We start from the raw sequence: 72,089 nt of genomic DNA on the forward strand, positions 1-72,089 counted from the left end.
TTAGTCTACGAACCAAGTTAAAAAAAAAAAAAATCTATCCCAAGTAGGAATAGATCAACTCATTATTAAATAAGAAAAATACTGTGGGTTTTTATATAATTAATTTTCCTCAGGGCCAATTATGTCTGTATGTATTTATTTACTGAAAGAAAGAAATTTATACTGGCCTGGGGCAGAAATATTCCTTCTAAGGTCCATATGGCCGTTTGCAATTTTATTCATTGGCAAGTTTCCAAAGAAGATCCAACATCCTCCAAAACAAATCTTACCTTTTATTTCAGTTCAGTTCAGTCACTCAGTCATGTCCGACTCTTTGCGACACCATGAATCGCAGCATGTCAGGCCTCCCTGTCCATCACCAACTCCCAGAGTTCACTCAAACTCATGTCCATTGAGTCGGTGATGCCATCCAGCCATCTCATCCTCTGTCGTCCCCTTCTCCTCCTGCCCCCAATCCCTCCTAGTTTCAGAGTCTCTTCCAATGAGTCAACTCTTCGCGTGAGGTGGCCAAAGTACTGGAGTTTCAGCTTTAGCATCATTCCTTCCAATGAACATCAGGGCTGATCTCCTTCAGAATGGACTGGTTGGATCTCCTTGCAGTCCAAGGGACTCTTAAGAGTCTTCTCCAACACCACAGTTCAAAAGCATCAGTCTTCAGTGCTCAGCTTTCTTCACAGTCCAACTCTCACATCCATACATGACCACTGGAAAAACCATAGCCTTGACTAGATGGATCTTTGTTGGCAAAGTAATGTCTCTGCTTTTCAATATGCTATCTAGGTTGGTCATAACTTTCCTTCCAAGGAGTAAGCGTCTTTTAATTTCATGGTTGCAGTCACCATCTGCAGGGATTTTGGAGCCCCCAAAATAAAGTCTGACACTGTTTCCACTCTTTCTCCATCTATTTCCCATGAAGTGATGGGACCAAATGCCTTCATCTTAGTTTTCTGAATGCTGAGCTTTAAGCCAACTTTTTCACTCTCCTTTTTCACTTTTATCAAGAGGCTTTTTAGTTCCTCTTCACTTTCTGCCATAAGGGTGGTGTCATCTGCATATCTGAGGGTATTGATATTTCTCCCGGCAATCTTGACTTCAGCTTGTGCTTCTTGCAGCCCAGCGTTTCTCATGATGTACTCTCCATAAGCAGGGTGACAATATACAACCTTGACATACTCCTTTTCCTATTTGGAACCAGTCTGTTGTTCCATGTCCAGTTCTAACTGTTGCTTCCTGACCTGCATATAGGTTTCTCAAGAGGCAGGTCAGGTGGTCTGGTATTCCCATCTCTTTCAAAATTTTTCACAGTTTATTGTGATCCACACAGTCAAAGGCTTTGGTCTTTTATTTAGGATTGCATATAAATTTTGCAATGCATTGTCAATGCATGTTAAATTCTTGAATGGCTTAGAAATCTCCCTATGGCTCTTTAAGTAAAATCTAAACTTCAAAAAATGATTTATAAGGTCTTCGTGGGGTCTTGCCCCACTTGCCCCATCTGTTTTGATTCTCCAGCTCCTCAATATGTTTGGATTAAAGTGGGTTTATTTCCAGTCCCTTGGAAATGCTGTCCTTGGGCCTGCAACTGTCCCTTCTCCTAACCAACTCCTACTCACATTTGAAGTCCTGGCAGAGATGTCCCAATTCCTTAGGGACTCACAACAAAGCAATTTTCACAGTGATGACAGCACGGTCCCTTGTCCACCTGAAGAGCGGATACAAACTGAGTCATTCTCCATGGCATTGGCAGGTCCTAACATACAGAAGGTTGACACTGAAAATATAATGATGGAGATCATGCAGGTTTCGCTTTCTCATGTTCTGAATTTTATTCTTCCTCAATGTGGTATGTAGGAAAGACCAAGAGATTTGAAGCCAACAGGTTCTGGTTCTTGGGTCCCATGTTTGCAGTGAATGTGATCTGTAAGGAGTTACTCAAACTCCCTGACTCACAGTTTCTTCAACTGTAGGTAGGACCAATTAAAATACCCACCTCAGGCTTCCCTTTTGGCTTAGGGGTAAAGAACCTGCCTGCCGATGCAGGAGACACAGGTTCCACCCCTGATATGGAAAGATCCTATGTGCCACAGAGCTACTAAGCCTGTGTGCCAAAACTACTGAGCCTGTGCTGTCCATCTCATGAGCCACAACTATTGAGTCCATGCACCACAACTGCTTAAGCCTGCATGCCCTAGAGCCGTGCTCTACAGTAAGAGAAGCCACTACCATTGGAAGCTGGCACACAGCAACTAGGGAGTGGCCTTTGCTCGCTGCAACTCGAGAAAAGCCGTGCAGCAACAGACTCAGCACAGCCAATAAATAAGTAATATTATTTTAAAAAAAGAAATACCCACCTCATTAGTTTAACTTCAGCAACAAATTAGGCCATGTATATGGAAGCATTTTTTGAAATGATGAAGTGCCATGTACGCGTCACTTATTTTGTTGTCCACATTTCAGCTGAAGTCTCGAGGAATACATGGTGGTGGCCACGTTATCACTTTTCCTAAAGCTCTATCCGCATCTATTAACAGAAACAGCAAATGGACATACATACTAAGTAAAAGCTGTGCATTGCAAAATTCTTATAGCTACAAGCATATGGCAATCAAAACCCATCCCAAATGGATCTTCTTAAAATTAAATTGGTCAGATGTATTAGGGAGATTTTTTTTTTTTATCTCCTTATTCTATTATTGGATATCATTGACAGAAAGCTTTGAACGATGGAAAAAAAAAAAAAAAAAGCATAATATGGCATAGAATCAACACCAAAATCAGTGGAAAGAAAACCTCGCTTTTAAACAGATTTTAAAAAGGATTATCAATGGAAAATCTTCCATTTAGGAAATGGTGACATTTGACTAATTAAAACCTGAGATATTCCAAATGTGCGGCTTTAACGTGGTCTTTTCTTTTAACTGTCAAACACTCTCTTTAAATAAGGTGTGTTGGGCTTGTTGATTTGCATGAATTCTTATGGTTTCTGTCATCTGAAAGTCGTGTCTTACAATTTTAAATGTTATGGGTTCTGACAGTTCCCATCTGCTGTAGGGATGTCTAAGTGCCCCAAGCTTAGTTGGCAAAACTCAGTTAAACCTTTGTTTTTACTTAGTAGAATTTAAATTATTTATAGCGGTTATGTCTCATTGGTTATTACAGAGATTTTTTATGACAAAAGAATTTACTGTCACCATTTCTAGAGTATGAATAAATGCAAAGCAAAAGACACACACTCCTTATTAGCATGAACTTCCTGATACTGTGACCGTAATTAGCTGGACTGTAGTCTCTTCATTAGTTATTTATTTATTCACCTTCATTTTCTACTTCAATGTGGAGAGAATTTGTGGTGTTGTCATTTCATTAACAAAATTGCAAGGGCAATCGTATTAGAAATGTCAAGTACTCAGAAATCAGCAACCTTGAAACAATAACCCTTATAGATCCCTGGAGCAAAAATTTAATTATTTCAGGATGCTTTCTACAAGAAAGGAACTAGGGCAGAGGTCATCCTGGAGTGCCCCATGCCAACTCTTTACGCCCAATTCATGGACATTCATGTTCTCTATATAATTTTAATAAATATTTAACTGGAAACTTACTATGTGCTGGTCACTGGGAAAAATTAAAGAAAACACAGAAGGTAACTGACGGGGCTTACATACTAAAACGACAAGTCAGATAATAAATTAAAAAAAATAGTTCTGGTAAAGGAAATACAGAGAATCGTGGTTGAAAACTCCTATACAAATATCCAATTGCTCTGTCTCATGTATGTTGTAAAATACCATTTCAAATTTGAATATGAGGTTGTGATATTATATATACAATAGACATTGTTCCTCTAACGCTATGGGTTTAAGTCTAACTTTTGCCCTCCTGTAAAATCATCACTCGTCTCAAAAGCAGTATTGCCTACTTGGATGTAGACAACTTTCCAAGTGCAATTGCTGATTTTGTAAGAACAAAATCATACTGCATAGTATTTATTAAACTCTTATCCTAAACATGAGTTATGTCAGTCATAACTTTACAGAGTGTGAGGTATTTATTATTCTTCTTACTATTATCATTAAACTTTTCAGTTCACTGTCTCTTAGAAAAGTTCATTTATACAATAATATTATCAATTATACAGTGTACAACCATGTTGTCTATTAGATCCTAAGATCCGATCATTTTATACCTAAAGTTCTATATGCTTTTACTGCTGCTGCTGCTGCTAAGTCACTTCAGTCGTGTCCGACTCTGTGTGACCCCATAGACGGAAGCCCACCAGGCTCCCTCGTCCCTGGGATTCTCCAGGGAAGAACACTGGAGTGGGTTGCCATTTCCTTCTCCAATGCATGAAAGTGAAAAGTGAAAGGGAAGTCGCTCAGTCGTGTCCGACTCCTAGCAACCCCATGGACTACAGCCTACCAGGCTCCTCCATCCATGGGATTTTCCAGGCAAGAGTACTGGAGTGGGGTGCCATTGCCTTCTCCGATGCTTTTACTAACCTCTCTCTATTCTGCCGCCTCACTCCCAACTCTTGGCAGTCACTTTTCTATTCTTTATTTCTATGAGTTTGCCTCTTTTATTTTTTTATATTTCACTTATAAAATCTTGTCAAAGTCTTTGTAAAACATCTTTATCTGCTACAGACATGTCAATCTTCATTAGAACATGTGGGGTCATATGGTCCAAGTGGTAGGGTAGGTAGAAGAAGGGTTTTCCAGACCCTGCTCAAATCTGGCCGATTAACAGGCTACTCACAGGTCACAGTAGCATGCCCAAATGAGGTCTAGACTTCTGCAAAATCTAAGGAGGCACACTAGGCAATTTTTTCTTTCTTAATAGTAAAAGGAAGCAGATGCAGCAATTAGTCTTTAACTTTGGATAGAATATCTTAATATGCTTCAGACTACTATGCCCCTAGAAATTCCACTAGGCAACAGGTTCCTGAAAGTTTACAGGATTTCTTTCCCTTCCTCTCTCACTCATGTATCCTACCAAGAAGTCTAGTATACTTACTACTTCCTGCTGATCTGGTCCAATCCACTTAATAACGTAAATATAATGAATTATCAGGGCTTCCCTGATAGCTGAGTGGTAAAAATCTGCCTGCCAATACAGGAGATGTGGGTTTGATCACACAATGCAGGAGATGTGGGTCAGGAAGATTCCCAGAGGAAGGAAATGGCAACCCACTCCAGTATTCTTGCCTGGAAAATCCCATGGACAGAGGAACCTGAAGAGCTATTGTTCATGGGGTCACAAAAGAGTCTAACATGACTTAGCGACTGAAAAACAAAAGTAAATTATCAACATAGTGATGCCTTGTGGAATGAAGATGTCGTAGAGTTCCTTGTAGATCAGATTATGGCTTGGGTTAGGAGATTTAGTTAGGTCCTGCATTGCTGGCCCTGCCAGAAGAAAGGAAATGATTTCTGACAGTCTTTACTGTTAGACAGGGAGAGAATCCCATGGATGGAGGAGCCTGGTAGGCTGTAGCCCATGGGGTTGCTAAGAGTCAGACACGACTGAACGACTTCCTTTTCACTTTCCACTTTCACGCATTGGAGAAGGAAACGGCAACCCACTCCAGTGTTCTTGCCTGGAGAATCCTAGGGGCGGGGAACCTGGTGGGCTTCTGTCTATGGGGTCACACAGAGTCGGACATGACTGAAGCGACTTAGCAGCAGCAGCAGCAGCAGGGAGAGAGCGTATGATATGCAGCATATGATACTGCTTATTTGTAGAGTCTAAAAACAAGATACAAATGAACTTATTTACAAAACAGAAATCTAGACTCACATACATAGAACAAAATTATGGGGAAAGGGGTTGAGGAGGGATAGATTAGGAGTTTTGGACTAGCAGATACAAACTACTATATGTAAAATAATTAACCACCGAAGTTGTACTGTATAGCACAGGGAGTTATACTCAATATTTTGTAATAACCTATAAGGGAAAAGAATCTGAAAACCCAAATCACTTTAATATAACTGAATCACTTTGTTGTACACTGGAAATGAGCACAACATGGTAAATCAACTGTCTTCAACTAAGAAAAATAACCAAAGCCAGACAGAGAGTAAATAATTTAAAGGGAGGAAATTTGACTCAAGAATATGTTTCCTTAAAACTAAATTATTAAATAGTTGCTGATTATGTTTTCTGAAAATGGTATAAAAATGATTCTGCTGTTTTGCAAAGTCCTATATAAGAAAGGGTGTATGTTTGTATTTTTCTAGGCATTATCTCTCTTTGGCAAGTGTGATGGTTAATTCTATGTGCCAACTTCACTGGACTAAAGGATGCCCAGACTGCAGGACATTACTAAATGAATAAAATGTTATTTCTGGGTATGTCTCTGAGGGGTTTCCAGAAGAGATCTGCATTGAATCAGTAGACTAAAAAAGATGGTCCTCAATATGCTGCAGGCATCATCTAATGCCTTGAGAGCCTGAATGGATTAAAAGGACAGAGGAAGGGTGAATTTGTTGTCTTTGTTTGAGCTGGGACATTCATCTTCTCCTGCCCTCAGACATCCACACCCTTGTGTCTCTGCTCTGACTGACTCTCACCACTGGCTCTCTTTGCAGTGTCCAGCTTACAGAAAGCAAATCATGAGGCTTCCAGCCTCCATAAATATACGAGCTTCAGTTCAGTTCAGTCACTCAGTCGTGTCCGACTCTTTGCGATCCCATGGACTGCAGCACACCAGGCCTCCCTGTCCATCACCAACTGCCAGAGTTGACTCAAGCTCATGTCCACTGAATCGGTGATGCCATCCAACCATCTCATCCTCTCCTCCTGCCCTCAATCTTTCCTAGCATCAGGGTCTTTTCAAATGAGTCAGCTCTTCTCATGAGGTGGCCAAAGTACTGGAGTTTCAGCTTCAACATCAGTCCTTCCAATGAACACCCAGGACTGATCTCTAGGATGGACTGGTTGGATCTCCTTGCAGTCCAAGGGACTCTCAAGAGTCTTCTCCAACATCACAGTTCAAAAGCATCAGTTCTTCGGCGCTCAGCTTTCTTTACTTATTCCTATTATATATGTATATTCTATCAGTTTTAGTTCTTCAGAGAAAGCTAATATAGCAAGGTTTTTACTTCCATAAAATGGCAGTGCATGTGCCCACAATTTACAAACCCTAAATAATCTTTCTATATGCACACACAGAATTCATTATTCTTCAGCCACACTGACCTCTTACTGTTTTTTTGAATACGCCAAAGCCAACGTGTGTCAGGTCATCACTCATGCTATTCTCCTTACCTAGACATTCTTCTCTAGACGTCTTCTCTTTGTTCTCTGCAGAAATACCATCTTATAAAACAGGACTTCCCCGACTCATGTCACCTTCCTTTGTATATTATTGACATCCACCCTCAGAACCAAGCTCCTTTCTTCCCAGTTTGTCCATAAAAAAAGCTTTGTTTATTTGTTCTCTTTACCTGTTTTCAACCTCCATAGGTGGGATATTTTAAATTCATTCCTCTAACTTCTCCAAATTGATGTGCACTCCTTTAAAAGGCATGTGCGTGTTAGTTGCTCAGTCATGTTAGACTCTTTGCAACACGATGGGCTGTAGTTGGCTTGGCTCCTCTGTCCATGGAATTCTACAGGCAAGAATATTGGAATGGGTTGCCATTCCCTTCTCCAGGGCATCTTCCTGACCCAGAATCGAACCCAGGTCTCCCACACTGCAGGCAGATTCTTTACCGTCTGAGCCACCAGGAAAGCCCTTTTAAAAAGCATGATGTGGCTCCAAGTCTTATTTTTACTTATATATAGGTATATAGGTAAAAATATATAGGATATAATATATTATAGACTATTTTTTACAGATATTTATTGTATGAATGAACAAATAAGTAGATTAATGAGTTTTTAAGTTTCAAAAGTTACCTAATTTATCAGAAATTCTTGCTAATTATTTTTTCCTGTTAATCTAACCCTGAAGAAAGACAGGCTTGTTACCTTCTTTTAATAGCAATAGTGGCAGAAGGTGTTGATAGATACTACATTTAACACATCTTTGAGGTGCATCCTGTCTATACCCGAGGTAGCTTGGAGGTGGCAGCACTTATCATTTTCCGTATGATAAGCCTCTGCTGTTTGGACTTGATAAAAGTCCATAATGGCCACTTTATATGCAATATGCTTAAAAAATGAAAGATTATTGTTGATATTAAAGATACAGTATATCATATGCAATTTGTTTCCCTTAATGTGTGCCGGTAGCACTATTCAAGCATGTCCTTCACACTTGGCCCTGAGATAAATGTAAAAGTAGGGTTCTGTATATAAATGGCCCATCTATCTACCAAATTGATTCCCGGGGCCAAAGAAATAATTGTAATTTATGAGATACACCTGTGATAGTCATGAATGTTAAACAGAGTAGATAGACTGGGTGGCATGGCTTTGATTTTTAATTATAGGTCAACTCAGCTTAATTCCATGATGTTACTCTTCACCCTTTCTTCTTCCTCCAAACTGAAAGCTAAAAGTGCAAATGAACTAACTTTGGAATGTCAACCTGAGCTCCAACAACTAGATATGCAACTCTGAGCAAGTAATTTGACCCCATGGCTTCTCTGTTTTCCTAATGTGGCCCCATATGATGGCCAATGTCCATCCTTAAATCTGAAAAATACAATGAGTCTATACTAATCCTTCATTAAGGGAATGAATTAGGGGACTAGAACTTAGAGGAGAAGCACCTTAGTCCTAAATCTGATACATAACTTTCTGAAAAAGAGAGAGGAAAGGAGAAAGGGAAGAAAGAAAGAGTTCTAAGTCATAAATCTTAAAAAAAATACGACCCCAGGTTAGAAACAAAACCCCAGTTTGCCAGACCTTGCTTACTTGGAAGGGCAGATGGAGGTCTGAGTCACAGGGCAACACATTTTGTTGGAATTTTGCTTTAACCAGTGGCCCAGAATCTTGTCTTATCAAACATCATTCTTCCTCTGCATGAAGGTGTTTCTAAGAATTCCAAAGGAGTGTACTAAGAGTAAGGAAGGGAGTTGGGGACAGGCTCAAGGGAAGTGGTTTTGGTGACATCAATAGCAAAATTAAAGTTTCCAGTATCTGATGGAGTATGGTTCATTCAAGATATGATGTGGTTACAGCCAAAAGAATGAGAGTAGGGAAGAAGGATAATGTAAGATCAGAAATTTGGGAAGGGATGTATCAGGACAGCTATTTTATCTTTTAAGTGCAACGCTTATGCTCACCCCTTCATGGATCACAGCCCTGTTATGGTGAAGGGGTTTGCATAACTCAAGGAAGCTATGAGCCATGCCATGCAGGGCCACCTAAGACAAATGGATAATTGTGGAGAGTTCTGACAAAACATGGTCCACTGGAGGAGGGAATGGCAAACTACTCCAGTATTCTTGCCATGAAAACCTCATGAATAGTATACAAACGAAAAAGTTATGACACAGGAAGATAAGCTCTTCCAGGTCAGAAAGAGTTCAATATCCTACTGGGGAAGAGTGGAGAGCAATTAGTAATAGCTCCAGAAAGAATGAAGTGGTTGGGCCAAAGCAGAAGCTGCTCAGTTGCAGATGTGTCTGATGGTGAAAGTGAAGTCCAATGCTATAAAAACATTATTGCATAGGAACCTGGAATGTTAGGTCCATGAATCAAGATAAACTGAATGTGGTCAAGCAGGAGATGGTAAGAGTGAACATTGATATCTTAGGAATCAGTGAACTGAAATGGACAGGAATGGGTGAATTTAATTCAAATGACTATTGTATCTACTACGGTGGGCAAGAATCTCTTAGAAGAAATGAACTAGCCATCATAGTCAAGAAAAGAGTCCAAAATGCAGTACTTGGGTACAACTAGAAAAACAACAGAATGATCGTGGTTCATTTCCAAAGCAAACCACTCAAAATCACCATAAACCAAGTCTATATCCCAACCACTGATGCTGAAGAAGCTTAAGTTAATTGGTTCTATGAAGACCCGGCCAAACCTTCTAAAACTAATACCAAAAAGAGATGTCTTTTTCATCATAGGGGATTGGTATGCAAAAGTAGAAAGTCAGCAGATACCCAGAATAACAGGCAAGTTTGTCCCTGGAGTACTAATGAAGCAGGGCAACAGCTAACAGAGATTCGTGAAGAGAACATACTTGTCATAGCAAACACCCTTTTCCTACAACCCAAGAGATGACTCTACACATGGAAGTCATCAGATAGTCAATACAGAAATTGGACTGATTATGTTCTTTGCAGATGAAGATGGGGTAGATCTATACAGTCAGCAAAAACAAGACCTGTAGCTGACTGTGGCTCAGATCCTGAGCTCCTTATTGCAAAAATCAAGATTAAATTGAATAAAGTTGGGAAAACCATTAGGCCATTCAGGCATGACTTAAATTGAGTCATTTATGGTTATACAGTAGAAGTGACAAATAAATTCAAGGGGTTAGACCTGGTAACAGAATGCCTAAAGAACCATGAATAGAGGTTCATAACATTGTACAGGAAGCAGTGACCAAAACCAATTCAAAAAAAAAAAGAAATAGAAGAAGGCAAAATGATCATCTGGGGAGGGTTTACAATTGGCTGAGAAAAGAAGAGAAGTGAAAGGCAAGGGAGAAAGGGAAATATATACTCAACTGAATGCAGAGTTCCAGAGAATAGCAAAGAGAGGTAAGAAGGCCTTCCTCAGTGATCAATGCAAAGAAAGAGAGGAAAACAATAGAATGGGAAAGACTAGAAATCTCTTCAAGAAAATAGAAGATATCTAAGGAATATTTCATACAAGGATGGGCATGATAAAGGAAATGCCCTTTAAAGGAATGGCAAGGGCATAACAGAAGCAGAAGAAATTAGAAAGAGGTGGCAAAGATACATAGAAGAACTATACAAGAAAGGTCTTAATGACCCAGATAACCATAATGGTGTGGTCACTCACCTAGAGCTGGGCATCCTGGAGTATGAAGTCAAGTGGGCCTTAGGAAGCATCACTCTGAACAAAGCCAGTGGGAGTGATGGAATTCCAGCTGAGCTATCTAAAATCCTAAAGTATGATGCTGTTAAAGTGCTGCACTCAGTATGTCAGCAAATTTGGAAAACTCGGCAGTGGCCACAGGACTGGAAAATATCAGTTTTCATTCCAGTCCCCAGAAGGGAAATGCCAAAGAATGTTCAAATTATTGTACTATTGCATTCATTTCACATGCTTATGCTCAAAATCCTCCAAACTTGGCTTCAGCAGTATATGAACCAAGAACTTCCAGATATATAAACTGAGTTTCAAAGAGGCAGAGGAACCAGACATCAAACTGCCAACATTTGTTGGCTCTTGGAGAAAGCCAAGAAATTCCAGAAAAAAACATCTACTTCTGCTTCATTGACTGTGCTAAAGCCTTTGACTGTGTATATACCAATAAATTGTGGAAAATTCTTAAAGAGTCAGGAGTACCAGACCACCTTACCTGTCTCCTGAGAAAGCTGTACACAGGTCAAGAAGCAACAGAACTGGACATGGAACAACTGAGTAGTTCACAGTTGAAAAAGGAGTACATCAACGCTGTATATTGTCACCCTGCTTATTTAACTTCTATGAAGAATACATTATGGGAATTGCAAGATTGGATGAATTACAAGCTGGAATCAAGACTGCCAGGAGAAATATTAACAACCTCAGATATCCAGATGAGAAACTAAAGAGCCTATTGATGAAGGTGAAAGAGGAGAGTGAAAAAGCCAGCTTGAAATTTAACATTTAAGAGAGTAAGGTCATGGTATCTGGTCCCATCACTTCATGGCAAATAGAAGGTGAGAAACTGAAAACAGTGACAGATTTTATTTTCATGGGCTCCAAAGTCACTGTGGATGGTGACTGCAGCCATGAAATTAAAAGACACTTTTCCTTGGAATTAAAGCTATTACAAACCTAGACAGCATATTAAAAACCAGAGACATCACCTTGACAATAAAGGTGCTCATAGTTAAATCTATGGTGTTTCCAGTAGTCATGTACAGACATGACAATTGGACTGTAAAGAAGACTGAGCACCGAAGAATTGATGCTTTTGAATTGTGGTGCTGGAGAAGGCTCTTGAGAATCCCTTGGACAGCAAGGAGACCAAACCAGTAAATCCTAAAGGAAATCAACCCTGAATATTCATTGGAAGGACTGATGATGAAACTGAAGCTCCAATACTTTGGCCATGTGAAGTGTGGACACATTGGACAAGACCCTGATGCTGGGAAAGATAGAGAGCATGAGTAGAAAGGGGCAACAGGGGATGAGATGGTTGGATAGCATCACTGACTCAATGGATGTGAATTTGAGCAAAGTCTTTGAGGTAGTGGAGGACAGAGGAACCTGGTGTTCTGCAGTCCATGGGGTCATGAAGAGTTGGAAATGACTTAGAGACTGAACAACAGCAACTTATGCTCACAATAAATCTAGGTAGTTTAAGGTGTGAAGAAAATTTAAGTGCCAAACATCATAATGTATTTAGGGTGGATCCTTTTCCTGCTGCCAAGGATTTCCATAGGACTTCAAGTTCCTCATGGGTGCTTCTTTCTTTCCTTAGTGTAAGCAAACTCCCAGAAAAGCTTAGACTTGTCATAGATTTCTTGAAGAGCAGCCCTGCTAACTCACTAGATATGCCCAGTCATATCAGAGCTACATTTTAGGTACAAGGCAGATGAACCTGTACTCAGGCCATATAATAATAGAATTTCATAATCAACATTTGCGATGCTTTCAAGAACCTAAAAATTTATATGCTAAGTATGCCTTGATTTCTAATAGGAGGTTAAAGATGTTTCATAAAAGGTTATTGCTTATGTCTCACCTCAGAAATGGACTTTTAATGATCGCCTTTGTTATCTGCTTACTGGCCCACTACTCTTAGCCAATCTTCTGGCTCCTTCACGGACATGAAGCCACATTATTCTTGAAAGAGGTCTCCTTATTATCAGAATAGGCTATTGCCACTGGGGTTATTTTCAAGTTCTCTGACAAAATAGAGCCAAACCCTCTCAAAAGAGTTGACAGCACAATAGCTGGACTAATTGGAAGCTGATACGTAAACCAATAATATAGAGTCTTCGATATCACCTTAAAGGTTCACCGACTTCATGCAAACACGCTGAGAACACATTGCTTTCCCCTTAGAGAAGATGACCAAATGTATCCTCATGCTGCGTTTATGTGGCAAAGGATGAACAAAATAATACTTGTTTCAGCTGTCGTGATAAAAACCAATGCCTGCGGTTAGGAAACCTCCACTAATGAAACCAATCATTTCAATGGAAGGAGCACATTGCACTGCTAAAGTTGTGTTCCAACGGAAGAAGTTTGTTTGTGTAAGTGATACTTGATTTAGTAATACTCACAAAGTTTGAATCAGAAGTAAAAGTACTAATAAACTGAAGTATCAGATCAGATCAGATCAGTCTATTTTATAAGACTTAGCTTAGGTTGACGTAAGGGCTTTTGCTTTTATTTTTAAAGGGGAAGAATTTATTTGCTGATCTTTTCTCCTTGTTGGGCTCATTAAATGATATTAAGTCATTTGTTGATAAGATCCTATTGGGTTAATACTGCACTTTTTGTTTCTAAGATTTGATTTTACAGTTATTTGAAATAAATGTGTCAACACCTGTATTTTAGTGAGTGAAAATAGCAAGTTTTAATCACAAATTGAGAGGAAGACAAGTGGGATTTAGTGATACTCACTAATCTCATTATTTTTCAAGGAAACCCAGTAAGGATGCTTTTGACCCCTGCTACACAACAGCCTAACAGATTTCTTAACTAAAACATGTGTGTTACATAATTATGTAGGACCTCTCAGTGCAGATTAAATTGAGATTTAAATGCAGGATTCCTTTCTAGTGGTATCATGAAGAATCACACACTGTTTGAACAAGTGTTAAAATTCCCTGCAATTTCTGTTAATCTATAAAAGAAATACTTTTTAAAAATAGCTTTTATGAATTATTTGTGTTAATTCATTTATCCAGCATAGAATTGTATGTAATACTACACAGGGCTAATCAGACTCTTGAAATAAGTTTTCTTCAAGGTGGAAATACAAATGGAAACCCCAAATTGAATGAACAAATAACATTATTTTTTATTCAGCATTAACTTTTGGAAAGTTTGTATGAATGGCTGAAGGCCAATGACATCCTCAGCATGGTCAGAACTGCTCTAGTAAGGATTTTCTTACTGATACCTAAAGTTATTCAGGTTATGTTAGGAGCCTGGTGTGCCGCAGTCCATGGAGTCGCAAAGAGTCAGGCATGATGACTAAACAACAGCCGCCTAAGGATTACTGTGCGCCAGACACTTTATTAGCTCATTTAATTCTCAGAGTAATTCCTTGGGGGAGAGTTGCTACCCTCCTTGTAAGGATGATGAAATTGAGGTGCAAGGATGAAGTGTAATCATCCTTTGCAAAGGATGAAAATCAAAGGTTACAAAGAGTCAGACATAACTGAGAGACTAACACTTTCTCTTCTTTCCTGAAATTTAGTCCTGAGTGACTAGTTGTATGTGTGTGTGTAGTTGTGATCTAAGTTTGATAAAAGTGTTCTCATAACTTTAATAATAATATAATTTCTATGAATTTCTGTATGGTTAGAAAATGGGAGTTTTTAAGTTTTCATGCCAATTAGAATTAATATTTATCTTTTAATTGTTTAATTGATCTTTGATAGAGGGAGTGCCACATGCATGATAAGAAAACTAGAATTATTTTTCAGGGTATGAAATACTGAAAGCAACCTAAAGTGCTAAGTTGCTTATTGAGAAATCAGAAGCATTTCAATAGGGATATTTCTAATCAAAGTAGAGTAAAAGTATATCCTAAAAAATGTAGTTAGAGCACAAAACATCACATGAAGAAGATTGAGTTATTTCTTTCTTAAATATTTGGAAAGAGTAACTTATAAGGCTATGTGGCCCTGGAGTTTGTTTTATAAATTTTAAATTGTAAATTTAATCTATTAAGTAGATACAAACTTTCAGAATAAAAAAAAAGTAAAAATGATAATGGGAACTTATCAGCTTTCCTGATTAGTATGACATGTGAGTCTCAGGGCCTGTTTAGGATCAACTTAACTCATTTCAGAGAAGGCAATGGCACCCCACTCCAGTATTCTTGCCTGGAAAATCCCGTGGACGGGGGAGCCTGGTAGGCTGCAGTCCATGAGGTCGCTAAGAGTCGGACACGATTGAGCAACTTCTCTTTCACTTTTTACTTTCATGCATTGGAGAAGGAAATGGCAACCCACTCCAATGTTCTTGCCTGGAGAATCCCAGGGACGGTGGAGCCTGGTGAGCTTCTGTCTATGGGGTCGCACAGAGTCGGACACGACTGAAGCGAATTAGCAGCTAACTCTCATTTTACAAAGAAATGGTGGTACATGAAAGTTAAATTGCACTACTGAGTTTTCTGGTAGCCAACAGGAATCAAGGTTGATCCCTTGGTTCTTATTTCACTAAACACAGTTTCTCTGGGGGAATGCATGAGATCAGAAGTTAGTTGTCAGGAAGACCTTTCATTTCCCACTCATGGAATCAAGGGCTCTATTTGCTCCCATAATTTGTTTTTTCTTGCCTCTTAATATTTCCATTATAATGAGATCACCCTATGTTTCTCTTTCATTAAGCAAGTTTTGCTTTTTATAGGGAAGTGATTTCCCTTTTGAAAATATAGTGTTGGAAAAGACTCTTGAGAGTCCCTTGGACTGTAAGGGAATCAAATCAGTCAATCTTAAAGGAAATAAATCTTGAGTATATTTTAGAAGGACTGATGCTAAAGCTGGAGCTCCAATACTTTGGCCTCCCGATTTGAAGAGTGACTCACTGGAAAAGACCCTGATGCTGAGAAAGACTGAAGGCAGGAGGAGAAGAGGACAACAGAGGATGAGATGGTTGGATGGCATCACTGACTCAATGTATCTGAATTTGAGGAAATTCCAGGAGACAGTGGAAGGCAGAGGAAGTTAATGTGCTACAGTCCACGGGGTCACAAATAATCAGACTGGACTTAGTGACTGAGCAACAACAAAAAGATAAGAGATTATATTATCCTAGTGTCTACCATGTTTATTCAATAATAAATTATTTTATGGATCTTAAAAATGAGAGATTCTAAGCACTGGAGACTGATGCAGAGGCTTTTCTGAAGCGTGTAGGTGGCATCTGTGCTTCCCCAACATGGAGGAAGCTGTTGTTAGATGCTATTGTTTGAGTTGATTGATTCTCCTGTTCTCTGTTCAGAATGCTTCCTTGAGAACAGGACTCTTTCTCTGTTGCTCAATCTTGGTTCCCCTGGGCTTCACATGGTAATTGGCAAGTAGGAGACTTATACTCATTGAGTGATGAAATGAACTAGTGGATTTGCCAGGATGGACACAGTGGAAATTTTCAAAATGAACTCACATGCAATACAGTCTCTTGACAACCATTCACCAAGCAGGGTATGTATCATAATGTGTAGGAACAGCAGACCATGCAGTTAGACTTGGATATAAATTCAGTTCTGATAGTTATTGCTATATGACCTCAGTCAAGCTGTTTAACTCCCTGTAAGCCTAACTCCTGCATATGTAGAAGTGCACTGTTTTTAATATTATAATTATAATAATATGGTAGTTATTCAATATAGTAGTTACAGTAACAGTATTGACCTCTTAAGGCTCTTATGAATATTCAATGAAATAATGCAGGTAAATTGATTTGAACAGTGCTTGGCTGTGAGTCTCAGTGAACTCTGGGAGTTGGTGATGGACAGGGAGGCCTGGCGTGCTGCAATTCATGGGGTCACAAAGAGTCGGACACGACTGAGCGACTGATCTGATCTGATCTGATCTGGCTGTTCTTTGGAAGGAAAGATGCTAAAGCTGAAACTCCAGTACTTTGGCCACCTCATTCGAAGAGCTGACTCATTGGAAAAGACTCTGATGCTGGGAGGGATTGAGAGCAGGAGGAGAAGGGGATGACAGAGGATGAGATGGCTGGATGGCATCACCGACTCGATGGACATGAGTTTGAGTGAACTCCGGGAGTTGGTGATAGACAGGGAGGCCTGGCGTGCTGCAATTCATGGGGTCGCAAAGAGTTGGACACGACTGAGCAATTGAACTGAACTGGTACCTAGCATGCACTTAATATTTACAAGCTAAGTGGGAAGCCTATTTTTATCCCACCTGTCTATCTCTCTCATGGAGAAAGCTTCATTGGCCAAACCCCAGGCTTATTGAGAAGAATTGCCATGCTGTATGTATCAAGATTTATACCAGGAAAGTCTTTCAGTTTTTCCAGCTCCCAAGCAGTGGGCACCCCTGCTGTTTCTCTTCCCTGCAGTAGCATTATGGCACGGGGCCCCAGGTCAGACCAGCCATCTTTATCCAGTAAGTAGCTGGATAAATGGACAGAAAGCCTTACCCACCGCGCAGTTACTCTGGATTCATAGATGGGGTGAAGAAAACAGCTCTTTGAAATTCAGCCTAAGATGTGGATGAACCTAGAGACTGTCATACAGAGTGAAATAAGTTGGAATGAAAAAAATAAATATCTCATATTAACACATATATGTGGAATCTAGAAAAATGGTATAGCTGAATTTATTTGTAAAGAAGGAATAGAGACAGATGTAGAGAACATGTGTAGGGATGCCAAGGGAGGAAGGGGGGTGTGGGATGGATTGGGAGATTATAATTTGCATGTATACACTACTACATATAAAATAGATAACTAACAAGAACTGACTGTGCAGCACAGGGAACTTTACTCAGTGCTCTGTGGTGACCTAAGTAGGAGGAAATCCAAGGAAGAGGGGATATATGTGTGTGTGTCTATGTGTGTGTGTAGCTGATCCACTTTGCTGTACAGAAGAAAATACAACATTGAATGGCAACTATATTCCAATAAAAATTCAAATAAATAAAAGAGAAATTCAGCCCGAATCCCTTGATATTGCAGTGATTTGCAGGGAAGCCCTGCATGAGCAGAGGTATTGGATGCTCAGTAATTATAAAAATGTGAAATTCATTTTCCACTTGGCTATTTTTTCCTGTGTCAAGGAACTCTAGCGAGCATCAAATATGGAGAACCAAGATCTAATCCTTTCAATTACTTTTAAAAGAAAGATAAACCTTAGGATCCTACCCATAATCTACATGGGAAAATAAAACATGAATGATAACAACTGGCTAAGGGAGGGGCCTATATGTAAATAAAGAAGGTTCAGTTCAGTCACTTAGCCATGTCCGACTCTTTGTGACCCCATGGACTGCAGCATGCCAGGCTTCCCTGTCCATCACCAATTCCCAAAGCTTACTCAAAACTCATGTCCATTGAGTGGGTGATGCCACACAACCATTTTATCCTCTTCATCCCCTCCTGCTGGCATCCATCTTTCCCAGCATCAGGGTCTTTTCCAATGAGTCAGTTCTTTGCATCAGGTGGTCAAAGTATTGGAGTTTCAGTTTCAGCATCAGCCCTTCCAATGAATATTCAGGACTGATTTCCTTTAGGATGGACTGGCTGGATCTCCTTGCAGTCCAAGGGACTCTCAAGAGTCTTCTCCAACACCACAGTTCAAAAGCATCATTTATTTGGCACTCAGCTTTATTTGTGGTCCAACATCCATTCATGTTAGTCATATCCATTCATGACTACCGCAAAAACCATAGCTTTGGATAATAGACCTTTGTTGGAAAAGTCATGTCTCTGCTTAGCGGTTTAGGTTAGTAAAGGCAATGGCAACCCACTCCAGTACTCTTGCCTGAAAAACCCCATGGGTGGAGGAGCCTGGTAGGCTGGAGTCCATGGGGTCGCGAAGAGTCAGACACAACAGAGCGACTTCACTTTGACTTTCACTTTAGGTTGGTAAAACAGAAAAAACTATTTAAAGGCTGAAGAGACATGTGAAAGAAAACCCTAGCTGTGTTATAATCTGTCTTCCACTTTTGTATATACACTTTATTCTAGATTGTATTAACCTCCATTTTCTTCTATTTGATTGTGTGGATCACAGGAAACTGTGGAAAATTCTTAAAGAGATGGGAATACCAGACCTCCTTACCTGTCTCCCGAGAAACCTGTATGCAGTTCAAGAAGCAACAGTTAGAACCAGACCTGGAAGAACTGACTGGTTCAAAATTGGGAAAGGAGTATGTCAAGGCCGTATATTGTCACCCTCTTATTTAAGCTCTATGCGGAGTACATCTTGCAAAATGCCGGGTTGAATGAATCACAGGCTGGAATCAAGATTGTTGGTAGAAATATCAACAACCTCAGATATGGATTTCCCTGATAGCTCAGTCAGTAAAGAATCCACCTGCAATGTAGGAGACCCTGGTTCAATTCCTAGGTCAGGAAGATACTGTGCAGAAGGGAAAGGCTACCCATGCCAATATTCCGGCCTGGAGAATTCCATGGACTCTTTAGTCCATGGGGCCACAACGAGTCAGACAAGACCGAGCAACTTTCATTTTTCAGATATGGAGATAATACCACTCTAATGGAAAAAAGTGAAGAGGAGCTAAAAAGCCTCTTGATGAGGGTGAAAGAGAAGAGTGAAAAAAAAAAAAAACTGTCTTAAAACTCAGCATTCAAGAAACAAAATCATGGCATCCAGTCCCATTCTTCATGGCAATTAAAAAGGGAAAAAGTGGAAGCAGTGACAGATTTTATTTTCTTGGGCTCCAAAATCACTGTGGACAGTGACTGCAGTCATAAAATTAAGAGACACTTGCTTCTTGGAAGGAAAACCATGATAAGTCCAGAAAGCATATTCAAAAGCAGAAACATCACTTTGCCAAAAAAGGTCCATATAGTCAGACTATGATTTTTCCAGGAGTAATGTATGGATGTGAGCGTTGGGCAATAAAGAAGGCTGAGTGCCGAAGAATTGATGCTTTTCTACTGTGGTTCTGGAGAAGACACTTAAGAGTCCCTTGGACAGCAAGGAGATGAAACCAGTCAATCCTAAAGGAAATAAACTCTGAATGTTCAGTGGAAGGACTGATGCTGAAGCTCCAGTACTTTGGTTACCTTAAGTGAAGAGCTGATTCACTGGAAAAAACCATGATGCTGGAAACGATTGAAGGCAGAAGGAGAATGGGGTGACAGAGGATGAGATGGTTAGATAGCATCAGTGACTTAATGGACATGAATTTGAGCAAACTCTGGGAGATAGTGAAAGGCAGGGAAGGCTGGCATGCTTTAGTCCATGTGGTTGCAAAAAGTCAGACATGACTTAGCAACTATTTTCTTCTGAATAATGAAGTTACATTAAGTTATTTCAGATGGAATAAGTTGAGAAAGAGAACACAGGATAGCATGGGATGGTAAAGGAGAAGACTGAACCTAATAGTATCCCCTTCAGGAATAGGAAGGAAAAGGTAGTAATACAGCCCAGCCCAACAAGAGTGGGTGAGGGATGATGTAACAGACTGCGTAAAGAAGATCATAGAAAATGGCTATGTTCTGATGAGCATTAGCAATGCTGAACTGAGTAGATTATAAAAATAATTTAAAATTTAAAAATATCATTCCATTTGTTTCTTCTTAATCATGGACATTTCTTTATATCTCTGGAGCCACTGAGGGCAAGAGGAAAGAAGTTAACAATTTTGAGATTTAGATTTGAAGAGATCATTCATTCATTCATGTATTCACCAACTCTTTCTCTCATTTATCCTTTTAATGAACATACAGTGTGTTCCTTCACGTACCAGACAAGAAAAAAAAAAATGAGATACACGTCTCAGTGATGTCAATGCTCCTGACAAAAATTCTGAAGATAAAAAAGTGTGGAAAGATTCTACAAATTCAGAGCTGAAGTGTTTAAAGTAAATTGTTGTTGTAAAGCTATTGTTGTAAATAATGTATGGGAAAGATATCAATATGCTTCTTTATTGTTTTAAATATTAGAAAAAATACTTTAAAATGCCTGCCTAAGTTGGTGGTGTCTTGTGAAAGATATAGATGTTCAACAAAGATTCTTTAAGATAATGGTTTTACAGAGCTGACACAGTAAATGTGATGAAACTCATTTATCCAATAGCAGAATGAAAAAAGAAGTATAAGACTTTTAGATCAAGTTTATCTTACCCACTTATAACTGAGCAATAAATGATTAATTTCAGTTCATATTGTTAATCGGTTATTTATGATAGTTGTTTTTTGATTGCTTTATATAAATAGAAACTTGAAACTTAAAAGTGAGATTTATAACACCAGGGAGATTTTCATTAAGTCCTGAACAAAATAAAATATGTTTATAAAGTGAATTTCCATTCATATTTCACGATTAAATGCAAACAACTTAAGATTAAAAAATTTCTATTGTCAAACTAGGTGCTCCTTGGCAATCCAGTGGTTAAGACTCTGTGCTTCCAGTGCAGGGGGTGTGGGTTCAATCCATGGTCAGGGAACTAAGATCCCATACTAAGAAGAGGTGGCAAGAATACACAGAAGAACTATACAAAAAAGATCTTAATGACCCAGTAATGACAATGGTGTGATAACTCACCTAGAGCCAGAATCTTACAGTGAAAAGTCAAGATGGACCTAGGAAGCATTACTACGAACAAAGCTAGTGGAGGTAATGGAATTCCAGCTGAGCTATTTCAAATCCTAAAAAATGATGCTGTTAAAGCGCTTCACTCAGTATGCCAGCAAATTTGGTAAACTCAACAGGGCAACAGGACTGGAAAAGTTCAGTTTTCATTCCAATCCCAAAGAAAGGCAATGCCAAAGAATGCTCGAACTACCACATAACTGCACTCATCTCACACACTAGCAAAGTAATGCTCAAAATTCTCCAGGCAAGGCTTTAAGAGTATGTGAACCAAGAACTTCCAGCTTTCAAGCTGGATTTAGAAAAAGCAGAGGAACCAGAGATCAAACTGTCAACATCCATTGGATCATAAGAAAAGCAAGAGCGTTCCAGAAAAGCATCTACTTCTGCTTCACTGACTACACCAAAACCACTGACTGTGTGGATCACAGCAAACTGTGGAAACTTCTTAAAGAAATGGGAATACTAGACCACCTTCCTGCCTCCTGAGACACCTATATGTGGGTCAAAAAGCAACAGTTAGAACTGGACATGGAACAACAGACTGGTTCCAAATAAGGAAAGAAGTACATCAAGGCCGTATATTGTCACCCTACTTATTAACTTCTATGCAGAGTACAACATGAGAAATGCCAGGCTGGATGAAGCACAAGCTGAAATCAAGGTTGCTGAGAGAAATATCAACCTCAGATAGGCAAATGACATCACCCTTATGGCAGAGAGCCTCTTGATGACAATGAAAGAAGAGAGTGAAAAAACTGACTTAAAACTCAGCATTCAAAAAACTAAGATCATGGCAGCTGGTTCCATCACTTCATGGCAAATAGATGGAGAAACAATGAAAACAGTGACAGACTATTTTCTTGGACTCCAAAATCACTGCAGATGGTGACTGCAGTCATGAAATTAAAAGATTCTTGTTCCTTGAAAGAAAAGCTATGCCAAACCTAGACAGCATATTAAAAAGCAGAGACATTACTTTGCTGATAAAGGTCCATATAGTCAAAGCTATGATTTTTCCAGTAGTTACATATGAACGTGAGAGTTGGACCATAAAGAAGACTGAGTGCCAAAGAATTGATGCTTTTGAACCATAGGGTTGAAGAAGACTCTTGAGTGTCCCTTAAACTGCAAGAAGATAAAACCAGTTAATTCTAAAGGAAATAGTCCTGAATATTCATTGGAAGGTCCGAAGTTGAAGCTGAAGCTCCAATACTTTGGCCACCTGATGTGAAGAACTGACTCACTGGAAAGACACTGATACTGGGAAAGATTGAAGGTAGGAAGAGAAGGGGATCACAGAGGATGAGATGGTTGGATGGCGTCACTGACTCAATGAATGTGAGTTTGAGGAAGCTCCAGGAGATGGCAATGGAAAGCAAAGCCTGTGTGCTTCAGTCCATGGGGTCGCAAAGAGTTGCACATGGCTGAATGACTGAACAACACAATTGACAAACTATTCTGAGTTCCTTGAAAAGTGCAAGCTATAGAATAATAGATAATTTTGTTTTGGGAAAATATGTCTTATTTCCTGGCCCTAATAATCAAAATCACACATAAATTTCATAATTATGCTATCATTTAAAATTGTAAGAGCTCACCTTTATTGACCACTTACAGTGTGCCAAGTTTAGTGCCAATCACTTGTCTACAATTCACTTTATTAATTCACTGTACAATGGCAACCCACTCCAGTACTCTTGCCTGGAAAATCGCATGGACGGAGGAGCCTGGTGGGCTGCAGTCCCTGGGGTCGCTAAGAGTTGGACACGACTGAGCAACTTCACTTCCACTTTTCACTTTCATGCATTGGAGAAGGAAATGGCAACCTAATCCAGTGTTCTTGCCTGGAGAATTCCAGGGATGGGGGAGCCTGGTGGGCTGCCATCTATGGGGTCACACAGAATCGGACACGACTGAAGCGACTTAGTAGCAGTAGCAGCAGTGATTTGTCCAAAGTGACACAGTTGATAAAGAGTGGAGTTTGGATTCTCCAGGGCTTCTGGTCCAAAACCTACTGGATTAACTGTGCTTGAGGGCAGAATAGATATTACTTTCATTGATACTGTCAACTGAAATGTGCATTAAGTGGAAAAAAGTCTTACTTTTTTTTTCTTGCTTGATTTCAAAGCATGAAGAAGAAAATGGAGAGGAAAGTGGACCCTCTCTCTTGATGAGTTATATATTCTGTTAAAGAGATGCACCCTTAAGTTTCCTTCCATTTTGAAGCTCAGCTTCTCACTTAACGCTAAGAACTTTCTTAATTCTAAGAATGTTATTGCTGCTATTTAGTCACTAAGTCATGTCCAAAGTTTTGTGACCCCATGGACTGTAGCTCACCAGGTTTCTCTGTTAGTGGGATTTCCCAGGCAAGAATACTGGAGTGGGTTGTCATTTCTTCCTCCAGATTATCTTCCCAACCCAGTGATTGAACCTGCATCTCCTGCATTGCAGACTGATTATTTACTGCTGAGCCACAAGGGAAGCCCTAATTCTAAGAATACCACATCCGAAACATATTAGCTGTTTGAGAAAATTTCCCTTCCGTGTGCCTTATACAGGGGAAGTCCCAATTGTAACCCAAAACAAAATGAGATGAAAAATGTGAAATGCAAAATACTCAGCCCTTTTCTCCATTCTGCCTCACAATCTCCATTTGGAAACAGTTTCTCAACCTTTTCAAGGCTTGAGTTCATATTTTACATTTTGAAAAACTGCTATTTGTCTTAGGCTGGAATACCCTTCATAAACGTACTCTGCCCATTTATTTAGGACATCTCTTGTTTCAACCCACCCTCTCTTCTTGCAAGTTCATTGTTGTGATAGGAATCGTATCCTCTAAAATGTAGTAATTAATACTTAGGAATGTAGAAAAGTTTATTTTAGGTTTCTCTTACTTGAAAATGAAAATGCTTTTTCTTTAAGGCCTTGAGGGTACATTGGGTACTGTGTCAATTACCTTGAATTTATAAATTTAATTCCTGAGGAATTCCATCAATAGGAATCAACCAATTGGAATTGTGCTGAGAACTGTGCTTCTTTAAATCTCTTAAATGAAGAGTGCCCCCACCCAATGACATTTTAGTCAGAGATCCTAAACTGGATAGATTTCCTCCATTCTTATGATTCTGAAATCCGTCAGAGATGTTTGCTGTATACATATATTTGGAGTGACAAGCCAGACCAATGTCAGGTTGACCAAATAAAGATGAAACTAGAAAATGGAGTTGAAAGACAAACTGGAAATTAAGATGAGTGCTATAGGCATATGTTGTAAGAAAACAACAAATTATTTGTGTTACAACCCCAAATATAAATTTATGAATAATATGTTATTTGGATAATAATGGTGTTTGGAAATATTCAGAATTCATAATTTGATTTTCTACACTTTATAATCTTTTCATTTTAATCTTAGTTGACTCTGCCTTAGTTATTCAACTGGGCTGAAAATAAAATTTTTCTAAAGCTGCTTTTAAAGACCCTTTGCAAACTATTCTCAGGGTTACTATTTAAGTGGCTTAAACCTCTTAAAATGCTTTCCCACCATACTAGTTTGAATCCTCATTGCAAGGGCTCCCCATCTCATTCCACATTTTACATGTGCTAATACTTTTTGATACTTTCTAGTTGCAGGAACATCTGCTTCACCTTTTAATGAGAAGAAATGATTGAGTATTGCTTTTTTTTTTTGAGTTGGAGCATCTTAATATACAATTTCAAGGCATTACTTTTTCTGTTACATCTTTCAGTTATCCCCAAAGTGATAACATTTTAAAGATAATAGAAAAATGTAATTGTTGCTTTATGAAAACACATACAAAAAAGGACTGATATGGAATATTTGGTCCTCTTTCCTGGTGAAATAAAGCAACAAAAATGTATTCGTCTTTTTATTCTAGCTCTGAATAAGTCATTTGTTTCTAGAATATTTGGAATTGTTAGCCACTTGCCACAGTGCTTCTGCCCACAAGATGGAGAAAATTCCTATCAGTTTTGAAGGTTTAGATTGATTTATGATTGCCACTTTGTTCTTGAGAGAACTACTTTTATCACACTTGTAAAAATAAAAGAAAATACACAAACCAGCAGATTCAAGCTCTTGAAAATAGGTTCATTTGAAGTCTAGAAATTCAAATTCTAGAAGGATCTGGTTCTTGATCCCCTTTCTCAAACTCTTGCCACCACTCTCTAGTCAAATATGTTGATATGCTGGGTTAACTATTTCCTCCAAGTGAATTACATCTTTCTAATTTACAATTTAAGCCCTATTAAAACGAAAGGGCACCTTCCCCCCACCCCCTTTTGTGGTGTTTTTTTGGCAAGAAAATGATGCATTTACTTTGCAGAGGTAGCACTCTTGCTTGCTGCAGTGTGTGGACATGATTAATAATACCTTAATGTGTTATCTGACCCAGATTTGCTTGCATAGGATGTAGCCTCATTAAAATGGAATCCCACTTTATTTTCCTAATGAAGGATCTGGGGGAAGCTTTTGATAAGATAATAAGAGGTTCGGGGTGGATGTAACTACCTGAAGTCTGGGTAGCAATGCCAATGAAGAGGTATGTGGCGTGCTCAGTCGTGTCTGACTCTTTGTGACCCCATGGACCATAGCCAGTCGGGATTTTCCAGGCAAGAATACTGGAGTGGGCTGTTATTTCCTTCTCCAGGAGGTCTTCTCAATCCAGGGACTGAACCCACGTCTCCTTTATCTCCTGCATTGGTAGACGGATTCTTTACTAACGGAGCCACCTGGGAAGCTTAGGAGCCACTAAAGGAGGAGAGAAACACTGAACCCAGACACACTCACCTTGCTTTCCAATTTTGCTTCAAGCAGCTTTGGCAGAAACCCTCACTTATTTTCACCAAACATGTTTACAGTCTTCAACCCACATTTTAACCTCACCTCAACTTTCAGGTTGTATCTGAGACATAATTATATAAATCAGAATATCTAACAACAAACAGTTTGGGGTCAAGAAGCTAGGATGACAAATGACAGTCCTGAATTGATACAGTTGTGAATTTCTTTATTTAAAACCTCATCTCTCGTTTTAACTCTGTTGGTTCTGTCTGTAGGCAAGGCTTTTTCACGGCACCATCAAAATATGAATAGTTAATGCTCCTATTAATACAAGCTTTTTAGGTGAGACTGAGTTGTTATTTATTCTTCACCCACACTATTAGCACATTAATGGTTGGGTATTTTAAGCATAAGTAAATAAAGTCTCTTTGTATCCACTGAATAATAAATCATAATATTATATAGACATACACACATACCTACATACACACATACATGTAATATTTATCCATGTAAATGTGAAACAGTCTTCTATTTTCCTTCTTAACTTTAGTAACTGGTAACACATGATCTCTTATGAGTCTAAGATTGTTAATATTGTTTCTCATTTGACAGAAGAGTTACCTTGGATAACCTATCCCCACACAGAGTTTTATGACCTGCTTTCCAAATTATACAAATTACTCTGAAGTTAAAACCACAGTGGAAATATTCTAGAATCACATTCCTGGCTCTGGAACACAATGCCTTGGTGGTTTGCCAATTTTCTTTTTTTCATTATTCAGAGTGGGTTTATAAAAATGTTTTTTTTGTGCCAGTATTGAATACTGGCACTAATGTGAACTTCTCTAAATTTATTACTGGCAGCTACCAAGATAATTAGGAAGGGACAATTCAGTGTCAATTGAACAGTGTATCTCAATCCAGGAGACCTCTCATTATCTTAGTGTGTGTGTGTGTGTGTGTGTGCATGTGTGTGTATGTGTGCTCAGTCCCTCAACCATGTTCAACTATTTGTGATCCCATGGCCTGTAGTCCGCCAGGCCCCTCTGTCCATGGGATTTTCTAGGAAAGAATATTGAAGTGGGTTGCCATTTCCTGCTCTAGGGGATCTTCCAGACCCAGGGTTTGAACCGGCATCCCCTGCTTGTGTCTCCTGCATTGGCAGGCAGATTCTTTACCAACTGAGCTGTGTGGGAAACCCCTCATTATCTTCGAGAGCTCACTAATTTGTATCATGGAGACTCCATCTAAAATGTATGTCTTGTAAAAATGGAAATATTGTGCACTTTTCACCATGTTAGGCGTTCTTCCCTGGAAGTGGCCCTAAATTGGACATCATTATCCTCAAACTCAAATGTTGACTCAGTAACAATTTCTGTTGTTGATCAATGAAATGTTCTTTTAAGCAAATGATGTTAGCCATAAATTTCAGGTTTTAGAACATAAAAAATACATGTGATGTTAATAAAATAATTAATGAACATATAAAAATATAAAACACAATGTACAGTCAGAGAGTAAAGGAATGAATCATGACTTATAGGAACTTGCTGATAGATCAAGATGTTACTGCCAATTTAGAGCCTTATTGGGATAAATTTTCAATGCCTCAGTAGTTTCAGTACCAGTGTCATCAAAACAAACAAACAAAAAAGTAAGAATTCTGAACAATATTCTCTGCAGCATTTAAATAGTCCTGTAGAAAAGAAGAAATGCAAAATACATATATTCTATGAGCAAGATCTATAACAATTATAGTGTCACATTAAAAAGCATAAAACATGAATATGGAAAGGTCATTCAAGAATGTGAAAAGTTTTAATATTAAGAAATCTGCTTATCTATCTACATAATTTGTCACATTAAAAGGTTAAAGAAAAAAAGCAGGCAACTCAATGACTATTAAACACATTTGATAAAATTTCATGACATTGTTAGAATGTTTCATGTTGAAAACAGTTTTTTTTAAAGTTTAAATTTATATATTTTAATTGGAGGCTAATTACTTTACAACATTGTATTGGTTTTGCCATACATCAACATTTTTTGAAATGTCCATGTGTATTTTCTTGATAGGATAGAAATAATAAAATTCAATGAATGATTGTCAGCACACTAGAAGGATTTTGTTTAAAATAAGAAGTATGACATGAATATCACTTTTACCTTTACAATTTAGTATTATTTTTCAAGGATCTATTTGTCTCTTAGGAAACAACAACAAAAGAGGCATAGTCTTGAGAAGAAAGGAGGCAAAATTGTCAATATTCGACTTCTTGATTGTGTATATAAGATCACAAGATAATCGATTGCCTGGAGGGAGGGGTGTTAGAACTGAGTTCAGCAAGAAAGTCACTTAAAAATTAATTTACAAAGTTCTTTTTTATTCTATTTGGATAACAATCAGTTACATATACTTGCTGTTGTCGTTCAGTTGCTTGGTCGTGTCCGACTCTTTGAGACCCCATGAACTGCATATGGTAGAAACAAAAAGTAAAAAGCTTAATATTTACATGGAAAATGTGATAGCTTCATGAATAAAACTATAGACATTTTATTGAAGGGCATAAAATAAGAATTGAAATATGGAGAGTTGAGAGTTATTTTTCCAAAGATATCATTTTTCTTTGAATTAATATATAAATGTAATTCAATGCTAATAAAACTCTTCTTCCTTTCTAGGATATGATAAAATCATTCTAAGGTTGATCTAGAAGAGTAAATATCTGATTATAGACAAACATCTAAAGAAGTTTAGTATTGAATAGGATCTTAAAATGCATTGAAAAGCCATAGTAATCAGAAGATTTTGGTACTAGAATAAATGTAAAGGAGTAAGGAAAATAAAATCCAACTCTGTGCCTCCATGATATTCCCTGAGTAATTACTGAAAAGAAATATCATTTCCTAGGTATGATTATTACTCACTTCATTCCCATTATCTTGTGGCTACATACACAAACCGGTGTTTACTGGAAAATACCCAGCTCTTGACATTGTATCCAACAAATTATTTTTCTTAATACAATTGGACAGGATGCTGCTTTTCAAAGTCAAAGTATTAATTTGTAATCTTTTTCCTATGAAAACCTATATATTTCACAAATAATTGATTATTATTTTTTTAATTTTATCTTATTTTAAAACTTTACATAATTGTATTAGTTTTGCCAAATATCAAATTTTTGAATATAACATGTTTAGAGACAAAATAGAAATTATACATCATACACATCATAGAATATTATCCTTTTCTCATCATTGACAGTCTGATGGGCTAAAAGTTTGCTTGTGTTTTCCTGTGTGAATTATATGTTTATATTTTAGGCAATACTTTCCAATCCAAGTTTACTATTTTGTAAGTTAACTTCTAACAATATATCTACATACAAAGACTCCTGGACCTTTGCTTTTCAAACACATGGCAAATGTTTTCCCATTTATCCCTTTGACTTTATAATACATTTCTTCATGTTGTTGTTGTTGTTCAGTGGCTAAGTCATGCCCAACCCTTTGCTACCCCAAGGATTATAGCACACCAGGCTTCTCTGTCCTTCACTATCTCCCAGAGTTTGCTCAAACTCATGTAAATTTTAACTTTATTGTAGTCAGATTTATTGATCTGTGCCTGTCATGACCAATAGGACCTTCCATTTCTTATATTCACTTATACTTCTCTTTATAAACTAGTGGTTTCATTTTCATTTGTAAATCTTTAATCCATTTGGATTTATTCCGGTGTAAAATAGAAGTAAGTATAACTTTATTAGTTTGTTTTCCTTCTATCATGAAATATGAGCATTACTTGATATAAATCAATATACTTTGTTAAGTGGCTCAGACAGAAAAGAATCTATCTGCAATGTGGGAGACCTGGGATCAATCCCTGGGATAGGAAGATCCCCTGGAGGAGGGCATGGCAACCCACTCCAGTATTCTTGCCTAGAGAATCCCCATGGACAGAGGAGCCTGGCAGGCTACAGTCCATGGGGTCACAAAGAGTTAGACACTACTGAGCGACTAAGCCCAGCACACACATATAATTATGTATTCAATATAACATGATATATTAATCAACAATAAGGTGATACGTAATAATATATACACACACAAGTTAATTTCTGTAATATCTTCCTTTCTTCCTTCCCTCTTAGTGCTATCAGTTCAGTTCAGTCACTCAGTCATGTCCGACTCTTTTTGACCCCATGGACTGCAGCACGCCAGGCTTCTCTGTCCATCACCAACTCCTGGAGCTTTCTCAAACTCATGTCCATTGAGTCAGTGATACCATCCAACCATCTTATCCTTTGTCATCCCCTTCTCCTCCTTCCTTCAATCTTTCCCAGCATCAGGGTCTTTTCAAATGAGTGAGTTCTTCACATCAGGTGGCCAAAATATTGGAGGTTCAGCTTCAATATTAGTCTTTCCAATAAATATTCAGGACTGATTTCCTTTAGGATTGACTGGTTGGATCTCCTTGCAGTACAAGGTACTGTCAAGAGTCTTCTCCTGCACCACAGTTCAAAAGCATCAATTCTTCAGTGCTCAGCTTTCTTTATAGTCCAACTCTCACATCCATATTTGACTACTGGAAAAACCATAGCTTTAACTAGATGGATCTTTGTTGGCAAAGTGCTATAGCAGGCAGAATTGTATTGTTGATGTTAGTTGAGAGAAAGCAGCACCATGGAGGCCCGGGAGGACATAGACCTGCTGCATTTCAAAAGCAAGCAGCCAGAATTTTGAATGGTCTATGAGAGCATAATTAGGCTTTCTAAGTAAATCCGGTGTAGAGTTGTTTAGTAATATTTCCTATAAATGCATAAGTAAACTGTAATTTGCCTTTATATGAGGCATACATTATTGTCACAACCTAGAAAGAAGTATGAAGAGACAATTCAGAGGAAGACATTTAGCTTAATGTTTAACTGCCAAGCCTTGTGCAAGTTACCATTAGCGACATCTGATACCTCTTGTGACCAAAGCACATGCTTGATAGATCATGTTTCCTAAAGCCATCATTTCAAATTGAAGTTGTGGAACTTTAAGTAGAAACATGGAGAGTGGACCTATATGATGTCTATTTCCACGTATTCTATCCCAATATCTCTGCCTGCTTTATCACTACCATGATCGTGACCATCACCACCATTGGCAGTTATGTCTTTCCACTGTTCCATGAGGAAATCTCAGGTGTCTCTAAGGAATTAATGTACGCTAAACAGTGTCCTTCATTACTATTTTGCATTACTATGCAAAATGTTGATATTATTTTTCATTAAAGTATTCTCTAAATTAAAAGTACTTTATGAGGGCATAAACATATTTGCTTGGTGATTTTCTTTGTTTATTCTTCCTGCACAGGGTTGTATTTGCAGCATGTGAATTCTTAGTTGTGACATATGGGATCTAGATCCCCAACCAGGTATTGAACCCAGGTGGGCTACTGTCCATGGGGTCACAAAGAGTAGGACATGAATGAAGTGACTGAGCGCACAGACACAGGGTGAAATTTACTTTCCAGTGGTTTAGACAAAACAAGTTCTTTGTTTAATACTTGTAACTTCTGTGTATATTTGGGATTATTTCAATTGGTTTAAAATAAAATTTAAAAAGAAAGAACTAAGCAGGTTCTTTGATAGTTAGGCATATTGTTAAGATGTACTTATTGATTTTCTACAATTATGCCAGCATTTTGCTATGACTTCTCAGTGATGGATGAGCATTATTTAAGATATGCTTGCTTTATTGACTATGCCAAAGCCTTTGACTGTGTGGATCACAATAAACTGGAAAATTCTGAAAGAGATGGGAATACCAGACCACCTGACCTGCCTCTTGAGAAATTTATATGCAGGTCAGGAAGCAACAGTTAGAACTGGACATGGAACAACAGACTGGTTCCAAATAGGAAAAGGAGTTCGTCAAGGCTGTATATTGTCACCCTGCTTATTTAACTTATATGCAGAGTACATCATGAGAAACACTGGACTGGAAGAAACACAAGCTGGAATCAAGATTGCTGGGAGAAATATCAATAACCTCAGATACGCAGATGACACCACTCTTATGGCAGAAAGTGAAGAGGAACTAAAAAGCCTCTTGATGAAGGTGAAAGTGGAGAGTGAAAAAGTTGGCTTAAAGTTCAACATTCAGAAAATGAAGATCATGGCATCCGCTCCCATCACTTCATGGGAAATAGATGGGGAAACAGTGGAAACAGTGTCAGACTTTATTTTTCTGGGCTCCAAAATCACTGCAGATGGTGACTGCAGCCATGAAATTAAAAGACGCTTACTCCTTGGAAGGAAAGTTGTGACCAACCTAGATAGCATATTCAAAAGCAGAGACATTACTTTACCAACAAAGGTCCGTCTAGTCAAGGCTATGGTATTTCCTGTGGTCATGTATGGATGTGAGAGTTGGACTGTGAAGAAGGCTGAGTGCTGAAGAATTGATGCTTTTGAACTGTGGTGTTGGAGAAGACTCTTGAGAGTCCCTTGGACTGCAAGGAGATCCAACCAGTCCATTCTGAAGGAGATCAGCCCTAGGATTTCTTTGGAAGGAATGATGCTAAAGCTGAAACTCCAGTACTTTGGCCACCTCATGCAAAGAGTTGACTCATTGGAAAAGACTCTGATGCTGGGAGGGATTGGGGGCAGGAGGAGAAGGGGACGACAGAGGATGAGATGGCTGGATGGCATCACTGACTCGATGGACGTGAGTCTGAGTGAACTCCGGGAGTTGGTGATGGACAGGGAGGCCTGGAGTGCTTTGATTCATGGGGTCGCAAAGAGTCGGACATGACTGAGGGACTGATCTGATCTGATCTGATCTGCAGTGGCTCAGCTGGTAAGAAATCTACCTGCAATGCAGGAGATCTGGGTTCAATCCCTGTGTTGGGAAAGCCGGATCCCCTGGGGAAGAGAACGGTTACCCACTCCAGTATTCTGGCCTGGAGTATTCCATGGACCGTGTAGTCTGTGGGGTGACAAAAAGTCCTACATGACTGAGTGACTTTTACTTTCACTTTTGGCACTCTGGAAGAATTTAGTTTACTTAAGTATATTATCTATTAAATAGAATCATTTAGGGCTAATGGACTCTTACTCTGTGTGTTCAATAGACTTTCAGAGGTTGACTGTTGTGTGTAGAAATCAACGAGAGTGGCTTTGGGGGATATTTTGTATAAAACATTCTTTAAGAACTGGCAGGCAACCTCTCTTACCTGCATCAGTGAACTGTGGTTAAGCAAGGGGAAAAATACAGTGGTGATATTGGGTAGGTAACAATAGGTGATTGCCCAAAAATTGTCAACTGAGCTACTAATTGTAGCAGTTGGGCTCTGAATAGAAGCCTGTGGATTTAGAGTCAGCAAAATCCAACACTCCACTTGCACATTGAAATAAAACAAGTACAGATTCTCATTATTCCTTTTCTTGTCTGTAAGACTTCCAAGTGTTTTAGGTGACTATCAGAGCAGCACTGTAATATACTATCAGGTCCATTTCCTTCCAATCTTGTCTTTAATATAATACATGAATGGCGTATTGGTATTTTAGATTCATGAAGATCTTGGGACAATTTCTTTGTCAAACGATTAGAAGTATTTCCAGAATCTGTGTCAGCTGACTGGTGCTGAAGGGTCTCTTGAATAAAGATGGTGCTGTTGTTTATTTTTAAATTATTTTCTATTTTTTATTTTCTATTAAGTTAAATATTTTCTATTGAAAAATTTTTTAAAATTTTTTCTATTTTCTTTTTTTAAGTTTTTATTTTTGATGGACCACTTTTAAAGTCTTTATTGAATTTGGTTCAGTATTGCTTATGTAGTTTATGTTTTGGTTTTCTGATCACCAGGAATGTGGAATCTTAGCTCCCTGACCAGGGAGCAAATCCCCTTCATTGGAAGGTGAAGCTTAACCCTAGAACATCAGGGAAGTCCCTGGTGCTATTGTTTGATATGAATTTATTGAGGCCAGACTAACACATCCTTCCACGAGGTGTATGATTATTTGCACACCATGCTAAATGTTCTCCCACCCTCTTCATTTCACCACTTGCACTTGGAGAGTTACTAAGCTTTCAGTTACTTTGACCAATACAAACAGTTCCTAACACTTGTGACATATTTAAGTCAGTTGGGGAGTTTTTTAAAAAAGCCCACAGATGATTTAACAACAACAACAAAAAAATGAAGGTGGAGGGGAATTAATTGGTTTGGGAAGGAATCCAGTTATTGTTATTTATTTATTTTTACATCTTCCCAGAGCTCTAAAATAAAATCAGAGATGGACATTGGATGGATTAACTGGCAAAGGTCTCCTAAAGAATTGACCTGTTTATCCATCTTATTGTACTGTTCAAACGACTGTTAGGATATAGTGTACTCAGACTGTGTGGGAAGTTTGAAGCTTTTTTGATGGCAGAAAGGAGACAATACTGAGAATAAAGGAAAGAAAAAGCAATGTTTTCAATGAGTTTATCTCCTGGACTGGCTTTAAACAATAATCTCCAATGTGAAATAACTGAGCACAGTGATGTAATATTCATTCTGAATGACCTTGTCTGTTAATTCAGCACCCAACGTAAGCCATGTTGTACACTATACTTTTATAAGTGAAAATGGAACAAGATTTGGTCTTTGCCTTCATGGACCGCACAGCATAGTAAAAACATGAGGCAAAATAAATACTTTGAAACTAAAACATGGGACACAGAGAAATGCAGGGTGGGAAAAAGAAATAAGATATTTGGTGACAAATAGAGAAGAGCATTATTCTCCCTGAAAAGTTAGATTTTTGTGATTCTTTCTTTTTTTATATCAGTGTAAATTCCTTACTTCTTACTTTTACAGCAGTATCACTAGTTCTTTGTTTATAATTTTTGCTTCTTTGATTATTTTTGCTTGGTAAATAACAGAACACCATGATCTGAGACTCCACTTTATTTGAATAAAAATTTTTATTTATGAGCACTTAAAAAGCAAATGGGTCAGGTTCAGTTAATTCTCTAGAGGATTCAGCAATAGTTAATTGTTTCCATCCCAGAGCAATCACAGCCAGCATTACCAAAGACTAGGACTTGGAGATTTTCCAGAGGTGGTTCATAGGACAAACTCCAACAAAGGGCTCCAAGTCAAATGCATTTGGGAACTCTGGATTAAGTGATGTTATATACTTTTCTTTACCTCAGAACTATTTAGAACCTTTTATGTATTAGTACACAATATGACTCACCAAGAAGAGGGCATTTGTTTCAGGGTTCCTCAAACATAGGGATGATGACCTCTTTTTCCCTTAGAGTTGACAATAATACAGCCCTTTGTAAAGAATCCACCTGCCAATGCAGGAGCCGCAGGAGATGCAGGTTTGATCCCTGAATCAGGAAGATCCTCTGGAGAAGGAAATGGGAACCCACTCCAGTAATACTTGCCTGGAGAACTCCATGGACGGAGGAGTCTGGCGGGCTACACTCCATGGCATCAGAGAGTTGGACACCCCTGAGCACACATGTATGGTGGATGTAGTTCTTCCAATTACCTCTTATAAGAGTCTATGATTATACACGTGTGTGGCTGATGCATTTTGCTCTACGATGAGCAAACTCTATCACAATATTGTAAAGCAACTGTACTTCAATAAAAATTAATTAAAAAACACTATAGTATAATATCATGCCAAGAAATCAAGATTAATCTTAAAAAATCTATGACTCAAATGTCACTCTATCAGAGAGATTTTGCCCACCTCCTTATCTACATTAATATCAGATTTGTACCAATTTCTATGCTCTTACTTTGTTCTCACTGTGTTCTTCTAAGAACTTACTAGAACCCATCATCCTTACTGACTGCTTCTCATTTCCCCTTAAGAATTTAAAGCCCATGAGAATAAAGTCCTGTTTCTCCTCAGTGCTTGAGTGAGTGAGTGAAAGTCGCTCAGTCATGTCCAACTCTTTGTGACCCCATGAACTATACAGTCCATGGAATTCTCCAGGCCAGAATACTGGAGTGGGTAGCCTTTTCCTTTTCCAGGGGATCTCCCCTACCCAGGGATTGAACCCAGGTCTCCTGCATTGCAGTCGGAATCTTTACCAGAAATCTTTTCCTGCTTAAATGCTCAGCCACAAGGGAAGCCTCCTCAGTGCTTGCCACAGGGCAAATACTCAAAACATCTTTGATAACTGAGTTTGTTCCTGCATCACTATCTTTAGTGAGTGACTTTTGTTTCCATGGCCACAAGACGGTTGATTTCTTCCCAGGCATTATGACCAAGTATGTTTTAGACAGAAAGAAAGGCAAATGATAGAAGTCTTGTGCCTGCTGGGGCTGTCTTTTCTGTTCAGAGAGACAACAGTTTTCTGAGTGGTTTTACCTTGTAGATTTCTACTTGTATCTCATTGCTATAAAAGTGTCACCTGACCACCATGGACTGCAGGAGATTCTATGAAGTTGAATATTTTAACTGGGCAAACAGCCATTCTGAACAAAATAGGATTTCTGTTATAAAGGAATAAGGCTACCCTGGGTATAACGTGTACCAGTAGCAGGCAGTCCCACCAACCCTGGGAGGCTGTGATTGTCACAAAGTCAGCTTCCTTCTTACCACTTGTTTGGCTTCTATTTGCATTTGAGTTTGCAACTTTGAACTAGAGATAAAAAGAAAGGGGAAGTGTTAGTCACTCATTTGCCTCCGACTCTTTGCGACCCCATGGACTGTAGCCGTCTATGCTCCTCTGTCTATGGAATTCTCTAGGCAAGAATACTGGAATGGGTAACCATTCCCTTCTCCAGGGGATCTTCCCAACCCAGGGATTGAACCCAGGTCTCCCTCATTGCAGGTGGATTCTTTACTGTCTAAGCCACCAGGGAAGCCCAAACTTGAGATATTTCCAGTCTTTAAATGATTTTGTGTAGATAACCAACAAGGAGTTACTGTATAGCACAGGGAACCATACTCAATATTTTATAATAATCTATCAGGGAAAGAAATCTAAAAAAGGATCTATGCAATTGAATATATATAATATAGGTAACTAAATCACTTTGCTGTATACCTGAACATAACATTGTAAATTGTAAATCAACTACACCTTAATAAAAAAGAAATTTTATGATTTATACATTTTCAGTAAATGCTTTTGATTTATCTGCTGTATACAGGAGATTTTCATATGTTGGATTTAAATTAACTCAATTATTTAAGGGAAAAAGCTTTCTTTTCTTCCTGCTTAAAAAAATCCCAAGGCTTCCAGGTAATAGTCAGCTCTGCTCTGAAGTCATTCTTGGTCGTGTTCACTGAGGTAAAACAAATGCTCTGGAACAAGTGAGTGTCCCTCCCCTGGGAAGGTTTGTCATGCAGCCATCACGAGTCCTAATCACACTTTTAGGAACAATGATGACGCTGTCACTAGGAGGTCAGAAGGGGAAGCTGAGAGGCTCTGAATTCTAAGCCAGAGCAAGAATGACAGAGGACACAAGGGAAAACAAACAAAAAAATCACACTCGCATAAAAGGAAATGAAGACACACAAAGAAAACACTTGCGAAATGTCTTGAAAATTGGAACATTTTGTTCTATAAAATACGCTGTCACCTTCTAACAATTTTCCATTGTTGTGCTGTTTGATAAGTGACAAGTTTCACATTGCACAGGTGGCCAATTTCACCAGTTCCTTGAGCCCTATCAGTATCATTTATCAGAAACAGCAGAGAATGCTGCATGCACTGCGCTAGAGACATTAATTCCAGTCGTGTCTACATTCCTCACTGGCTAAAGGACTTCAAGGTAGGTCAAAAAGAGAGGTTGATATTTACTGAGTGCCTACCATTTTCACACTAATCATATCATTTGTTTATCTTTTGTCATAACCCTGCTCTGCTCTGCTCAGATGCTCAGTTGTGTCTGACTCTTTGAGACCCCATGGACTGTAACCCACCAGGCTCCTCTGTTCATGGGATTTTCCAGGCAAGAATACTGGAGTGGGTTGCCATTTCCTTCTCCACATAACCCTGCTGAACTATTGCAAAAGAGAAAACTGAAGCACAGGGTATAAGTTTAGTGAATTATGTCAACCTGCTGATTTTTTTCCATTTTTCTCAAATCTTATAGGCATTACTGGGTGAATCCCTTTTTTATTCATTTAATGACTGTATAATCGTCAGCAAAAGACTGAATTTTGTTAAAATTTAGAGTTTTTCATTTGTGGAATAGAGATAATTACATCCACTAAATGTACTTTGAACTTCCCAAGTGGCACAGTGGTAAAGAATCTGTCTGCCAATGCAGGAGATGCAAGAGACGCAGGTTCAATTCCTGGATCTGGACTATCCCCTGGAGTAAGAAATGGCAGCCCAGCTCAGTATTCTTGCCTGGAAAATTCCATGGACAGAGGAGCCTGATGGACTACAGTCCATGGGGCCCCAGAGAGTGGGACACAACTGAGCGTGCACACACACATATACACGTGCACACACTATATTTAGTTTACAGGTTTCTCATAAAGCTAGTAAAATAATTATAGATGAAAGTGCTTTTCGTGCTATCAACTATATATGAAATTAAGTTAATTTTAAGACTTTGAATTTATGCTCTTATTGTGTTTTCACTAAACTTCCGTAATTCCATTTTGCTTGGGGCATGAGGTATAGGGAAAATTTTATTCATTTTTTTCCCAGTCAGTTCAGTTCAGTCGCTCAGTCGTGTCTGACTCTTTGCGACCCCATGAATCGCAGCACGCCAGGCCTCCCTGTCCATCACCAACTCCCGGAGTTCACCCAGACTCACGTCCATTGAGACAGTAATGCCATCCAGCCATCTCATCCTCTGTCGTCCCCTTCTCCTCCTGCCCCTAATCCCTCCCAGCATCAGAGTCTTTTCCAATGAGTCAACTCTTCGCATGAGGTGGCCAAAGTACTGGAGTTTCAGCTTTAGCATCATTCCTTCCAAAGAAATCCCAGGGTTGATCTCCTTCAGAATGGACTGGTTGGATCTCCTTGTAGTCCAAGGGACTCTCAAGAGTCTTCTCCAACACCACAGTTCAAAAGCATCAATTCTTCGGCGCTCAGCCTTCTTCACAGTCCAACTCTCACATCCATACATGACCACAGGAAAAACCATAGCCTTGACTAGACGAACCTTTGTTGGCAAAGGAATGTCTCTGCTTTTGAATATGCTATCTAGGTTGGTCATAACTTTCCTTCCAAGGAGTAAGCGTCTTTTAATTTCACGGCTGCAGTCACCATCTGCAGTGATTTTGGAGCCCAGAAAAATAAAGTCTGACACTGTTTCCACTGTTTCCCCATCTATTTCCCATGAAGTGATGGGACCAGATGCCATGATCTTCATTTTCTGAATGTTGAGCTTTAAGCCAACTTTTTCACTCTCCTCTTTCACTTTCATCAGGAGGCTTTTTTGTTCCTCTTCACTTTCTGCCATAAGGGTGGTGTCATCTGCATATCTGAGGGTATTGATATTTCCCCCAGCAATCTTGATTCCAGCTTGTGTTTCTTCCAGTCCAGCGTTTCTCATGATGTACTCTGCATATAAGTTAATAAGCAGGGTGACAATATTCAGCCTTGACGAACTCCTTTTCCTATTTGGAACCAGTCTGTTGTTCCATGTCCAGTTCTAACTGTTGCTTTCTGACCTGCATACGAGTTTCTCAAGAGGCAGGTCAGGTGCTCTGGTATGCCCATCTCTTTCAGAATTTTCCACAGTTTATTGTGATCCACACAGTCAAGGGCTTTGGCACAGTTAATAAAGCAGAAATAGATGTTTTTCTGGAACTCTCTTGCTTTTTCGATGATCCAGCGGATGTTGGCAATTTGATCTCTGGTTCCTCTGCCTTTTCTAAAACCAGCTTGAACATCAGGAAGTTCACGGTTCACATACTGCTGAAACCTGGCTTGGAGAATTTTGAGCATTACTTTACTAGCATGTGAGATGAGTGCAATTGTGTGGTAGTTTGAGCATTCTTTGGCATTCCCTTTCTTTGGGATTGGAATGAAAACTGACCTTTTCCAGTCCTGTGGCCACTGCTGAGTTTTCCAAATTTGCTGGCATATTGAGTGCAGCACTTTCACAGAATCATCTTTCAGGATTTGAAATAGCTCAACTGAAATTCCATCACCTCCACTAGCTTTGTTCGTAGTGATGCTTTCTAAGGCCCTCTTGACTTCACATTCCAGGATGTCTGGCTCTAGGTGAGTGATCACACCATCGTGATTATCTGGGTCATGAAGATCTTTTTTGTACAGTTCTTCTGTGTATTCTTGCCACCTCTTCTTAATATCTTCTGCTTCTGTTAGGTCCATACCATTTCTGTCCTTTATCGAGCCCATCTTTTCATGAAATATTCCCTTGGTATCTCTAATTTTCTTCACAAGATCTCTAGTCTTTCCCATTCTGTTGTTTTCCTCTATTTCTGTGCATTGATCGCTGAGGAAGGCTTTCTTATCTCTCCTTGCTATTCTTTGGAACTCTGCATTCAGATGCTTATATCTTTCCTTTTCTCCTTTGCTTTTCACTTCTCTTCTTTTCACAGCTATTTGTAAGGCCTCCCCAGACAGCCATTTTGCTTTTATGCATTTCTTTTCCATAGGGATACTCAATTAACCCATCACCATTTTTATCAATGCCAATCCCCATCCCACTGTTACACAATGCTGCCTTTGTGTTAAGTCAGGTGATATGTGTCTACCAGTATGTCTTGGGATTCTGTTTCATTCCACTGATTTGTCTATACATGTATTGATGCCACATAGCCTTAATTACTAAACCTTTAAAATAATCGTTGACACCTGGTACTGTTAGTCTACTAGATTTGTTCATTTTTTGGACTGCCTTAAAATATCTTCACAATATTCAGTTTATCAACCCCCAAAATATGGGGTTTCACTCCATTTATATATCTTCTTTAGTTACTCACGATGATGTTTCACAGTTTCCAGAGAGAAAATCTTGCATATTTTTTTTTAGATTTATTCCCACATATTTTTAAAAAATGTTTTGACAAATATTATTTTTATTTAAAACTTTACTTTTCTTTTGTTTCTGGTCTATAGAGATACTGTCCATGGGGTTCTCCAGGCAAGAATACTTGAGTAGGTTGCCATTTCATTCTGCAGTGGACCACATTTTGTCAGAACTCTTCACTATGACCATTTGTCTTGGGTGGCTCTGCACAGCATGGCTCATAGCTTCACTGAGTGACACAAGCCCCATTGCCTGGCGTGAAACAGTCCACGGAGTCACAAAGAGTCAGACACAACTTAACAACTGAAAAACAACAATATAGAGATAGATTAAAGAGTTTTGTTTGTTTTTTTGTATTAACCTTGAACCCAGGACCTGGGTAAATTCACTAATTCTAGCACTTTGTTTGAAGAGTCTTTGGATTTTATGTGCATATTTATATCCTGTATTAATAATTTTAGTTTCTGCATTTTTAATTCTTTTGACTTTTTGTTTCTTGTTCATGCCTTTCTGCACTGCCTAAAACAGATAGTTTATTCTGAACAGAAGTAGTGACAGGGGATGTCCTTGCTTCCTTCTTGGTATCAAGGGTGATGTTGTAATATTTGATTAATGAATATTGTATTTTCTTAGGTTTTTGATATATATCATTTATCAGATTTAGGAAGTTCCACTGTGTTCCTAGTGTGCTGAGATTAAAAAAAAAATACCTACTCATCTTTTTAAAAAGTCTCATAAATCTTAAATAACCCAATAGCCAAAGAACATCAGGTATATATATGGGGAGAGTTTGCAATGTAAAAGAAATAGACAGGCAGATAAAAACCATAAATGCATTTCCAGACTGAAAATATCCACCCACTGACTTGCAAAGTGAGTGAAAAGGAACCCATACTAATTCACATTATTGTGAAATTTCAGAGTGCCAGTGACAAGGAAGATTCTAAAAATTTAGGGGGAGGGAGGGTTGGAAGGAGGGAGGGAGGGGTAAAGGAAGGAGGGGAGGAAGGAAAGAAGAAAGAAAGAAAAGATGAGCCAGAGGCATATATAAGCTCAGAATAGAGTCTTTAGATTCCTTAAGCCCAATAGTGGAAATAAAAAGAATGAATAAATAAATAGAGCTATCACTTCAAAATCCTGAAAGAGAACTGTTTTTCTTTGAATCCTATGCCTAGACAAACTACCAAGAAAACTTGAAGGTAGAATAGAGCTATTGTTAGACATTCAAAACTCCAAGAATTCATTCAATCCCATGGACTTTTCCCTTGTCATTCCTCCATCCTGCCACTATAGCTATCATCCTTCTTCCCTTCCTCCAAAATTATTACAGTAGTCTTTCATAGCATTTCAGTATTTCAATGCATTTTAGCATTTCAATGCATTTCAGCATTCCTATATGCAATACAATTAAAGATGTCTTTCTAGAAACAATACAAAAGCCCAAATTTTATTTGATTTAACAGACATTAAATCATATTTCAATAAAAATGGTCTGAACAAACCTAACATAAGGAAAAAGGAATTTTAAAATCTGTATATGTTCACCATTAAAAATAGGTGTTCAGTTCAGTCACTCAGCCATGTCTGACTCTTTGCGTAGACTTCAGCACGCCAGGCCTCCCTGTCCATCACCAACTCCTGGAGTTTACTCAGACTCATGTCCATTGAGTTGGTGATGCCATCCAACCATCTCATCCTCTGTCATCCCCTTCTCCTCCTGCCTTCAATCTTTCCCAGCATCAAGGTCTTTTCAAATGAGTCAGCTCTTTGCATTGGGTGGCCAAAGTATTGGAGTTTCAGCTTCAGCGTCAGTCCTTCCAATGAATATTCAGGACTGATTTCCTTTAGGATGGACTGGTTGAATCTCTTTGCCTTCATTACACTTGAAAATTTTAGTTGTTTCACTTTTGTAACTTAAAAAATGTTAATAGTAAAACAGTGATTCCCTTTTAGAGACTTATATACATATATAATAGTTTAAGAAACAAAGTTTTTATCAATACTTACTGTTTTTAACGTCACAAATGTACTTACTTATGCTTGCTGATTTATCCAGTCTAGGTTGGATTAATGACAACAGTATCCTAGGGTATAATGTATAGCTAAAATATTTCTATATTTTGTGTTAATTACATTTGTTGGAGTAAAGATAGCTTTCAGAAATATGTGAAAGAAAAGAAGAGATTTCAAAGCAATTTTGACATGCTAAGGATATTCACTTATATCATTTATTTAAAAAGAAGTATATGATGCTATATTTTAAACATTCATCTTTAATTTTTAGCAATTGCTAGTTCCAAAAATCTGTCCTATAAAATTTTAATTAAACTTAAGTTGTCTGTCAATGAAAGAAAGATTCTACATCCTTAATTACTTAACTAGTCTGTTTTTGGAGAGATATATACATGTATGTGTGTGTGTGTGTGTGTGTATATAGTAGTAAAGAACCTGCCTGCCAATGCAGGAGACAGAAAACATGTGGGTTCGATCCCTGGGTCAGGAAGATCCCCTGGAAGAGGGCAGGGCAACCCACTCCAGTATTCTTTTCTTGCCTGAAGAATTTCATGGACAGAGGAACCTGGAGAGCTACAGTACCCAGGATCACAAAGAGTTGGACATAACTGAAGTGACTTAGCACATGTGCATGTGTGCACGTGTGCACACACACACACACACACATATGGTAAAAATATTTTGACAAATTTATAAACAAAAATGTTCAGTGATAACTATTTCCAAATGTGCAAGATCAAGATTATCTCCTACTTCATTGACAATTGTGTTAAATTATAAAATAGAAGACTCTTAAGAATCCCATGGATTCATTTTGATATTTGGCAAAACTAATACAATTATGTAAAGTTTAAAAATAAAATTAAAAAAAAAGAATCCCTTGGACTGCAAGGTGATCAAACCAGTCAATGCTAAAGGAAATCGATCCTGAAAACTCATTAGAAGGACTTATGCTAAAGCTGATGCTCTAATACTTTGGCCAGCTGATAAAGAGCTGACTCATTGGAAAAGACCCTGATGCTGGGCAGGATGAGAAGGTGGCAACAGAGGAAGAGATAGTTGGATGGTATCACTGGCTCAATGAATATGAGTTTGAGTAAACTCAGAGACATAGTGAAGGACAAAGACGCCTGGTATGCTGCAGTCCATGGAGTTGCAAAGAGTCAGACACGACTAAATGACTGAACAACAACAGCATGCATCAACTTGAAGTAAAAACTACTTGCTATGTTACTCTTTCCATACATCTCACCCTCTCCTCCCCTCTCCCCATCTCCAAAAGTCTATTCTTTATGTCTGAGTAACATGGAAACTTACATTACCCTATGTAAAATAGATAGCCAACAGGAATTTGCTGTATGGCTCAGGAAAATCAAACAGGGGCTCTCTATCAACCTAGAGTGGTGGGATGGGGAGGGAGATGGGAGTGAGGTTCAAAAGGGAGGGGATATATGTATACTGATGCATGATACTGGATGCTTGGGGCTGGTGCACTGGGATGACTCAGAGGGAGGAGGGTTTAGGATGGGGAACATGTGTATACCTGTGGCAGATTCATGTTGATATATGGCAAAACCAATACAATATTGTAAAGTTAAAAAATAAAATAAAAGAAAAAAGAAAAAAAAAGGGCGGGGATATATGTATACCTGGGTGATCCATGTTGAGGTTTGACAGAAAACAACAAAATTCGGTAAAGCAATTATCCTTCAATAAAAAATAAATTAAAAAAACAAAACTAAACTAATTGCTAACTTGATTTGTTCTAATGTTGGATTTTTATACTATGGATGTCCCAGTTCCTAAATATGGCGCACTGTTGTGAAATTGTAAAGTGATCCTCGATCTACCTTCTTCACATAATATTTACTTTCAAATATATTTCTTTACACCATTGTATGCAAACAAAGCTTCATTGTTGAGAATGTTATTACTTCACTAGTCAGTATATCTGTGCACCTTGCACAGTGTGCTCTTGCACATCTCTGTCTAGTCATTACTTAAAAAGAGCAAACTCAACACATACTTATGACTGAACTAGTCTTCATTTCTTAGGAATTTCTTCCCTCTTATCTCTTGGATGACTTCCACTGCCATGTTCAGAAAAGCTGTGGCTATTCTCAACAAGATATCTAATGAAACTTATTTTACCATCAGTATTTTATCACCGAAAACAATAAAAAGTTTACCACCGTTACTTAAGTGATAAGCTGTAGATTTAGAAAAGGCTTGTTTCAATTAAAATTATTGCAAAGTAACAACTTAAAATTAATGCTCACTTTTTTTCAGATTGGTTTGTACTTTCGGCTTACCATTGATAACTTAAAATATCATCCCATGTGACACAGTCTTACTGCATCTGTATCTTAGGTGAGTTGCCATTTTGTTCAGTGGTATCTGAACATGACTATAGCTGGGTTAAAAGTGTGAATGGAGTATGAATTTCAAATTATTATAAAAGCTTTCAAATGCTCCCTAGTGATATTTGTTCTTATCACAAACTATGGATGATAATCTGTGAATTAGAAGTGGTTTGTGGACTTCACTGAGCATTAGAGGATGTATGCTGCAACAGGGAATAACAGCACAAAAAACAAAGACACCGGACACACGAAGATCCAGAATAAATGAAGTTACAGGAAACAGCTGAGAAGCAGGCATAAATCAGACTTCCAAATTGGACAGGGACAGAGGACTCAGGGAAGAAGTTGAAAGGGAAAAAAGAGAAACAGTTGTATTGCTGGCTTACTGAAACTTTTGACCATGTGACAGAGAGTATTCAAGCATCTTTTTAATGCACTTGGAGAGCCTGGGAAGCATTAATGGTAATGACAGAAAATCATGAAAGCAAATTAAAAAGACACAATTATTAGCAGCAGAAAAAACAAAAGTCAGTCATGCTTAAAATGATCCTAATAAAAGTATGATATAATTGCTTTGGAGGATGTAAAGAAAGGGATGCAGGGCATAAGGGATGTAAGAATGTTTCTTGTTTTCCAATAGAAAGTTATTAGATAATATCTAAGAATTATAAATCAAAAGCCAACAGGAAAAGTTATTATTTGGAATTCTGGAGTTGGATGAAAGAGTGAACTGCTATAAGAATTGTCAATAGTTACTTCTGGAGAGCAGCATGCAGAATAGAAGTGGAGTAGGAGACTTCTGATTTCAGGATAAGGTTTGTAAAATGATTTGACTGTGAAGCTCTATACATATGTAAAATAATTTGATGAAAGATACTCTCCTAATTTAGTATTTTTATTCTTAACTGTATAAAAATTTTGATCTACTAAAAGATCTCTTTTACAAAGTTTGTTCTAAATATGTGTATATGTCAATGATATTAGAATATTAGATATAACCATGATTAACTGCTTAAAATTACTCAGTTATAATGACTATATCTAATATTCTATAATCATTTTAAGCCATTCTTAAAACTTTAAAAATTTTACCTGAAAAATAAATTAGTTCTCATTCCATGAAATTTTTGTGCTTAAAGCTCAAGAATTTTCACGTTTTAAATGGATTATTTTGTTTTGTGCTTATGATGAAAACTGTTTCAGAAGACTTCAAATTATCTTTTTAGAAACTTGTCTCACCTCTGAGCAGAGAAACCCATGTCCTTTAGAGGGAAAGCATTTGTACTAATTTTAAGCAAAAAGAAATGAGGTTAGAGTGGAAAGTATTTGGCAATGATAAAATTTAGCCCTTGCCAGAATTACAATTATTGGGCTCTAAGTTTGTGAAATTTCATACTTTCATGCTTAACATGAAATATAATGATATTTGAATTTTGTTGTTTAGCCGCTAAGTGCAACCCCGAGGACTGTAGCCCGTCAGGCTCCTCTGTCCATAGAATTCTCCAATTCTGGAGAATTCTCCAGGTAAAATATTGGAGTCAGTTGCCATTTCCTTCTCCAGGAAATCTTCCAAATCCAGGAATTGAACCCGCATCTCCTGTGTGCATTGCAGGCAGAGGGTGGCCCATTCTTTGAATACATATGTTAAATTTCATATTAAAGCAAGTAGAAACATAGATAAACTTGTCTTCATTAACTTGCTAACAAATTCTGACAAAATCTTCATTGAGGTTTTTTTCATTATTATTTTCATTACGAAGATAAGAAAAGCTTGAGACAAAGAGCTTAAACCTGGAATAAATTCCATTCTGTTTAACGACCTGAAACATTTTCTTGGGAAATTCCTATTTCAGCCACATGATCCTCGCTTGTTCTTTAGTCCTCCATAAACCATGACCCTTCAGGGATTCCTATCCTAATGAAAAGTTACTCTCTGGTTGCAATTTAGGATCTCCAAAATTCCCATTGGAAATGTTACTTGAGTTGTAGAGAGAGGGGTGCCTGGAAAAAAATTCACACAAAAAGTCCCCTTGAATTGTTCTGGAGCAAAATAATACCTATGTTTAAAATGGAAAAGAGTTTATTTTCCTCCACAATAGCAATGTTCCGGGTAAATCATGCCCTCTGTCTGAAGATTCATTGTAGGGTTCTCATTGACCTGGAAGCAATTCAGTCTATAGGGATCAAGGCTGGGGGTGGGTGGGGGGTGGGGTAGGCAGAGAAATACATCATAAAAGCCAATTTATGACATTAGTTATCCGTTCCTGAAATGAGTGTGCAGTTGCAATCAGGTTAATATGAATACCAGGATCACAGAATAGCATAAGGAGGCCATATGGAAGTCAAGAGACAGAACATCCTGTTTTGCCAGGATCTTATCATGACAGGTAGATTTTAGTATTAGCCCAATTTGGCAATATACAGTGAAAATGAAAACTTCTTTTCTATTGGCCACCTTCCCAAACCACTGTCTCCCTCCTCAACACATTGCCTAACCCCTGTTTCTGTGGAGTTCCTGAAGCCTCTGGGTTCAGGTTCACCAATTCAGTCCCTACATCCTGTTATGATGAGCCACAGGGAGCATACCAAGAAAGAGGTTAAAGATCCTTCTGATCCCACTTAATTCCCAGTCTTTGAGTTACTCCAACCAATAGCTGATCTCATTCAATCCCACCCCAATGCAAATATCAGACAAAATTCTTCAGTACAATGTTCTCAAAACCAAACTCACTTTTCTCTCTAAGATCTGCTTTATTTCCCATTCCTTTAGTATGTGAAATCAAATTCTAACAAATCACGCAAAATAAAATCTTAAGATTTTCTTTGACTCCTCATTTTCCTTTTCTATTTTTGGAAATATCTATTTATTTGTCTTAGTTGTGGGTCAGGTCTTAGCTGCTGCACACAGCAGGACCTTCATTGTGTCATGTGGGATATTTCGTTGTGGCTCGGAGGCTAAATAGTCCTGGTGGGCGGGCTTAGGATGTAATTTCCCCTGTCACCCCTTGCCTAAACCTCTTCAAAAGTTGCCTTTGACCTACAAGAGACTGATGTACATGTTTTTCAATATCTCCATTATAATTTGATCCCCACCTTCCTTTTCTCTGTTATCTCTTGCATCCTCTTTTATATAATCAGCATCCATGCTAAACTATTTCTAATTGTCATGCCCCACGTGATGCTTTTTGCATCAATGCTTCACCTGACATTAATTGCTCTCCTTGGAATGCTCCATTATCACCTGTATAAAAGTTCTTGCTGTTGTTCAGTCGCCATGTCTGACTCTTCATGACCCCAGGGACTGCAGCATGCCAGGCTTCCCTGTCTCTCACCACCTCCTGGAGTTTGCCCAAGTTTATGTCCATTGAATCAATGATGTCATCCAACCATCTTAAGTTCTACTTGTCCTTAAAGACTCAGGAAACTTTCTGCTTCTCACTTTTACCTCAAGTCCTATAGCATTTACCTATAGATTTAATGATTTTCTTCCTTGCTCTGTGTTCTTCTTCTCCATGGAAGACTCATTACTTCTACCTGTGGCCCAGGTCTATCCCGCTCTTCACTGTGATCTGGTCTCTGAAATTATTTCTTACTTTATGCATCAACATGATGGCCAACTCCATTGGGCATTTCCTTCTGGCCTCCAAATGTGATCTCCTCTTTCAAAAATTTTAAAAGTCTTTCCTTTGCCTCACTTGAATCTTCTTTCTCTGTTTTATCACTACAAATTTTGGAAGGGTAAGCAGTAATTTCTGCTTCAATCCTCTCACCTCCTACTTATTCCTCAGCCCTTTGTAGTCATTTCAAATGGCAAATACAATTAAAACTGTGGTTGCAAAGTCACCAATTATCTGCTGGTTTTAAAACCAAAGATTACATTTGTGTCCTTATCCTATCCAATCCCCTTGAAATAATCAAGTCTAATGCATATCTCTGAAATTCTCTTTAATGTGGTTCAATGACAGTTCACCATTCAGTGTCTACTCCTGTGTATACTATCATTCCCTCTCTTACTTTTTCACCTGTTTCTCTCCTACTTGTCCCATGTACAGGAACCCTCCCCACAAAGTAACTGTCCCTCTCCTTTTCTTGTTCTTTTCTTACAATGTAGCTACAAACTTCACTTCTCTACAAATAAAACCCCAAAACATATTGGTTCACTTTCCTTGTTCTTACTCTACTGCATTTCAATTCTATGTCTCTAATTACTTTTTGAGACTCTCCCAAATTCAATAAGTATAAAAAGAACCTAATCAATTCTCATCTTGTTCTTTCCTGGAATGATCTTGTGCTCCTGTGTCCCCCACAGCAACTATGTTCTGGAGCCTTAAGTTTATCTTTTTTTTGTTTGTTTGTTTTAAGATCAATTTTAATTTTATTTTATTTTTAAACTTTACAATATTGTATTAGTTACTTTCTCTTTGCCCTCCACATCTAGATGATCCACTAGAGATGTCAATTCTATCCCACAGTGGCTCCTGAATAATTTTTATCCCTTTCATTCTTGTTGCCATGACATTGGTTAACATCTCTCTTTTAAGTCCCTTAAAAGATGCCTCATTGGTATCCTTTCTTGCCAGTCCATTCAGTACATGGAATGTACAGTCCATTCCCCAAACCTTTCTAAAAGCCAAGATCTGTCCACATCACCTGCAAATGTGCTTTGCTTTCTTCTTGCTAACAAAATAAGTTTAAGATACAATTTAATAGAAAAACCATTGAGGTGTAACAATTGTCATAATCTGAATCAATTGTTTTCCAGCCTTAAGTTTTCCAACTATATCTCAGAACTCCTAGAAAAGCAGTTGTTTCAGAACTTGATCAGCACACTTCCATTTTATTTCTCTATAAATAATAATGAGACACTTGATATATATTGGATATTATGCTGTGTCCCAAAGAAACAAAATGATTGAGACAAAAACATTCCATACTATTCATAGAGATCTTAGTCCTGGTGCAGAAAATTAAAATATTATACACTATTGAGTAAGTAAAATGAAAGTGTGCTACATGTTATGCTAGAGGAAGTGTAAGATTCTGAAGTGGACATAGTAAGGCACCTTACCTCATACTCTTGGTGGTAATAGTGGGTCTATGCTGGGCAGGAAAGTTGGTTGCAAAAGTAGGCACTCTTTAAACTGGGTGGGAGCATAGATGAGTGGGCTGATTCCTGGCAAGAGAAAATGGCCACATGCAATATAAAAATTAAAAATGTTCAGTACAGTATCACCCAGAATATAAGGAGGAGAATGCTGACTATGATGGAGCTGGTAGAGTAAGAAACACCTGATAATAAAATTACTTGTAAACCAGAACAGGAGCTTTGGACCTTATGCAGTAAGCAGCTGGAAGTCTGACAGGATCATATTTATATTGGAAAAAATCATTCTGGATGCAGTATGAAGAATTAGAAAGAAAAGATTAGAGAAAGTGAGAGCATTTAGTAGCTGTTGCTGAAATTCTTGGGAGCAATTACATTGGTTTTCATTAATTCTTTGTTATATGGAAGGAGTAAGGTGGATTGGTTTAAAAAATGTTACATGCAATCATGCTAAGACGTTTCAGTTGTGTTTGACTCTGTGAAACCCTATGGACTGTAGCTTGCCAGGCTCCTCTGTACTTGGGATTCTCCAAGCCCAAATACTGAAGTGGGTTGCCATGCTCTCCTCCAGGGTATATTCCCAACTCAGGGATTGAACCTGCATCTCCTGTATTGGCAGGTGGGTTCTTTACCACTGAGTCATCAGGGAAGCCCCAAAAAAATTGTTAAGAGGAATGAAAATCAGGGTTTAGTGACTTCATTATTGTTGGTGGTGGCTCAAACTGTAAATAATCTGCCTGCAATGTGGGAGACCTGGGTTTGATCCCTGCATTTGGAAGATTCCCTGGAAAAGGGAACAATTACCTACTCCAGTATTCTGGCCTGGAGAATTCCAAGGACAGAGGAGCCTGGCAGGATAAGGTCCAAGGGGTTGCAATAAGTCGGACCCCACTGAGCAACTTTCACTTTCACTTATTGTTGGTGATCGATGATTAAGTAGTATGGATGATGATCAGTGAGGAGCAGATTTATGTCTGGAACTCTAAAAAAGGAATAGGACCTGAGAAGTATTGTAGAGTTGAAATTCTCTGGCATATCAGTTCAGTTCAGTTCAGTCGCTCAGTCGTGTCCAACTCTTTGCGACCCAATGAACTGCAGCACGCCAGGCCTCCCTGTCCATCACCAACTCCTGGAGTTCACTCAAACTCATGTCTATTGGGTCAGTGATGCCATCCAGCCATTTCATCCTCTGTTGTCCCCTTCTCCTCCTGCCCTCAATCCCTCCCAGCATCAGAGTCTTTTCCAATGTGTCAACTCTTCGCATGAGGTGGCCAAAATATTGGAGTTTCAGCTTCAGCATCATTCCTTCCAAAGAATACCCAGGACTGATCTCCTTTAGAATGGACCGGTTGGATCTCCTTGCAGTCCAAGGGACTCTCCAACACCACAGTTCAAAAGCATCAGTTCTTCAGTGTTCAGCTTTCTTCACAGTCCAACTCTCACATCCATACATGACCACAGGAAAAACCATAGCCTTGACTAGACGGACATCACTAGCATATAGGTTTAGCCCTGGAGAAAGAAATGGCAACCCACTCCAGTACTCTTGCCTTAAACATCCCATGGACGGAGGAGCTTGGTGCAGGCTACTATCCATGGGGTAGCAAAGAGTCGGGTACGACTGAGCAACTTCACTTTCACTTTCAAAACTATGGAAGTAGATGAAATTGCTCAGGGCAATTGCTTAAAATGTGTATAGAACCTGAGAGGACCTGTGGGGATTCCAACCTTTCAGGCAAGGGAAAAAAGAAGAGAAGGGTGGTCCTAGGAACAACAGAGACACTTATTCATTAAGAAAGAAGTCAGAAATGTCAAACACAGCCCACAGGAGAATTAAGGTTACTTTTTGAGGGGGAGGGAGTATTGAGTGTGAAGCGTATCACTAGTGAGTTGATGAAGGCACTTTCAATAGATGTGTTGAGGGAGGTGACATTGCTCTCTTTATTTAACCTGTCCACATGTCCATCTCTTGAGTGGGCCAACTTGGCTGCAGCTCTGACCTTGCTCTGGGTGGTGGTTGTAGAGTGGAGAAGAGATCACAAGCTATTATTTCTACACATTATTTCTCTTTTGGAGCACAGGTGCAAGTCAATTTTGACATTTCTGTCTATTGGAATCCCAAATACACTATGAAAGATGGCAACAGCAAAGCCTCCTTTCAAGTGTGATTATCCTGGCCTTCCTGTTACAGCTTGTGGTCCCCAACCCCACACGTCTGTAAGTGCCATCTCTTCTCTGCTGAAACTCCATTAAATTTCAAGAAACAGATCAAATATCACTTCCTCCTAACGACATCCTCATTTCATAAGGGTATTATTGCTCTTCGGTATTCCCAGAGGATTTTGTATATAAAGTCCAAGTGTTTAAAACATTCTGCTTCATAACAGAGTAATAAGGTATTTAACTCTTGTTTATGGAATTGAATTGAAATGTATATATAACATTGTGTGTCTGATTACAATGAATTATTTTAAGTCCAGACATTTTTTTATGATGGTGAATCCATTTTTGTAGAGAAAACAAAAATTATAAGATACTTGAAATTGCCTTCACTCCTTTCTCACACTGTCTCTTTGCCACCCTATGGACTTTAGCCCACCAGGCTTTTCTGTCCATGGGATTCTCTAGGCAAGAATACTGGAGAGGGTTGCCATGGCCTCCTTCAGGGATCTTCCCAATCCAGGGATCAAATCAATGTCTCTTACGTCTCTTGCATTGGCAGGCAGGTTCTTTACCATAGCACCACCGGGGAAGCCCCTTTCTCACACTGGGAAAGAATAGTACTGAATCAAGCAGAGTTCTACTTGAGCTGGTGTCTGAGTTAGGCTTAGCTAAAACTTTTTTGATTCAGAGGAGAGACACAGACTCCATACACAATACTTAGAGACTATAATCTGAGAGCAGCATTCCAAAAATATACAATAATTTTGGGTCCACCTATAAATTGGGTTTACTTTGAATAGGCAGATTACATCTTATGACAAATAAGAGAGTTGCTTCTGGGAGCAATGGTCTAATTTCACCATCTTCACCTAAGCAAAGAAATTCTAATCTAGCGCTTACATGTGTTTTATGTTTCCTGTGAATCTGTCTTTAAAAGGTATATTTTTATCACTATAATCTGAGATCTAAAAAAGTTATGTTTAGTACTTTAAGCTGATTATTTCCAATGTAATGTCAGATTTGTAATATGGTTTCATCTCTGCAGTAAGTTCACATTTGAAATAGATATACATTTTCAAGTGTCAAATGATTTCTCAGTGTTCATGAATATCATAAAGCTTGAATAGCAAATAAAATTTTATAACTTAATAATGTAGCCAATAGCCTTAAAGAAATTGTGAATTTCAGGATTATTTTTCTTTCTACCCAAAATGTTGCCTATCTGTGAGCAAACTGATACTTGGCTGAAGACTTGGTGAGAATAACTAACACTGGAAAGTGTTAAGAACTCTTGAAATGTGCCCGTGCTTTAAATGCCATTTCACCCCGTTCCTCTTCCCACCAGACAGAGCATAGAGCAAATCATATGATGGATGGCCAGTTTAGATTCATAATTCATCACAGTTAGAAGGACTTATAATGGTGTATTTTCAAACTCAGTGAAAATGCTCAAACAGTTCAACATCCCATTCAATAGAGTCAGTGATAATATAATGGAATGTTTTCTTCAGTATATTCAGTGAAGCACGGTAAGGGCCAAGGTCCAATTATTTCTTATGGTGATGGAGGTGGGGGCATCATCACAGATGGAAAAGAGGACATGAATCAAATTTGTGTTCTCTCCAATAGAATGTGTGTGTACATCTGAGGGGGCAGTGATTCTAGGGAAAAATCTATCTTTAGGTATTAAAAATGGTTCAAAGTTCCCTAAGTGTTACCCAAAGGAAGAAGTGTCATTGGAAAATCATCACTGCTTTATGTTAGGGTTATGATAATGCCTTTAATAAATAAGTTCTCTGTTATTGATACTTTAAGCAGACTATTAAGCAAAAATCTAATAAAGTGGAATCATTTCTTTAGGGAGGAGGGCATGGCAACCACTCCAGTATTCTTGCCCGGAGAATTCCATGGACAGAGGAGCCTGGCGGGCTATAGTCCATGGGGTCGTACATGACTAAAGCCACTTAGTGCACACACACACACACACACACACATTTCTTTAAGACTAACAGTGAAACTTTACTTATATTGGTTTACAATTGAAAATAATGATAAATGTTTCAGACATTTTTTGAAAACAGTTCATTAAGAGTTTTCCAAGAATAATTTTTTTTTCATGTGTTTAAATTCACTGCCAAAATATTTGGGACTGGACACCTGGGGCACTTGCTTCCTCCTTGGCCTCAGGCTTCCTTCTCATTTCCCATAGTGTTGACCCAATCAGTTCCATCTGTTATAGCCATAACCCAAATGTGGCCAAATTCAAAGAGAAAAAACTTGGCATCATTGTCCACAGCTTCACTTCCTGCTTCACTGACCTCACTCCATGGTGCCCCTCTAAAGCTCCATCGTTTCAAGGAGCTCAAGCATTCCTGATCTCCCTCTGTCTTTCTTTGATAAGTTGCTAGTAGTATTCAGTCATTTAGGGCTTATTGTGAATTTTATTTTACAGGTACTTTTCCAATGTCTTTGCATTTTACCCAAGCTCTGAGTGAAGCATGAATGGCCCTGCCTTCCATTATGGGATTTCCAGGCATCAGTGTCTTCAGGTAAGAATGTGATGGTACTTTCCTGGACCTCAGAAATCGCATAGAACAGGCCTGCCCTACCTCTTAATCTTTCTATGAACATTCAGGGCTGTGTGACCCAGGATTCTCAGTGGCTATTGTCTGCTTTAAATTTTAGCCCTTCTATGTTTCTTCAGTTAACTTTGATAGCTTCTCTGTGGTCTGTACATTATATAAAAAACTATGCTTTTCTGTTTATAGCTATATCCATACATATTTGGGGGGAAGATCTAAGCTTTTCTTGTAATGAACCTTCCCTTTGAGTCTATTTGTTCCCATTATTCCCACTTAGCTGTGTTTTAAGGGACGAAACCAACCATTAGATCCAACATGGACCCAATTACAGGGTCTTTTCTCCTGTTTTTAAAAATATGTGCACAGAATTTTTATGAGCTTCACCTCTGTGACTACTGGGCTCACGATTCTGCTGAAGCCACAGTTATTTTGCAAGTCATTGAGGACTTCTCCAGCCCTGGGTTGGAGTTGTGCTGGTAACTTTGCTCTAAATTCCCAATTTAATGGAAAAAAACATGGATGGAAGACAGAGGAGCATAAATCTTGCAAGTTGCTTTTCAGAGACCAGCCAGAACTAGCCCTAGACGAAGACAGTGTATGCTGCCGGCGGCTGTATTCACTTCAATCTGATTTCAACAAGTAAGCCGCTAGCCAGGGGAGCATTAGAAGGTAAAAGGGGATCAACCAGTTGTTAATCCAGTTGTGACTTTGGTTTTGGGTTCCTTTCTTCAAACGGCCAGGCTGTGCGTTGCTTTGTGATTGACTGCCTTTGTCCTGACAGAGCTTCTCGTTTTGTACCTTTCACCATTGTTTTTGGCCACAGACCAAGCCTCACATCTTCTGGTCATAGAATTCCTTTCTACAGGCTCCACTGCAGGCCAAGGCCTCCGGGTAACCCGAGACGCCTCGATTTCCCTGCAGACAGCACATTAAAGGGAGGTCTGTTGGCCAGCTGCGGGAACAGGTGTTTTTCTCCTTTCATTCACACCCGCCCCCATTTATTTGTCTGAAGAATTCCCTTTCTCGGGTTGTTCACAAATGCTGAAGGAATTGGACAAATTGTATAGGCGTTAGAGTCTGCGATTAAAACACTTCACCTGCTTGGCAGCAGAGCCGGTAAACAATGCTACCAGATGCAGCACACCATGATTCCGTTGTTTAGCTTGCTGCTTGCTAATGAGCAGGAGGGGACTGGGCACCTTGGAGGCCCCTGCACCATGTGTTTACAGACTCAGATTCCACCTCTGCTCTTTGGAGAAGGCTGGTTCATGCTGCTTTCTGAGAAACTGGAGAAGTAAAGTCAATGCTATGATTATTGTCTTTTTTTTTTTTAATACGCAGAGCAGAGCCATGAAAGCCTGAACTGGTTTAGTCCTCTTACATTTAATGTTGGTCAGGTAATCCAGATCACTTTTTTATAACTCTGTTGTATAGACGGGGAGGGTCAAATATCACAGTGAATATTACAGACCACATTTACTTCAGATATGTCCTTGGAGATTGTTGTGATTTTCTTTGGAGAATGAGCTTATAGGTTGAGTGAGCTGTGGATATGTGGTCTTTCTAGTACAGATCACCATGCCCCATTATTACCTCACTCAATGGTAAATTGAAGTTTCAGGATTTCGTTTCTCTTCCTTATCTGAAATTTGGCTGTAAAAAATCCCTCTTTGAATTGCCTTAGCACTTTTTCACAAGCCACATCTCACATATAACTCTCTGTGTCTTCTCACAGACCCAAAAACTAGGTTTGAGTCACTCTAGTTTTTCTCTCCATTGCAGGATTTAGGGTAAATAAAAATACTTTTCAGAATTAAAGATTTTTTAATACAAAAGAATATTATAAACAATTAGCATATTATTTTTTATGTCAGTAATATATTAATAGTAAATGCTATGCAACTATGAGACTACCAGGCTGACTGTGAGTTCATTTAATTCCATCCTGTCATTCAGAAGTCTCTCTTTTAAGTTGTTTGGAATGGGATATGGGCCACGTAGAAGAGAATATCCCTTTCCCCATCTTCTAAAATTCTGGGAAGCTGCTCCTTAAAGAAAATGGTACATTCTTCATTTAAATGCCCTCAGATTGTTGCCGTCTTTGGACTCTCCCTTCCTTTCTTCAGGCAGGGAATCAAATAAGCCAGGCTTATGAAGCCAAGACTTCATAAACGGATTCCCACCATACTGTTGCTTTTGGCCTTTTGAAAACACTTGTCTTTACTGTGCTTGCAAACCCCACAGGCTGTTACAAAATGCCCTGTGTTTCAGCCATAAATTGCCAGGCATGTTCTGAGCAAGCTGAGTTCCTCAAGGCCTCGGTGCTTTTGCACATGTCCTTTCTCACGTGTGGGCTTCTTCCTCATGCTCTCTTTTCCATTTTTTCACTTGGTGAATTCCCACTTTTCCTGTAGCCCTAAAATCAAGCCTCTTCTCATTTGAGAAAACTTCCTGACATTTCTTAAGCAGAGCTAGACACTTCCTTCTCTCTTGCTCTCTTTCCCACACCTCATTAGGTCATGTGTCACATGATTTTTGTGACCCTGAACTGGACTCTGAGTTCCTTGATGGACTGTATCGTACTTATCTTTGTGGACCTAAGTCTTTCTTTACACCCTTCCCTCTGATCGCCCATGCTACTGCCTGGCAAAGTCCAGGTGCTTTTGCTTTTATTTTGAGCAAAATAGGTTCTCAGTTAATATTGATGAAATGAATGCATAAACATAGCTAAACTTATAATTTATCTTGAGAAGTTTGGGGGGATGAATGCAACCTCTAAAACTAGGAAAGGTACTTGAAAAAGGGAAACTGCTAACTTCAGTTGCTTGTGTTCTGGGACTTAGTACCAATTGGCTAAAATGAACTAAGTCATACATTTCATCAAATTCTTTTCTTTTCCATCTATTTACTGTTTCTCTGTTCAGGAGGGGCACATGATAAGCAAGGCAATGTGAGAAATTCAGTGTGCATCCTTCCCTACCCACCCCTCCAAACAACTGTGATCATTGTCCATTTTATTTTGCTGTTTCCTTATTTACAAGTATTTAAAAAGACTCATCTTTGCTTTAAAATAAAATCAGAATTAATATATTGGTGCACCATATATAAATATCAATGAGCACATTCTTTTTCTTTTCTTCTTTTTTTTTACTGTGTGAAAAGTAGTTATTTCTGATCCCATGATCTTCTTCTTGTGCTAATGGATAGACCATCTTTCTCTTTTTAAAATTTCAAATCATCTCATAGAGTTACAGGCAAATAGTTCTAGACGAGGCTCTGAGCACTTAAAAAAAAATCCTCAAAGCAATCATACAATGGAGTACAGCAGAAGAAAAAAGATTCAGAGTGGTTGAATAACTTGCCCCAAAATCCCACAGCTGGTAAGTGACAAATGTAGAATTCAAGCCCACTCAGGCTGGGTCCAGAATCAAAGCATGATAAACTATCTCCTCTTCAGAAGTCAACTCTATTGCTGTATGAAGGAAAAACTATTTCAGGGAAGGAAATGGAACAGTTAGAAGAATCTCTTACAAATACCCCAGAAAAGAATAAAGACAACAGGAAAGTAATAATATGACTTATAGTGCCAGACTCTTGATAAACTTTTGATTATTTGTGCAGTTTTTGCCTTAGACTAAATAATTCGATATTTCCTGAGATAAAGAACAGTTTCTGTAACTTGGTGGCAATCTGATTCCTTAACCCATGTAGAAGACCATGGTATATGGCCTAACTGCCTGAGAGTTTTAAGTCAAGATACATAGTAAAACTATTTTTGTTATTGGTGTTTTACCTTTTCCTTCTTGCTTGGAAAAAATTAAAATTTCAAGCTATTTATAAAGTTCATTTTCCCTAGAGTCAGAGGTCACAAAGATAAATATTAACTGTCAGAAAAGCCACAAATGAAGGTGACGTTCTTTTATAATGGTATCTGAGAAGAAAAGCTATCAGGTTGAAAGCCAATAATCCAGAATTTTTTATTGCAAGTCTACTGAGATGTTCAAACTTGAATGTGGCCTGTGATTTCTGAAAGGTAGCTCTGTTTCATGGAGGATCTAGCAGAAATTTCCATTCATGTTGAGTGGAAAACCCAAAAGGGAGTGTTCCATGGAGCTCAGAATCTGGCAATAAAAGATTTACTTTGTGTGAGGAAGACTAGAGTGTCTTTCCCATTGCTGATTTATTAATTGGTTTATTAAGAAAGTCCTACATTGTTAATATTTCAGCACTCACTTGAATATAGTTATAAATTCCTAGGTAGAGAACCCACAAATTACATATGGACACTCCAATATCCATCAAATAGTGTTTTACATCTATCTAGTCATTTCCTAAGAAATAGTATTGTGCCTAATTTGAGTAAAACACTGTGTTTTTATTTTATTTTTAAATTTACACATTTCTAAGATGATAAAGTATGAATTTACAGGGAAAATATTATACTCCCCTTTGAAATAGCTTGTCAAAATCTATGGCATGAAATGTTCCCATTTATGAGAGGATTACTTTAGTAGTATTCACTCACTGATGAGATTTCTTAGCACCATTATATAACTGAATAAATTACTCTCCATGCATAGCCTAATATCTTGTAGTCATAACTCTTAAATATTTTTCAGATCTTTTGGTAAGATTATCAAGTTCAGTATTTTGGTAATGGATAGAATTTTACTTGAACTGTCTTAAAAGTATCTCTTTTCATAGGAAAATAGAGAAAAGCTATAGCAATGAAAAGCATCTATTATGTAACACCCTAGGGGTGGATCCCTCTCCTGTTAACTAACTCAAATTTTCAGGAAGCTTAAATTCCTCCAATTCCATTTTAATGCCATTCCCCCCCCCTCCATTCTGTTTCAGTGGCAATGAAGAACAGCTGGCCACCATTCTCTGTGATAATAACCTTCGTACAGTCAAAACTGGAGTGGTTTTGGACATGGTACTTATAAGAACATCTCCTTGCAAATGATGTATCCTTTTTGGTATTTTATCCTGTAAATAGCTAGATTCTTTATAGCCAACCCTTCCACTGACTATCAAATTTTAGCTCTGTTTAGTAGAATGCAAGCATTTTTCTCCCTCATCTATTCAGGAATGTCTTCTGAGAAGTTTTCACAATAAAATTTATTGTTTTTAATTTATGACATACAATGTAAGAAGAATGGAATGCTTTTCTGTTAGGATTTGCATTGATAATTACAGGTTACCATAGTGCTGGTCTACATTTTTTTTAAAACCAAATTTGCCAGATTCTGAAGTGAATATCAATAGGAAGGCTGAACACTTTTTTGCTGCAACAGATTGAGACCAATATCTGGTGGTGAAGACCTATCGCTGTTGGCCGGACCCTACTTCTAATTGGGAAGAAGGCAGATGCTAGCTTCTAGGGATATCAATCATTCCAAGTCATAGCCACACCCCAAGAAAGCTGAGGAAGTGATTCAGTCTTTCTGAGGTCATCTTTCCTATTAGTAGCAGGGGAGCCAAGAGTCTGAAAACACTCACATTTTGCTCTCTTTAGGAAAAAACAACATTGATTTTAGAGGCTTTTGTTAAGGAGGCCAGGGGGATTTTCCCAGCGAGGCACAGAGGAAGCTGGTTTGGGTTGGGAAGCCAGACATTTCTTGGCCTGAGTTTCTCACTTGAATGGGATTCCAGTGTGCCCCCTCCTCACCTCTCCAACCCCTAAGCAGCTTCAAGCTCCTCCTCCTCCCTTGGACCATATGGGGAAGCTGGCTCAGTGGCTGTTATTCTACTGCTCCAAGTTCACGCAGCTGTTCATTCCCTGCTTAATGTACCGGTAATTACAGCAATGTGCTCTTCTCTTTTTCCAATCATGTAACTTTTTCTAATGGAAAATTATTTGTTTTTAACAACGTCCACGCATTCTATTCTTTAATAAGAAAGGAGGTCTTCTGGAATCGAGAGATTAAATTCTCTACAAAAAACAGTTTCTGTATCACTTTCCAGCTCCATAGGAGGGCTCAGTGGGACAAGCTGAAATTGAGGCGGGGGCACTTAAGTGAGTGTAACTAACTTGATATGAATAGGCCGGTTGGGAAACAAAGCAAACTCATAGCCTTCTGCACATGGAGGTGATGAAAGAATATTTTTTTTAAAATGAGAAACTGGGAAAAATCAAAAGTAGAAATTGAGCTCTGCTTTCATGATCCAAATTCAATATGCTCTCAAAAGATTTTTAAAACAAATATTTGAAGAGTTTTTCCACTTATCTTGGTTCTATCTTTCAGAGCTTGCAAATTTTTTGCTTTTATGTCTGGGATTGGGTGGGGACTTCAAATGACAGCAAGGAGAGCTTCTTTCCTTCCACCTATGCCAAGTTCACGGGCATAGATCAACATCTGTTTGCTCACACTGTCATTCGTGGATGAAATAATTCAGCCTTGGAATCTCTGCCCTCGTGTCTCCTTAAATGGCACTGGGAATCATCGTACACACACAAAAACCATTAATTTTTTCAAAGCAATAAATTTTCTACTCATTAGAAGGTTTTGTTTTGGGACTTTCATTTTAAAAACTTAATTAAGAAGCAGTTGTAGCAAAGAACACCAAGTCAAATCCTGTGTGTGGATAAAGATCCTAGTTCTGTACTACAGATAGAGCTGATGAAATCAGAAGGATGATAGCAAAATGAAAGTTTCTTTTATATGCAAATTCAAAATTTGATTGAGCTGAGAGGACCACAGACTATGATTGCAAATTGATGCCTCATTTGACATTTTGAGGGTTTGAATCATTTGAGATTTAGTTACATCAAAAATTATAAGACATATATTCTGAGCCCCAAATCTTTTAGTGCTAAAATGTGTTGCTATTTCCAAAGGGCTCTAATTTTATTACTTGAGTATTAGCTTTATGCTAAGGCTTCCTTCGGAGAAGGCAATGGCACCCCACTCCAGTACTCTTGTTTGGAAAATCCCATGGACGGAGTAGCCTGTTAGGCTGCAATCCATGGGGTCGCTAAGAGTCGGACACAACTGAGCGACTTCACCTTCACTTTTCACTTTCACGCATTGGAGAAGGAAATGGCAACCCACTCCAGTGTTCTTGCCTGGAGAATCCCAGGGACGAGGGAGCCTGGTGGGCTGCCATCTCTGGGGTTGCACAGAGTCGGACACGACTGAAGTGACTTAGCATAGCATAGGGCTTCCTTGGTGGCTCAGCTGGTTAAGAATTCACCTGCATTGTGAGAGACCTGAGTTCGATCCTTGGGTTTGGAAGATGCCCTGGTGAAGGGAATGGCTACCCACCCCAGTATTCTGGCCTGGAGAATTGACTGTATAGTCCATGGAATTGCAAAGAGTGGGACATGACTGAGTGACTTTCACTTTCAGCTTTATGCTAATAATGATTAGTAGCAAGATGATTGCTGGAAATCAGCTATCTTCTCCTCTATTCTTCTAAACTAGCCCATCCACCAACTCCTTACAAAAGTCTTTTGTTTTTTCCTTTGAGATTTTTTTTTCAGAAAGCACACAAAAGTGAAGAAATTTGACATTTTCAAATAGAAATTTAGAACTATATAATTTCTTAATTTGTACTAACTTTGGCAAAACAGTTGCTTTCCTTCAAGACCACAATAGCCACAGTAGCAGCATGACAGCATTTTTGTTCCTCTCAAGTCTGGCTAGAAGCTCCATGTGTGACAAACAACAATGAGAAAGACCTGCTCCTCATTCCTTATGAATGCAGCATGTGAATCTGGATTCGACTGCACCCTGTAGGAAATCATTGCTGTCTGCTTTATGAAAAGCAAACATGTAATTTAATACATTTAAGCAAACGAAGAACAAGGGTCTACAGAATTTGTAACATGACTCGACTCTAATCTAGGTGTCTATCCTACCTCATAATCTATTTCTTTTGATGTGCATCAGTATCTTCAAAAAGAATTGTTTTAAAAGCTCTAGATCATTTTGATATACGTTAGACCGTCAAAGCTATACATGTGATCTGATGAATGTCAAAATGTATGATGAGCGACTGCTCACACTCCTCATTATACTCATTCATTCAGCAAATACTTTATTTTTTCCAGCTGTATTGAGGAATAATTAACAAATAAAATGCTATATGTTTAAAGTGTATTCAATCAGCCAATGCTTATATAATTTTACTTTTCCAGCTGTGTTGAGGAATAACTGACAAATTTCTATATATTTAAGTTGTGTGACATGATGATTTGATATTTGTATGCACTGTAAAATGATTACCACCATGAAATTCATTAACACATTCATTTTAAAATAAATTGTGTGTGTGTGTGTGTGTGTGTGGTAAGAATGCTTAAGATCTGTTTCAACAGATGTCAAGCATACAACACAGTATTACTGACTATAGTCTCCATGCTGTATGTTGGAATCCTAGAACTTACTCATTTTATAACTGCAACTCTGTGCCCTTTGATCAATATCTCTTCACTTCTTCCACATACCACCCACCCTTACCCCCAGCCCTGGAAACCATCATTTTACTCTTTTCTATGACTTATTTTTTTAATTTATCTTTTAGATTCCACATATGATGGGAGATCATACAGCACTTGTCTGTCCTCTATCCAGCTTATTTTATTTACCATAATATCCTCTGGATTCGTAATCTTGTCACAAATGGCAGGATTTTCTTCTTTTTATGGCTGAATAGTATTCCATTGTTTATACATCACATCCTTATCCATTCATACATTGATAGACTCTTATGTTGTTTCTGTATCTCGGCTATTGTGAATTATACTGCAATAAACATGAGAGTACAGATATTTCTGAGATACCGATCTCATTTCTTTTGGATGAATGTCCAGAATTGGAATTGTCAGGTCATACAGTAGTTTATTTTTAATTTTTGTGGAATCTCAATCCTGTTTTCCTTTGTGATTGTACCAATTTATATTTACAGTGACCGTGCACAAGAATTCCTCTTTTTCCACATCCTCACCAGCATTTGCTACCTCTTGTCTTCTTGATACTAGTCATTTGAACAGGTGTGAGGTGATAGCTCATTGTGGTATTGATTTGCATTTCCCTAATAGTGATGCTGAGCACATTTCCATGTATATTGTTCATTTGTATATCTTTGTAAAAATGGCTATGCAGGATCTTTGTCCATTTTAAAATCAGATTATCTGTTTTTTTGTTGTTACTGAATTTTGTGAGTTCCTCATATATTTATATTAACCTCTTACCAGATATATAGCTTGCAAATATTTTCTCCTGCTCTATAGCTTGCCTTTCATTTTGTTAATTGTTTCCTTCGAACATTTTGTATGTGCCCAGCATTTTCCAGGACCAAAGATTTAACAGTGAGTGAACGAAAGAAATAAAAGTCTCCATTTCATGTAAGCTACTGTTTAGAGTTTAGTAAGAGAAGATAGATAAAATGAATCAGTAAGAAAATATATATATTGAAAAGCAATAAGAGATGAGGACAAAAAACAAAGCATAGCTCTGTAAAGAATTTTTTTTTAAGTGATTGCAAGGGTAGAATTTTTCATGAGGAAGCAGAGAAGACCTACTAATGGTGACCTTTGAGCATATATTTGAAGGGAATGAGATATGAGCCAGATGGACCTCTGAGTGGAGAACTATCTAGGCAAAGGGAATACAAAGTGCAAAGGTCCAGTGGACGTGTGGATTTAATGTGTTCAAAGCACAAGGAGGCCAGTGTGACTGGACTAATGCAAATGACTGCATGAACGTTAGGAGATAAGGTCAGAGAGGTAAGAGGGAGCCAGACCATGCAAAATCACAGTTTATTATAAGAACTTTGGCTTTTACTTTGAGATGTGGGAAGCCATTAGAGATTTTTAAACAGAAAAATGACCGAATCTGACTTACCTTTTAACAAGATCACTCTGGCTGTTATGTTGAAAGTCAACCCAAGGGCAGTAAGGGAGGAAGTGGAAACTAGTTAGGAAATTAATATAATAAGCTGGATAAGAGGCCAAGAGGGAAAAGTAGAGATAGTAAATATTAAGCGAGTTCTGACTATACTCGGCACTCCTCTAGGTTTTCTAGATACAACAGGAAGGAAATAGAGGCTATTTCTCATGGGATTTACATTCTACTAAGAGGAAACAATCAACAAGTAAAGCAATATAAAATATCAAGTGGTGATAACTTCTATTAAGAGAAACCCCAAAGACTCTCTGGACCATGTTTCCAGCAATAACTCAGTTCATAATGACCCATTTCTAGAAATAAATACATGGCTATATAGAGGGGACTAGAGAGGTAAATTCTGGCACATTCAATCAGGGAAATAAAAATGAGTGACTGCAGTTATATGCAATATTGTAGATGGATCTTAGCAATATGAATATGAGAAAAATATAGCATATAGATATTTTAAAAACCAGTATTTTTTATAAAGTAAAATACACATACAACGAAAATGTATAATTTTAAAAGACTACACATAGAAGTGTTAAATAAATATGAAATAAAGGTTTAGAAATTGTTAATACAAAATTTGCAATAGTAGTTACCTTCGATAAGGAGAAGCTTGGAGTGATCACGTAGGTTTCTCTAGATGTTCTCGCTTTCACGTTGGATGTTGAAATCATGGATTTAATTACATTCTTTTGAAGGAGAAAATGAAGGAAAAAAGAAAAGATGGATGAAAGGAAGGAAGAAAGGAGGGAGGGAGAAAAAGATGGAGAGAGGAAACAGAAAAGAAAAGCCTTTGGTGAACTAATATTGAGTGTATGTTGTGAACCAAGGATTCTGATCTAATTTTCTGCTCCTGGGGTCGGGGATTGGACAGAGTTATGGGGGAGTTGTTTTTAGTTTGCTTGCTTGCTTTTGGATAGAATTTTCAGGGAAGTCCTCTCTGAAGCAATGATGTTAAGGCAGAGATAAGGATGGACTGAGAGAGGAGGCAGAAAAATAAGGAGATGCTGTGGCTGGGATGTAATAATTGAGGGACCAAACAAGAGGTAAGGTCAGAGGATTAGCAGGAGCAGGTCATCCTGGGCTTCACGGACCATGAGAAACCCTTGGCCATTTACTCCAAGGGAAACTGGAAACCACTGGAAGCCTCTGAGCGGGAGTAACATTATCTGTTGTATGTTTTGAAAGGATCATTCCTGCTGCGATGTGGGAATATACTAGCATTTCTCAGCACAATTGACCTTTAGGCTGGATCCTTCTTTGCTGTGGAGGGTTTTTGTGTGTGTGTGTGTGTGCATTGCAGGGCACTTAGCTGCATGCTTGGCCTCTGCCTTATGGAACTATATCATTCCACACGCAGTTGTGACCACCAAAATCATGTTCCGGCATTGTCAAGTGTCTCTCAAGGGCAAAATCAGCCCTGGTTAACAATCACTCAAAGGCAGTGAAGGCGACAAAATACAGAATAAGGGAGAGACGGTAGGAGAAGGCTGCTGTGTCCACTGAGACAGTGGCTGGGGTGAGGGTAGAAGTGTTTGGTGTCTCCTTTTTCATTTCTTTTTCCTTTTTAATATGTATCTTTATTTTATTTTTTATTTTTCAGCTTTATTGAGCTATAACTGAAATTGTAAGATATTTAAAGTGCACATCATGATGACGATATATGTGTACATTATGAAAAGATTCCTTCCATCTAATTAACCTACCCATCACTTCACATATTTATCTTCTGTGTGTGTGTGTGTGATAGCAAGTACATTTTACTCTCATATAATAGCAAATTTCCATTATACGACACAGTGTTAGCAATTTTAGTCACCATGGTATACTCCTTTTTTAAAGATTTTTTTGATGTGAACCATTTTTAATGTCTTTATTGAATTTATTAAAATACTGCTTCTGTTGTTTACATTCTGGTTTTTGGTAGTGAGATCTTAGTTCCCCAAGCAGGAACTGAACCCATTTACCTGTATTGGAAGGCAAAGTCTTAACCATTGGACCACCAGGGTAGTCTCTCTAGTCACCTAAAGATCTAAAGTCTCTTTAGATCCTCAGACCTTATTCATCGTATAATGTGTCTTCCTCTTTTCTAAAAACTGTATTTTCATAGTTTCGGTCTATACTCACATGTCTGGAATCTCTACAGTTTTAGGATATCTTTGAAGTCCCCAAAGATGAGACATCAAATATTCATTCACACTCAAGACAAATATTTTCCAGGTGCTACAGAAACAGAGTATACTTGAGCATGAAATCATTTACATGGTTATCCTGTAAGGACTGGTTTTATACCACCCACTTCTTTTTCTTTTGTTTTCTAGCAAGTCCTACAATTCATTTTCTGACTTCCATCCGGTGAGTTCCCGAGACCAATGACTTCCTTTATGCTTTAACATTAAGATAATCTGAGAGACAATATATTGAACATAGAATACTGTTTAAAAACATCATAAGCATACTACTTATCCATAAAATATTCACTTCTGAGGGCAAAAGGTACAGGAGGCTTTGACTGTGATCCAGAGAATCAACCTTGCACCTCAAACACTATGGGGCAGGGAGGTCAGTTTGGCATTTTGTTCTGTGCTGGATGCTGAGCTAAAAGGCAGGATCCATTACATCAGTTGGGCTTCCCTCATAGCTCAGTTGGTAAAGAATCTGCCTGCGATGCAGGAGATCCAGGTTGGATTCCTGGGTTGGGAAGATCCCCTGGAGAAGGAAATGGCAACCCACTCCAGTATTCTTACCTGGAGAATCCCATAGGCAGAAGAGCCCGACAGGCTACAGTCCATGGTGTCGCAAGAGTTAGACAAGACTTAGCAACTAAACCACCACTGTTACATCAGTCATCCAGGAATTACAGAATATTGTAGAACAGGCAACAGCAGAGTCTAAGAGCAGAGTTGACAGCAGGAACCTTGAATGCTTTCCCCTGAGGACTTTGTTCCATTTTTATAAAAGCCTCTCTGAAGATCAGCTATGAAAGGTGAGAAGGCAAACACAAGGACACTGAGCGGCCTTTGGTCTGAGAGTGAGCTCCACAGATTCCAATGTAAACTGTTTCTAGGATTCCAGAGTGGTATTGTTTCATAGGAGAAGTACATCCTCCAATTGCAGAAAATCCAACTCCACTGCAGCAAATCCAACTTCTTCTCTGACAAGGAGATTGTAATTAAACCTTTCAGGATCCAGAGGCTTGGCATCCTCTGCTGCTGAGGGACTAAGCTCATGAAATTGCTCATACTTTATCAGATGGCATTCTTTTCCAGGTTTGCTGTATTAAGGGAGTCCTACCTTTAAGGAGGCCATGGTGCATATAGGGGAAAGGAGATGGACAGGACTGTGCATTTATTTAACTCTTCATCTTTCATATTCATACCTGAGATCAGAACTCCACAGCTTCTTGGCTTTTCCAAAATAATAACCCTAATACCACACCAAAAAGGGCTGTGTTGACTCACTTTGAGAAGTAGGAGGGGCATACATTCTACTAATAAGGTAAGAGAATGGAGTAATAATATTAAATATTATTTTCACCAGCCAGAGAGTAGTTCCATGGGATGAACTGATTTGAACACAGCTCATGATGTGATCAAAATGCAGTTTTACTTTATGCATCTAATTATTTAGTTATTAAATGTGAAAATTCATTTTTACAAAGGCGGGATATGCATGCTTCACTGACTCAATAGACATGAACTTGAGCAAACTCTGGGAGATAATGGAGACAACGAAGCCTAGCATTCTGTAGTCCATGGGGTAACAAAGAGTCAGACATGACTTAGTGCTGAACAATAGTGATGCTGACCATAACAACTGAGTCTAAAGACTGAGTTTGGGTATGTGGGGTGGGATAGGGCAGAATATGTCCCTTTATGTCAGAGGCTAGTCAATGTCACTGAAAGGGTTCCTGTTTACTGTAAAAACTTGAGAAACTCTAACTCTTTGTATTTTATTTCACAAGACAAAGTCAGGGTAATTAATGTCTCCATAAATAACTGTTTCAAACCCTCAGCTAGTAGTGATATTATAGCAAATAAATGGGGTTATAATGGTATATATTAAAAAATTAGCATGTTTAAAAAATTGGCATGGACATTTTTAATCCTTCCAATATCACTCTAAATTCCAGCACTAGTAACTCTGAAAATTTGACAACCACTGGTCAATTTTTATTGAAGAAAACATTATAAACTCATTTGGATCAAGCTGTTAATTGTTGATTTTAAGGTTAATGGTTGACATTAGTTTTTCTTAACCTTCCAGGATAACATTTGCATCTTATACTTGTAAAAAATCTCAAATGTCCTTAAACCTAAAAGCCATGGTTAGACAAACATTTGGGAAACCATGTTGAAGTCAGCTAGGATGATTTTTTGATAAGAGGATTACAAGTAATAGACAATCCTAGAACCCCCATTAAAGTTCATTGTTGGTCATTGGAGACATTGACAGTAGAGAAAGTATCTGTGGAAAAGTGAAAACTGAGATTATTTGAAGGACAGATTTTGGCTGTACCATCTCTTTAAGCAGCACTGTATTTTAGCTAATAGAGATCACGTACTGAGGATTCAAATACTTAAACATCCTTTCCTGAATATATGACATTGAATTTTTAAGACATGATTTTTTAGCCTTGAGTCTATTTGGTATCTTGAGAAATTAGCTCATGATGTGTTGCTGAACTGGGAACAAAAAATGTTAAAAACTGAGAAACAATTTGTCAAGAATGGCCAAGAACTGATAAAACTCCATCTGGTTCAGGCCTTCAGATGCTGCCCCTCCCTAGAAAAAGTCCCAAGATGAACTCTCCTCTCCTTATCCTCCTTTCCCACCACATTGCTAAAACGTAGGGTGTCAGGTAGATTCTTATTTTCAGTGCCTCGACAAACCATATTGGGGCCTGCAGCAAAAGGAATAATGTACACCTTGATCTATCTTATCAAAACATCCTACCATGATTTGAGCCAAACAGAAAAAGTTAATAAAGGCTCCACAATCAAAACAATGACTCTATATAAAGCTCCACATTGCCCAATCTGTTTGTTCATCATTGTCAGCCCTTGTAAACCAACCCAGTGGTGGAGGCCAAAGACCCAGCATCCAGAGCTGATTGGAAACGACTGTTTCATTGCCCAATAATGTAGGGTCATAAAATAAACAACAGCAGCCTGTCTTAATTTAACATTCTGATATTTCATTCAACATGAATTTATCGAAAAACATTACAATAACTGCAAAGGTATTATTTATCTTTTAAAATTCATTTTTATTGGAGTATAGTTGCTTTAAAATATTGTGTTAGTTTCTACTGTACAGCAAAATGAATCAGCCATATATATGCATATACCCCCTCCTTTTTGGACTTCCCATTCAAGTCGCCACAGTGAATTAAGTAGAGTTCCTTGTGCTATTCAGTAGTTTCTCTTTAGTTTTTTATACAAAGTATCAACAGTATATACGCGTAGATCTCAATCTCCTAATTCCTCCCACCACCCCCTTTTCTCCTTGGTATCATAGCAGCACAATTTACAAGAGCCAAGACATGGAAACAACATAATGTCCATCAACAGAGGGATGGATAAAGAAATATTATTTGTCTTGATTCCTTAGTTTTTTGAAGGCTCCTTCTCTTGCATCTGAAGCAACTATGTCAATCACCTCGTTTTAATTCTGGATCCTGGTTTGTTGCAATCTATATCTAGATCTGTGAAAAACAAGCAAATGAACAATCAAAATCATCAAAACATGCCTTCAGAGCCAAAGGGTGCCCCTCAGTGGAAATTTCATGGTGAGTCTGTAGATGATGATGCTTTGTCTTGCTCAAGGAACAATACACATTTTGTAATGAATGAGAACTCTGGATCCTTCTGAACTAGATTTAGTGATCAGAAAATGGGCAGAAGAAACTGAAAGCAAGTGGCAAGAATGGCTGTAAGGGCAATTTAAAACATTTCAATGAATACTTCTGTGTGTGTGTGTGTGTGTGTGTGTGTGTGCGCGCGCAATTTTTTTGAGACAGGCTTTTGTGGAAGAGAATGATTTTTAGATAAAGTAAAGAGTGAGGGTAGTTTTCTATCTCTGATCCTAATTTAGGACTTTTCAGTTTGCCTTTCTTAGCTTCTGGTGCTAAGCAGGCCAATTAATATTTTACATTGAACACCAGCTGGATTTCCTAAACTGTGCATGTAATTATGTTTCAAGTGAAAAAAAAAAGATAGATTAAAATGTTACATGGTAATAAAAAAATAATAATAAAAAAATTTTTACATACCTTACAGTTGTCTTGAGGGTCCCTTGGACAGGAAGGCGATCAAACCAGTCAATCCTAAAAGGAAATCAATCCTGGATATTCATTAGAAGGACTGATACTGAAGCTCCAATAAAAAAAAAAATGTTACATGGTAAATTAAGCATCAGGTTGGGTGAAAACTCTTCCTGAATATCTGATGTACAGTATAATAATGCTCAGAAGTGAGATCCACCATATAGAGAATTCAGAATCCATTGATGTCCTCAAGTAATATTTTTGAACAGGCAATATTGTTTTCTAGGATGAGGATATAAAAAATGAGGGCTTCCCTGGTGG

This window comes from Bos mutus, chromosome 2 (assembly GCF_027580195.1).
Source record: "Bos mutus isolate GX-2022 chromosome 2, NWIPB_WYAK_1.1, whole genome shotgun sequence".
Taxonomy (NCBI): Eukaryota; Metazoa; Chordata; class Mammalia; order Artiodactyla; family Bovidae; genus Bos; species Bos mutus.